The following is a 72,089-nucleotide window of genomic DNA, read 5'->3' as shown; positions in this document are numbered from 1 at the left end:
GACATCCTATCTGAAGAAACTTTTCTTTTGGGTTCCTAAATACATGGTTGTTACAGCTATGATGTTCTCTTTTCTATAAAAGATCAAAGCAATTGGTTCTACCTCGCCAGTGAACAAGACTGTTCCTCCATGCTAGATTCATCTTCCCATTTTAAGTAATGCATTTATTTTAGCAGTTTTCCTTCTACATACACACAGCTAATTTTGCTAGTAAGTGCAAAGCAAAGCTATGGATTCAGGGTTCATAATGCTTCTTACCCTTCTTCAGGATATTCAGGGTTGTTATTAAATTAATGTATCTAATATTAAGGAAACTTTCTAGAGAATATGTGTACTTCCTTTTAATTAACCTTAATTTAAATTCTTTACTCCAGATGCAAAAATTTAGTCTAACTTCTTTTTCCGTTTGACAGACTTTCACTGATCTGCACATGGCCACAATCCCTCATAAGGCTTCCCAGTTCATGTCTAAATATCAACTTGCCATTCTCCTTGAGCGTCTATGGCTCTCAGTTCTTTTACTAGTCTACTCTCTCATTTGGGCGTACATACTTTTTCAGTGTTATTCTAATGGAGTTGTGGCTACAGGCACAGTATTTGAAGCCCTTAATCTCATGATACTCACACAAGAAGTTGACATTTTTCTTCCCCCCTTTCTACGGCACCTTGTCTCCTTCTTGTGTCCACTGCTTTCCTTACCCATTGAGTCTTCTCTTGTGTTTGGGTCATTCTCAAAGAGCCTTGAGAAATTTCCTTATTTTCTTAGCATGTAATTTTAGAGTGTGTCCCCTGTTAATTATTAGCTATATTTTGGAAAAATAATTGATACTTAGCTGAATAAATGAATGAATTTCAAAAATACGTGGACATAATAAGTTTCTAAGGGAAAAATAAAAGTTCATTTTCCACTACTAACTTTTTGTTCCACTCCTTAGAGATAAACAACACCATTAACTATTTTGGGATTCTTCCAGACATTAGATACATATTATTCCTTTAGCCTTGAGATTCAACCAATAGGTGCCAAGTCCAAATTTCAAATAGGAGCCTTTGGTTGATAATAAGAATAACTTTGGTTGTTCAATTATCTTACTTTAATTTTTGTTTCTGAATGTAATAGTTTTGTGGAGCTCCCCTTATTTTGATTACTTTTTGGTTCTGAGTTGTTAAATAGTGCCAAAGGTGGGAACATCTAGGCTGGCTTGTCAATATGGCCCTATCTGGTAATTTCTTCTCCAACTTTTTTTTAGCCTTGTATTTGGACACTTGCTACTGAATATCAAAAGCCAAAAATTGACTTTTTTTTTAAATCCTGGAGAGTCTTCTGCAGTATCCTCTTCCAAAGGCAGTATCCACTAACTGCAGCCCAAACAGGAATAAATGTCAGAGTGACAGTGTGTCCATGAAAAAATAAATATACTATCCTAGTAACTGTGAATGTTAACTGACCATTCAATGGGTTTCTCTTGTGTTTATGGTATTTTGACTGAAGCCTGAAAGATAAGAAAAAGAAACCATGAAGTTTATGTGTGGTTTTAAGAGAAATGGTTTGCTACGTGATATCCAATTTGCTTTGCAGACCTGCCTCCTGCCATCCAGCCTACACAAGCTGAATATTGTAAAGTCAAGAGAATTTACGACAAAAAGGGATTTGTTGAAGGAAGGAGGGCTTTGCACACCAGGTGGGGGTTGGGCAGTGTTCCTGTAGGAAGGAAGTGGTAGCTTCTCACTGCCCAGTTGGCGTCTTTCTGAGACTCAGGTCCATCCCTGAGCACTGCAAGATTTCTTGGGAGAACTTAAGATACCTTCTTTTGTGTCTGTAGCCAGAAACTGCAGCAAGATCATGTCAACAAAGATGGGTGTGTGACATTTGCTTTGCAAGTCCTGAAAGTTAGGGAAAGAGGAATTCTGGAGCTGTCCTGAAGAGAAGGAGAGCAGAAGAGAGGCAACAGAAGGCCATCCACCTTTCCACCATTTTATGGAGTAAAGTAAGTAAAGTAAGGCAAGTAAATCACAGAAGGCAGTCAGGCTTGAGCTGGTTTCATGGGACATTACCTAAGATTGCTGCTTCTCAGGAGCAGAGATCTTAGGAGTAAGGGGTTGTGAGGTGGGTGGACCTCTGAGGGCAGAGGCTAAGGGAAGAATCAAGAGATTATTCAGGGAGTGCATCAGCCATTGGGCAACTATGAAGTCATTCCTGTTCTCTCTTTTTTTTTTTTAATCTTTTATTTAATGAATATAAATTTCCAAAGTACGACTCATGTGTTACAATGGCTTCTCCCCCATACCGTCCCTCCCACCCACAACCCTCCCCTTTCCCACTCCCTCTCCCCTTCCATTCACATCAAGATTCATTTTCGATTATCTTAATATACAGAAGATCAGCTTAGTATACCTTAAGTAAGTATTTCAACAGTTTGCTCCCACACAGAAACATAAAGTGAAAAATAATAGATGATTTTTTTTAAATGATGATGAAATCAGATCAGACCTATTGTCATGTTTAATCCCAGTGAGAGTCAAGTTGGGAATTGATAATTTCTTTTTTTTTTTTTTAAACAGAGGATCAGTTTAGTGTACATTAAGTAAAGATTTCAATCGTTTGCACCCCCATAGAAACACAAAGTGAAATATACTGTTTGAGTACTCGTTATAGCATTAAATCTCAATGTACAGCACGTTAAGGACAGAGATCCTACATGAGGAGTAAGTGCACAGTGACTCCTGTTGTTGACTTTACCAATTGACACTCCTGTTTATGGCATCAGTAATCTCCCTATGCACCAGTTATGAGTTTCCAAGGCTATGGAAGCCCCTTGAGTTCTCCGACTCTTATCTTGTTTAGACACGGTCATAGTCAAAGTGGAGGTTCTCTCCTCCCTTCAGAGAAAGGCACCTCCCTATTTGAAGACCTGTTCTTTCCACTGGGATCTCACTCACAGAGGTCTTTTTGCCAGAGTGTCTTGGCTTTCCATGCCTGAAATACTCTCATGGGCTTTTCAGCCAGATCCGAGTGCCTTTAGGGCTGATTCTGAGGCCAGAGTGCTATTTAGGACATCCGCCATTCTATGAGTCTGCTGAGTATCTCACTTCCCATGTTGGATCACTCTCCCCTTTATTTATTCTATCGGTTGGTGTTAGCAGATACTAGACTTGTCTATGTGCTCCCTTTGACTCTTAGTCCTTTCATTATGATCAATTGTGAACTGAAATTGATCACTTGGAATAGTGAGATGGCATTGGCACATGCCACCTTGATGGGATTGAATTGGAATCCCCTGGTATGTTTCCAACTCTACCAATTGGGGCAAGTCAGCCCGAGCATGCCCCAAATTATACATCTCTTCCCTCTCTTATTCCCACTCTTATGTTTAACAGGGATCACATTTCAGTTAATTTTCAACACTTAAGAATAACTGTGTGATAATTACAGAATTAAACCAGTCATATTAAGTAGAACAGACAAAAAAAAATACTATGAGGGATAATGTATTAAGTTGTCCATTAGCAGTCAGGGCTATGCTGATCAAGTCACCATTTCTCATAGTGTCCATTTCACTTCAGGAGGTTTCCTTTTTGGTGTTCAGTCAGTTGTCACCGATCAGGGAGAACATATGGTATTTGTCCCTTTGGGACTGGCTTACTTCACTCAGCATGATGTGTTCCAGATTCCTCCATTTTGTTGCAAATGACTGGATTTCGTTGTTTCTTACTGCGGTATAGTACTCTAAAGAATACATATCCCATAATTTCTTTATCCAGTCTACCATTGATGGGCATTTAGGTTGGTTCCAGGTCTTGGCTATTGTGAATTGTGCTGCAATAAACATTAGGGTGCAGACCGCTTTTTTGTTTATCAATTTAAACTCCTTTGGGTAAATTCCAAGGAGTGGGATGGCTGGGTCGAACGGTAGGGTTATATTCAGGTTTCTGAGGAATCTCCAGACTGATTTCCATAGTGGCTTGACCAGTTTGCATTCCCACCAACAGTGGGTTAGTGTCCCTTTTTCCCCACATCCTCGCCAGCATCTGTTGTTGGTAGATTTCTGTATGTGAGCCATTCTAACCGGGGTGAGGTGAAACCTCATTGTGCTTTTGATTTGCATTTCCCTGATTGCTAGTGACCTTGAACATTTTTTCTCATTCCTGTTCTCTTATCTCTCTTCCTGTTGCACTGATCTTGGAAGACTCAAGAATAAGAAAGGCGCAGTTGACACTCAAGGGAAAAGTGGGAAAGAGAGGTGGAGGGAAGGTTGGGGAAGGAGATGACTATGTTGACAGTGACCTATTCCCCAGGATGTCTCCAAGCTCAGGTCTGAGCCTAGGGATGGAGGAGGCTGATCATCTTTAAACTAGACTAGACTTCACTTTGTGTCACCTAAAACTGAGTTGCATTTAACAAAATAAAATTTGTTCTAATACCTTAAATGATCAGAAAGTTAAGGTATCTCCTTAATAGATCATCCAGAGAAGTTGAGGGAGCTTCATTTTGAAGGCTGATATGAGAGGCAAAGTTGATCACTAGTACATTAAGTGAGTCTATTCTGTGTATTGATTTTACATTTCTCAGCTGACTATAACAAATATACTTCTGGAATTGTGTTTTAATTTTAATAATATATTTTGGGTATAATTCCATTATTAACAACATAGATTAATCATTATTTCCAGAGAGTCATTAATAGTCCACAGTATGGATTTTCATGAAAGATTTTATAAATTTTTGATTCAAAGAAACTTTCTGTTTCCATATTTTTATACAAAAATACTAAGGCAAGTTTTCTTACACAAATACTTGAACCCTTCTATGAATTATCTACAAGTTGGTAAGTGATATTACTGTTTCAGAGAACACGTGCCAAAAAACAAAAACAAAAACAATAACAAAAAAGAGCATGTAGGGGAGGGGATTTGGTCCAGCAGCTAAGGGGCTGCTTGGGATTCTCACATCCCACGTTGGAGAGCGTGGGTTGGAGTCCCAGCTCAGCTCTGACTCCAGCTTCCTGCTAGTGTGTACCTGGGAAGCAGCAGTTAATGATGGTTCAAGCGGCTAGATCTCCACCACCCATGTGGGAGACCTGGATTGAGTTTCCAGCTCCTAGATTTTTGCCTGGCCCAGGCCAGGCCATTGCAGCCATTTGGAGAATGATTCCCAGTGGATGGGAGATTTCTTCCTGTCTTGTCTTGTCCCTTCCCTTCTATTCTCTCTCTCCCACCAGCCCCCCGCCTTGCTGTTTTCTATCTCTCAAATTTAAAAGATCATGAGCATTTAAAATTTGATAGAGATGCAAAATTAACTTTTTGAGAAGTTTTAACAATGATTTGTATAAGTACTTATGATTATGTAAGTACTTTCATCCACATTAGATATTTTTTAGAATTGTAATTTTTGTAGATCTCATCAGGCAAAATATGTGTGCTTTGTTGCTGTTCTGATTTAATTTTTAACAAATTCTGTATATTTTCATGTACATTTATAAATATTAGATTACTTGGGTAATACATAACTACATTTGGTTTATAAAACTGAAGTATCACAGATAAGTCCCCCATGATTATGATCTGAAGCCAGGAGCCAGGAATTTCTTCCAGCTCTCCAACATGGGTGCAGGGGCCCAAACACTTGGTGATATTTTGCTGCTTTCCCTGGTGCATTAGCAGGGAGTTGGATTGGAAGTGGAGCAACCAAGACTTGAACCAGTGCCCATAAGGGATGCTGGCTTTGTGGTTGATGACTTAACCTGCTACATCACAGAACCAGCCTCAATTGCATTGCTTCCTAATTTACTTTTCAATTTATTGTTAATGTATAGAAATACAGCTGATTTTTGTATACTGATTTTCTATCCTGAAACTTTACTGAATTTGTTGTTTATTAATTCTATCAGGTTTGTTTCTTTAAAAAAATAGTCCTTAGAGTTTTGGTGTGTGTGTGTGTATGTGTTTACATTTAAGTTCATGTCATCTGTGAACAAAGATAACTTTATTTCTTCATTTCATATTTCCTTTTATTGCTTTAATTGCTTTGGTCAGGATTTTCAGTACTACGTTGAATGAAAGTAGCAGAGTGAAACCCTTGTCTTGTACCTGATCTTAAAAGAAGAACTTCCATTGTTTCACCATTTAGTTTTATAATAGCTATAGGCTTTTCATATATGACCTTCATTATGCTGAGTTAATTTTTTTCTATCCCTAATTTGTTGAGTGTTTTCATCACTTTTTTCAAATGCCTGTACTGGATCTATTGAGATAATTGAGTGATTTTTTTTCTTTCCTTCCGTTATTGTGGTATATCAGAGTGACTAATTTTTCATATATTTGAATCATTCTGGTAATATAGGGTTAAATTATTTTTAGACATTGTGTGTGATCCTTTTGACATGATGTTGGATTCAGTTTGCTAGAATTTTGTTTAGAAATTTTGCATCTATGTTCATTGGGGATATTGGCCTGTAGGTTTTTATTTGTTTCCTTGTTTTTGTGTGTGTGTTCACTGTTTTTTTTTAATTTAGCAAATATAAATTTCCAAAGTACAGTTTATGGATTACAATGGCTTCCCCCCCATAATTTCCCTCCCACTCGCGCCCCTCCCATCTCCCGCTCCCTCTCCCATTCCATTCACATCAGGATTCATTTTCAATTATCTTTATATACAAAAGACCGATTTAGTATATATTAAGTAAAGATTTCATCAGTTTGCACCCACACAGAAACACAAAGTGTAAAATACCATTTCAGTACTAGTTATAGCATTACTTCACATTGGACAACACATTAAGGACAGATCCCACATGAGAAGTAAGTACACAGTGACTCCTGTTGTTGACTTATTTGACACTCTTGTTTATGGCGTCAGTAATCTCCCTAGGCTCTAGTCGTGATTGTCAAGGCTATGGAAGCCTTTTGAGTTCGCCAACTTCGATCTTATTCCAACAGGGTCATAGTCAAAGTGGAAGTTCTCCCCTCCCTTCAGAGAAAGGTACCTCCTTCTTTGATGACCACGTTCTTTCCACTTGGATCTCACTCGCAGAGATCTTTCATTTAGGTCTTTTTTTTTTTTTTTTTCCCAGAGTGTCTTGGCTTTCCATGCCTTAAATACTCTCCTGGGCTCTTCAGCCGGATCCACATGCCTTAAGGGCTGATTCTGAGGCCAGAGTGCTGTTTAGGACATCTGCCATTCTATGAGTCTACTGTGTATTCCGCTTCCCATGTTGGATCATTCTCTCCCTTTTTGATTCTATCAGTTAGTATTCGCAGACACTAGTCTTGTTTGTATGATCCCTTTGACTCTTAGACCTATCAATGTGATCAACTGTGAACTGAAATTGATCACTCAGACTAGTAAGATGGCATTGTTACATGCCACCTTGATGGGATTGTATTGGAATCCCCTGGCATGTTTCTAACTTCACCATTTGGGGCAAGTCCGATTGAGCATGTCCCAAATTGTACATCTCCTCCCTCTCTTATTCCCACTCTTATATTTAACAGGGATCACTTTTCAGTTAAAATTTAAACACCTAAGAATAATTGTGTGTTAATCACAGAGTTCAACCAATAGTACTAGAACAAAAAAAATACTAAAATGGATAAAGTATTACATTGTACATCAACAGTCAGGACAAGAGCTGATCAAGCACTCTTTCTCATAGTGTCCATTTCACTTCAACAGGTTTCCCCTTTGGTGCTCAGTTAGTTGTTGCTGATCAGGGAGAACATATGATATTTGTCCCTTTGGGACTAGCTTAGTTCACTCAGCATGATGTTTTCCAGATTCCTCCATCTTGTTGCAAATGACTGGGTTTCATTGTTTTTGTCTGCTGTATAGTATTCTATAGAGCACATGTCCCATAATTTCTTTGTCCAGTCTACTGTTGATGGGCATTTGGGTTGGTTCCAGGTCTTAGCTATTGTGAATTGAACTGCAATAAACATTAACGTGCAGACCGCTTTTTTGTTTATCAATTTAAACTCCTTTGGGTAAATTCCAAGGAGTGGGATGGCTGGGTCGAACGGTAGGGTTATATTCAGGTTTCTGAGGAATCTCCAGACTGACTTCCATAGTGGCTTAACCAGTTTGCAATCCCACCAACAGTGGGTTAGTGTCCCTTTTTCCCCACATCCTCGCCAGCATCTGTTGTTGGTAGATTTCTGTATGTGAGCCATTCTCACCGGGGTGAGGTGAAACCTCATTGTGGTTTTGATTTGCATTTCCCTGCTTGTTAGTGATCTTGAACATTTTTTTATGTGCCTGTTGGCCCTTTGGATTTCCTCTTTTGAAAAATGTCTATTGAGGTCCTTGGCCCATCTCTTAAGTGGGTTGTTTGTTTTGCTGTTGTGGAGTTTCTTGATTTCTTTGTAGATTCTGGTTATCAACCCTTTATCTGTTGCATAGTTTGCAAATATTTTTTCCCATTCTGTTGGTTGCCTCTTCCCTTTCCTGACTGTTTCTTTTGCAGTACAGAAACTTCTCAATTTGATGCAATCCTAAATGTTAATTTTGGCTTTGACTGCCTGTGCTTCTGGGGTATTTTCCAAGAAGTCTTTGCCGGTACCTATATCTTGCAGGGTTTCTCCAATGCTCTCTAATAATTTTCCTTGGTTTTTTTTTTTTTTTTTTTTAACTTGTGGTGTCTTTGATTCACTTTAGTATCAGAATAAAGCTGGATCCATCAATGAGTTTGGAATTCTTTCCTTTCCAATTGTTTTGAAGTTTTTGAGAAGGATTGGTGTTAATTCCTCCCTAAATTCTTGCAGAATTGACCCATGAAGTCATCTGGTCCTGAGCTTTTCTTTCTTGGGAGGTTTTTAATCATGGCTTAAATTTCCTAAATCAATTTTACTGTTTCTTCATAATTCAGACATGGGATGCTTCTAAAAAAAGTATCCATATCTCTTAGGTTGTTAACCTGTTGGCATATATTGTTATATTCATAGTGGTTATTCATAGTAGTTTTTTATGATTCTTTTTATTACCATTACATCAGTTATAATGCTTCCACTTTCACTTCTGATGTGATTTATTTGCACTTTCTTTTTTTCTTAGTCTAATAAAAGGTTTGACAATTTTGTTTATCTTTTTAAAAGCCAACTCAATTTTATTGACTTTTCCCTCTTTATTTATTCTCTATTTTGTTTACTTCTGCTATGATCTTAATTATTTCCCTCCTTATGATAACTTTGGATTCTGTTTGTTCTTCTCTTTATCGTTCCTTGAAGTGTAACATTACATTTTTTATTTGAGATCTTACTTCTTTTATACGGTAGACTTTTATCACTGTAACCTCTCACATGGTGAATGTATGCAAGCTAGTCCAACACATTGCCTTTATTTCAGTGACCTCTATCCAAGGACAATTTGCTGTCAACATTCAGATTCAAGCAAGACATAAAACAATCCTTCAGGAAGCCTTTAGAAAAGTTAGAGTTGTGGAAATTAGTTCTTTCCTTCCCTCCCAAAGGAGAATCTAGAACTTGGTGGATCATGTAGCATCGTGTAAAGGATACGGATTATGGTGAGAGGGTGGCTTTGATTTTCTACTGGATTTGATGAGGCTGGTTTTATGTTGCCCATTGTGCAGAAGTTTCTCAGTGGGTTCCTGGATTTCTCACAAAGGGAGTTTTTTTGGGTATTATAGAATGTTTCTGTGTGTGTTTCTGTAGAGTGTTCTGGTGTGTTTCTGTAAAGGTTTCAGAAGGGTGGTCCACATAGGGAGAACACAAGGGTTCTACACTCCTTCCCACATATCTTGGCCTATGCTTCTCTTCCATATAGCTGCTACTCTGTATTCTCTGCAACTTCTTTGGTAATCAAATGTGTAGAAGCTAAGTGCTTCTTTGAGTTCAATGAACCATCCTAGCAAATCATTTTAATCTAAGGCGAGGATTATGGTAATCTCCACAAGAGGGAGGAGCCAGAGGGGGCTGCTGTTCACCAACTCCCTTTCCTTAGGTCACCTAAGGTTTTGGAGAGGAGAATTTTATTAGGGAGAACATTCCTGCTGCTCCTCCGCACGCGGAGGAGCCGCACCGGACCGGGCGCTTGTTGTTCCCCTTTTTTACAAGTCCTTTCTATAGTAAAGTAAGAATAAGTAAACAGCAAACTCCCAAAGCAAGAATGAGTAGAGAGAAGTGAGAAAGAACGAAGTAACGAACTTCCCCGTGAACTCTCCAACGCACTCTCCAACCAACCCACACCACCATGCCGTCTCTCTCCTCCTATATAGTCCTCTCCACCAATCTGTGCTCTGCTACCCACACGCCGAGCGCGCCGCTCTCCTCCAATCAGGAGTGGCTCTTGCAGCTTATCAAGTTGGTAAGGGGCAGCTGGGTAGAAGCTGTACGCTGTTCTCCCAGCGCCACATTGTGGGAGAGCAGATGCATAGAATAAGTCTTAATTCCAGTAACAGTATAGTCCGAGTTGCTCCCCGCACATTCCGGGTAATATTTCAACATATTTGGATTCTCTTCTCCTCCAAAAATATGAGGAATTTTTTTCTTTTTTAAAAATATATTTATTTACTTATTTGAAAGGCAGAGTGACAGAGAGAGAAGGCGTAACAGAGAGAGAAGGAGTAACAGAGAGAGACAGAGAGACAGAGATACAGAGAGGGAGGGAAAGGGAGAGAATGAATGATTATCCCATCTGCTGATTCACTCATAAAATGGCTGCAACAGCCCTGGCTCAGCCATGCTGAAGCTTGGAGCCAGGAACTTCATCTGGTCTCCCACATGAGTGCAGGGGCCCAAGTATTTGGACCATCTCCTACTGCTTTCCCAGACACATTAGCAGGGAGGTCAGAATTGGAGCAGTCAGGACTCAAAGTGGTGCCCATATGAGATACTGGCATCACAGGCAGTGGCCTAACCCACAATGCCAGCCCCAGGAATTTTTTCTTTTATTTTCACCATGAGAATCTATTGGGATTCTTGGAGGCAAAACCCACAAAATGGGTGTCCCTATAAGATTAGGCCTTCAGAAGTTTTTGACACGAAAGCTAGTATGTGCTTTAGCCTCCAATGATTTAGCCCTTATTTATACTCCTGTGAAACTGTGGTCTTCCTACTTTTGACTTGTTGAATATTATGGTTAGTCATGAATTAAGCCTGTGGTTATAGAGCAGATTAAAATTATGTATTTTCAAAAATTAATGAAAACAAGAGAAGGAAGGAGGAGTTTGGGAGGGGGAGAGTTGGAGGGAGCTAAGTATGGTTATCTTCTTAGAACTGAACCCATGAAATACATGACATCTGTTCTCTTTATATTAATTAAAAACATTTAAAATTTTTTTAGAAGGCACCACTTAAGGCTTCATACCAGTTTCTGTCTCCAGGGGCTTCTGCTTCAGGTGAACTGATCTCAGGTGGGACTCTTCAGATTTGCCTATCTCTAGCTTTCATGGTGTTGGTTTGCCTTGTGATCTCAACTCTCCGATGGGTCTCTGAAGACATTGATTTGCAGTTGGTACAGCTTTTGTCTTCTGAAGATGGAAGTCAGCATTCCCAAGTTCTTTATATGTCACAGTTCAAACTGTAGGTCTGTGCATTTTCCTTTAAAAACCCAGAATACCATGAACTCTGCTCTTCTCTCCCAAACTTCCCTCCAGGAAGCTCCACATCCTTCTCCTGTCTAGCCGAGTGGCCTCAGTTCTGCGACACAGCTGCCATCTCAGGGCTTGGAGTTCCCTTCCTTGCTTTTATGGATTTATTCCAAAATATTTCTTATTCTCATCCTGCTATCGTTTATTTTCACAACTCTCCAAAGAAAGGAGTTTGGAAAATAACTATTCTGAGTCTGTGTCTGAAAATGTCTCCTAGGACCCAATGTTTTTGATAAGAAATTTGATGCCCTTCTGCTTTTGTCTTGAAAGTTAACATTACCACATTTAGTGTTTTTTTTTTTTTTTTTCAGTCCACTGGAATGAGCAGTAAATATACCCTCTCATCTGCAGATTTATGTACTTTGGCATTGGGATAGTTCCTTAATTATTTGATAATATTATTTCTGTTTTCTTGGATGTCTCCTTCTATGACTTATGTTGTTCTGGTTTTGGACTTTCTCAATGCATTCTCTGTCTGGTTCATCATAACGCCACCACCTACCCTCACCCCCATCTTTTTCTTCTTATTGTACTTTTACAGGAAAATTTTCTCAATTTTATCTTGTAAATATTCTATGAAAATTAAAAGTTAAGTAGTCATAATTGCAAATTCCAAAAACATGTTTGTTCTGATTTCTTTTCATAACATATTTTATTTTTGATGCAATATTTTTTCTTACCTCTTTTATGCTCCCAGTAAGAGGTTCTGTTTAAGTTCTATTCATTTTTCTAAATATTATATATCTGTTAGGATAATATTTTGTCTTTTAATGTTGGTCTTTCACTTTCACATAGAAGCTTTCTTCAAATGCCTTGCTGACCCCTAGTTGTCTAGAGATTTAAAAACTAAAGCAGTTACGTGCTGATGAGACTTTTATTCATGTCATAATAGGTTTGCCCACTTTGCTCTGTGACCAGGCAGGGAGGCTAGCATTAAACAAAGGAACCCCTAACTCCAGCCATCAGATTTAGGAACCAGTGTTCTATGCTGTGGCATAGTGGACTAAGCCTTTATATGCAGGAACTGGCATCCCAAATGGGCTCCAGTTGGTGTTCCGATTGCTACTCTTCTGATCCAGCTCTTGGCTTATGGCCTGGGAAAGCAGTGGAAGATGGTCCAAATGTTTGGGTCCCTGCACGCACATGGGAGACCTGGAAGAAACTCCTGGCTCCTGGCTTCGGACTGGACCAGCTCTGGCTGCTATGGTCATTTGGGGAGTGACCAGTGGATGGAAGACATTTCTGTCTGTCTCTCCCTCTCTCTGTAACTCTACCTCTCAAATAAATAAATAAATAGATCTTAAAAAAAAGATTTAGCAAACAACAATGCGGAGCACCTGATTAAATTCGAATTTTAGGTAAACAACAAGTGTTTTTAGTTTGGATATCTTCCTTACAACCTCACCTGAAATTCTATTATGTGAAGGTATTTGGTCAGGGTCAGTCAGTTTTCTTTAGACAATAACCTTTCTTTTTTTATATTTATATTTTATTTTATTTAATGAACATAAATTTCCAAAGTACAGCTTATGGATTACAATAGCTTCCCCCCCGCCCATAACTTCCCTCCCACCCACAACACTCGCCTCTCCTATTCCCTCTCCCCTTCCATTCACATCAAGATTAATTTTCAATTATCTTTATATACAGAAGATCAATTTAGCATATATTAAGTAAAGATTTCAACAGTTTGCACCCACACAGAAACACAAAGTGTAAAATACTATTTGAGTACTAGTTATAGCATTAATTAAACACCTAAGAGTAATTGTGTATTAATTACAGAGTTCAACCAATAGTTTTAAGTAGAACATAAAAAATACTAAAAGGGTAAAGTATTAAGTTCTTTTTTTCTTTTTCTTTTTTTTGTTTGCTATATAGTTTTTTTTTATTTAATAAATGTGAATTTACAAAGTGCAACTTTTGTATTGTTGTGGCTTCCCCCCCCCCCGCCAACCTCCCTCCCTCCTGTGTCCCTCCCCTCTCCCAATCCCTCTCCCATCCCGCCCTTCATCGAGTTTCATTTTTAATTACCTTCATATACTGAAGATCAACTTAGTATATACTAAACAAGGATTTCAACAGGCTGCACTCACACAACCGCACAAGGTATAGGGTATTGTTCAACTAGTAGTGTTGTTTTTTTAAGTTTCATAGTAAAACACATTAAGGACAGAGATCCTACGTGGGGAGCGTGTACCCAGTGACTCCCGTTGTTGATTTAACAATTGACACTCTTATTTATGATGTCAGCAATCACCCGAGACTCTTGCTATGAGCTGTCTAGGCTATGGAAGCCCCTTGAGTTCACTGACTCTGAACTTGTTTAGTCAAGGCCGTATCACAGTGGAGGTTCCTTTCTCCCTTCAGAGAAAGACGCCTCTCTCCTTGATGGCCTGTTCCTTCTGCTGGGGTCTTGTTCACCAGGATCTTTCATTTAGATTTTTTTTTTTTGCCCCCGTGTCATGGCTTTCCATGCCTGTGAGACTCTCATGGACCTTTTAGCCAGATCTGAATGTCCCAAGGGTTGATTCTGAGGCAGGAGTGCTGCCATTCTATGAGTCTGCTGTGTAGACAATAACCTTTCAATGCTTTGCCTAGAGGCAGAACCATGACTGCCATATTTGTGATATGCTTGTGTGTATATGTGGAGAGGAGGAATAGGTTGGGTTGGGAGTAGAATGTTCTGTATATACAGGTTTCCAGTTAACCCGCTTATTTGCAGTACCATGTCTCACTTCTATCTTCATCCAGACTCCACATTTTTAAGCGTAATAAGTTTTTGTGGCTCTATGACCAGGATGATGAGCTCTTGTCTTCACTGAGATGTCCTCAGTTATCATGATGGGTCAGATTTCTGAACCAAATGTGCCCAGTTTGATTACAAATACACAGAAAGATTTTGAAAATTGTATATTTTTAAGGTGACAAAAATTTTAAAACATTTTCACTAGTGTTTAAAAAATCAGAGTGATTAAATTTTTAGCTAACTTCCTTTGACTTCCTGATTTCCATATTTATTATTTTAACACACATCACTCTATGCAGTGCCCCATTTTCAGATAACAACAGAGCATCCTAGTTTTTCTGTTACTTTTGATGTGATTTTTTTACTTCAATATGATTTTTTATTTTACATTTGAATATAAAATATTTAATGGTATAGCAGATCATTTCTGGCTAGTACGGCAGTGCATGCACAGCTTTCTGCAAACTAAGTTCATTTTTTTTTCCTTCCTAAGTCAATTGGCTCTTGGGAAATTCCTAGGAGGCCATAAGTGGAATTGTTGAAAGAAGTGACAGCGCAGCAAGAGCAGGGACCATATGTTCTTACAACTTACTTGTGCCTCTAGGTCCTGTGAGAGAGCAGTCTTGTGTATCTCATTTTCACATGCCAACTTTATGGCTTTCCCAGATCATATAACACCCCATTTATGATGAACAGGCATGTCTCATGTTACTGCTATCTTCAAGTTAAGTCTGTCTCTACTAAGAAGACTGGTTGCAAAAGCACATTTGTTTTTGAAAAGGAGAATATTTATCCTCTAAAAAAAACAGGCTGGCATGCCTCCAAAAATCCTACAAGTTTGTCTGTGAATCTTCAATCAGGCCTTGTCATTGGGTGAATGCAACAGTTTGTTTTTCCATAGACCTTTTGATTAACAATCAGTCCTCTGAATCCCCACTCTAGCTCCTGGTTTGGGAAGCTGCTTGCATTGCATTCTGGGTTAGAGTGAATGTCTTCTTGTAGTCTGGCTTCTACTTCAAGTTGGCAGCCTTACATAATATTTAATGAATTGAAGGAAAACACTCAGGATCCACTAGAGCTCACCAAATGTTGTGTCTCTATTTTAGTGACAAGGAAACAAAGAGCAGGATCTTGCCTTTTTCTTGGAGAGGACATCTTGATGTGCCTCAGATTCTGGACTCCATTAAGCTTCAAAGAGTTGGAAGGACACTCAGTATTCCTGGGATTTTCTCTCCATGTGCCCAGGGTTCCTACTATTCCTTGTTCACACTCTAGGGTAACTGCTGCATCCTACTCATTAAATCTGTAAGCATTAAGTCATCAGTATACAGGATCAGTATGATGGCCTATGGAATAATGGGATGATACAAGTTTTGCAGACTAAACTAGGACACAGGGATAAGGAACTGAGGAAGGACCTTGATGACAATAACCTTCTGAATCAGTTAAATATGTGTGAGTGTGCGTGTGTGTGTGTGTGTATCTGTGAAACAAACATGAAACTAGGAACAAGATTTGTTCCATTAAGGAGCCTACACATTGATCAGCATCTGTGATTCAAGACACCATGTGATAAAGTTAACAAAAATCTACTGATTTTTTACCCCAAAGCCAGTCTGTTTCTACAAGGGCAAAACAGTCATGTTAAGTGGGTTTGGAATGAAATTTATAACTTCAGAACTTCACGAGCACTTGATGGAAACATTGGTACCTGAAATCCCCTCAGAAGAACAAAGTTGACTTTAATTTACTGTTTACTTAGTGAGAACTCATTTCTGAGGCTCTCATTTGGCCATTTCTACCAAAATATATTTTTCATCATAGTTCAGGGATCCAGCGTTGGGACTTAGTTGGAATATGAGTATTTCTTTTCCAACTGATAACTCACAGATGCAGTAGCTTTCATAGTGCTCTTAGACCCACTAGGCCCTTTTTAGATCGAGTTAAGTAAGATAGTCTGCAGGTATCAGTTAGCTTCTAAGTTCTTCTTTTCTTTTGTTGGATATTATTATGCATTAACTTATCTAATACTGTAAATTGACTCAGTAATTATGTATATAGGTAGGGTACAAAGTAATACTATGACTTATGAGTATAATATTGAATAATTAAAGCAATTAATTGACATATGCATACTTATTTTTTTCTGGTAAGAACATTTGAAATTTACTCTCCTGACAATTTTTAATTGTATCATACATGTTCTCTATTATTAACTGTATTCTTCAATAGATTAAAAAAAATCCCTGGCGAGCGCCGCGGCTCAACAGGCTAATACTCTGCCTTGCGGCGCCAGCACATCGGGTTCTAGTCCCGGTCGGGGCGCCGGATTCTGCCCCGGTTGCCCCTCTTCCAGGCCAGCTCTCTGCTGTGGCCAGGGAGTGCAGTGGAGGATGGCCCAGCCCTGCACCTGCATGGGAGACCAGGAGAAGTACCTGGCTCCTGGCTTCGGATCAGCGCGGTGTGCCGGCCGCAGTGCGCCGGCCAGGGCGGCCATTGGAGGGTGAACCAACAGCAAAGGAAGACCTTTCTCTCTGTCTCTCTCTCTCTCTCACTGTCCACTCTGCCTGTCAAAAAAAAAAAAAAAAAAAAATCCCTGTTTCTCCGGTATGCTAAGTTTTTGTAGCCGTCACCATTATTTTCCATTTCTTCACCATCCAGCATTTTTTTTCCCAAGGGAGAGTGGACAGTGAGAGAGAGAGAGAGAGAGAGAGAGAGAGAGAAAGGTCTTCCTTTTGCTGTTGGTTCACTCTCCAATGGCAGCTGCAGCTGGCGCACCGCGCTGATCCGAAGCCAGGAGCCAGGTGCCTCTCCTGGTCTCCCATGCGGGTGCAGGGCCCAAGGACTTGGGCCATCCTCCACTGCACTCCCGGGCCACAGCAGAGAGCTGGACTGGAAGAGGGGCAACTGGGACAGAATCCGGCACCCCGACTGGGACTAGAACCTGGTGTGCCGGCACCCCAGGCGGAGGATTAGCCACCATCCAGCATTTGTAATGACCATTCTACACTCTGTTTCTATGAGTTTAATTATTTTAGTTTCCACATATAAATGAGAACATGCAGTATTTTTATTTCTTTGTCTAGCTATTTCACTTAACACAATATCCTCCAGGTTCTTCCATGTTATTGCAAATTATTGAATTTTGTTCCTTTTAGAGACTATATTGCAGTCTATCTATCTCACATTTCCTTTATTCATTCATTTGATGATGGACATTTAGGTTGCTTCCTTATCTTGGCTACTGTGAATTATGTTGTGGCGAACATGGGAATGCAGATATCTCTTCGGCATGTTGATATTATTCCCTTTGGTTGACTGCCCTATAAAATAGGATTGCTGTTCCAGAAAGACTTGATGTGGTTTGGAATTGACTAATATTCACTATTACCTGAGATGGGATGCAAAGTCCTAAACTAATCGTTTCTTTTTTGATTACTCTCAATAATTTAGTTAGAAGTAAAAAAAAATCCCATAAATTTTACATTCTTCATTTTTACTGTAATATTTTATTGTAGCAGCCACATGGCCCATCAAAGCATTGAATCCAAAAGCTACTTCACTCAAGGTGATAACAGGTGAGAGATTAAATAATTCTCTGAACAATGCATACCATGGGTTTTCCTAGGTCTCAGCATTTAGTTTTAGTGGGAGACTATCTTTCTTGAAGTCTATTTAAATCAGGTATCAAACCCCAGACTGCCTTTGCTTTGACACTCTTTTGTGGAGATGCTCAGTTGCAAAGAACAGGATCTAGCTTGTTTAATAAAGGAGTTTATTGTAACTTTATATGGGATACAGAAACATTGGGGAGGTTGAAGAAAAAAGCTCCAGTCCAGGCTTTCAGAAAAGATTCTTTTTTTATAAATATTTTATCTTTGTAAAATATTTATTTATTATTTGAAAGGCAGAGATACAGACAGAGAAGGAGGGCAAGAGAGCAAGAGAGAGAGATCTTCCATCCACTGGTTCACTCCTCAAATGTCGCAATGGCCAGTGCTGGGCCAAGCTGAAGCCAAGAGCCAGGAACTTCATCTGGGTCTGCCATGTGGGTGCGGGGGGCCAAGCACTTGGGCCATTTTACACTGCTTTCCCAGGCACATTAGCAGGGAGTAGGATTAGAAGTGGAATAGCCAGGACTCAAACTGGGCCCATATGGGATTCTGCCGGCTGAGGCTTAACCTTCTACGCCACCACGCCAGGCCCCAGAAATGACCCTTAAATCCATGGAGCAGCCAGTTGCCAGCATAGCTGCTGTTCTTGACAAACTGAGAAGACTGCCCACCAAGTATGAAGTTTTCACTGTGGGTCCATGAGCCCCAGAACCAGGCTGCAGATAGTGTGGTCTGAGCCAACAAAAGGCATGCTTCTTCTCCACTCCCTCAGTTTGAATTCACATTTCAAAACACTACATGGTACATATGTGTACTAGTGGAACCTGAATCACACCTGGAATTCCACCTACAAGTTCATCTGGGGAATATAGTTTCTATCATGCTATGCCTCTGCAGTCTGCCAGAGGAAAATTGAAACACAAGTTGAGAAAGCCACTTAGACACCAGCAAGGTGATAGAATCAGAGGTTGTAGCCTGCATCCCTCAGAAACACAAATTTTGGCATCCATTTGTGGGTGAGAATACCTTTGTGAGAGGCCAGGAGTCCAACAGAGAGGGTCCAGTATCTGAGAGAGGACTCACTGAGGAGGCAAGAAGGGCAATTTCACTTTACCTGGCTTACCCCTCCTCCAAGGAGGCCCAGCTCCATGCTGAGAGATCCTCTCAAACTACAGTTTCTCCTATGGGGAAAAAATGAGTGTCTGGCTTCCCAATCTTGTTGACACTGCCCAGGAGGCCCATTTATGCTTCTTTTCACCCAGAAGACTGAGGGAATTGATTGGCACAGCAGAAACACTTGGCAGTAGTCAGGGATGGGGAAGAAGGGATGAGGGGGAGCAGGTTATGGCCTCTGGAGCAATGATCTCAACAGTTGGTTGAGTTGGTTTTAGAAAAGGTGAACAAAATAAAAATACCTTCAGCTAGACTATGAAAAAGAAAGATTCAAACAAAGAAAACCATAAATGAAATTGGAGACATTACAACTGATTCCATAGAAATAAAAGGGATCAAGGAAGAGTGGGAGTGTGGGTAGAGGGGAGGGGAGGGTGGAAGTAACACTATGCTGCTATCTGTATATATGAAATTCATGAAATTTGTTCAGCTTATGTAAATAAATATTTAAACTACTGTGAACAATATGTCAACAAATTGCCTAACACTGAAGAGATAGATTGATTCTTAGACACATACAAAATGACCAAGACTGTATCACGAAAAAATAGAACATCTGAACAGATCAATAGTAATTAAGAAAGTGAAATCAATAATAAAAAGTCTCCCATCAAAGGAAAGCACACGATCTCATTGTTTCATGGGTGAATTCCCTCAGATATTTAAATAATTAACATCTGTCTTTCTCAAATTCTCAAATTGAAGAAGATGGACTGTTTCTAACCTCATTTTATGAGACTGACCTTACCCTGATACAAAGCCAGATAAGGCTAGTATAAGAAAAGAAAATTGCAGGGTAATAGATGACATAATGTCATAAATAGCAAATCCTGAAGACTTGGCCAAAAAAAAAATATACCCTTTTAGAACTAGTAAACAAAAAAAGTGAATTTGCAGGACACAAAATTAGCATCTAAGCATCAATTGCATTTCTATACACTAATAATGAACTATACAAAAATGAAAATTAAGAAAACAATCTCTTTCACAGTAGCAGAAAAAATAATAAAATACTTAGGGATAAACTTAACCGAAGAAGTGAAGGACTTGTACACAGCAAATCATAAAACACCAGTGAAGGGAAATAAAAAGGTACTGAAAAATGGAAAGATACCTCTTGTTCATGGATTTGAAAACATATTGTTAAAATGTTCATGTTGCCAGTTATCTCCCTACTTGATGCAATTCTAATCAAAATTCCAATGGCACTATTTACAGAAATAAACAATCCTAAAATTAGTGTAGAACCACACAAGACTGAATAGTCAAAGCCTTAATACTGAGCAAGAATAACATAGTTGGGGGTTTCATACTTCCTTATTTCAGATAATATTACAAAGCCACAGTAATTAAAACATGATGGCACTGATATGAAAATACACAGATGGAGTAATGGAACAGAATAGTGAGGCAATACAAATTCAGTCAATTGACCTTCAAGAAGAACACAAAGGATATACAGGTGTCAGAAAACTGGATATTCACATGTAAAATAATGAAATTTGTTACAGCATAAAAATCAACTTAAAATAGATTAAAAACTTTAATATAGATTTGAAACTTTAAAACTATCAGAAGAAAATATAGGGGGAAGCCTTTCTCATTGGACTTTACAATGATATTTTTGGGTAAGATACTAAAAGCAGAGGCAATAAGAACCAAAACAAATAATTGGTATTATATCTAAGTAAAAAGTTTGTGAGTATAGATCCAAATGGATGGTAAGTTAGGTTGAGATTTAACAAATGGAAAATGCAAATGACAACTTAAACTTTCACACTGTTTATCAAGCATGTGATACAGAATATGCGGTGTGTATATATATATATATATATATATATAATTGAATATTATTCAACCTTGAAATGGAAGCAAATCATACTATTTATAACAAGATGGGAGACACACAATGTAACATGTCAGTTGTATGTGGAATCTAAGATGACCAAATTCAGGAGAGAGTAGAATGGTGGTTGCTAGTGGCTAGGAGGAGAGGGAAATGTGGTGCTGGTTAAGGAATGCAAAGTGTCACTTATGTAAAAATCATGACAAATTATTTCTGGAGATCTGCTATATAGCATAGTACCTAGAGCTAACAGAATTGAATTGTATGCTTAATATTTTGCTAATTGGCCTTATATTAAGTGTACTTGCCACAAAAAATGAACATAATGATAATAGTAATAGTAATAATAAAGGGGCTGGAGGAAACTTGGGTAGCAATAGATGTGCTTATGGCCCCCAAAGAGGTGTTTTTTTTTTACAATGCATGCATAATTCTTCCCAAGCAAAACACAATCAAGCTGTATACATTTAAAATGCATGTATTTTTATGTCAATAAATTTGTTTTTAAATTTGAGAAACCCAGTCTAGTGTGTTCTCCATCTAATTCTTCAAGGCTGTGTACTGTATCCTCCATTTCTTTAATTTTTGTGTTTATGTTTAAGTCTTGTTCTGGATTCTTTCTGTTACTTAGTTTTGAATGGGCAAACCACTTGCTCAAAATTGTGTGCAGGGAAACAAGGAGTGGGATCTAGGGCAGCTGCCAGCATCAATCTCTAAGTATTATCTCAAAACATTCCTCATGCATTTGCTGTGTCTTCTTTTGGGGGGCACATTCTCCTTCACTTGGACAGACATACAGAAAAATGCTATGTATTAATGGTATTCCAAATTGCGAATTTGTATTTCTTTAGATGTTTATCTGACTCTGGTACCTCCAGCAAATACGAGTATGACTATATATTTTGCCTCATCCCCCCTGCCGCCTGCTGGATTAGGATGCTACATTTCAGGGAATAAGGTGACAAGTATAAATGGCTACTCCTTGTATCCTTTACACTTTACCATTGTATGTGAGTGCAACTGGCATCCCCAGAACTCACTGATGCAAGTCAACACAGTTGTTGAGGTTGAGGGCTATGTTGCTTACTGAACATTGTTCTCTGCAGGGGCTCTGTGGAGGTACCCATGAGTTTGCAATATCCTTTACAATTTTGGGTTATGACTACTCCTCTCTTGATTATTTATTATTATTATTTATTTTTTGATATATTAAAAGAGCTTTATCATGACATAGCTTGCCAGAGAGTCTCTGTTTAGTTAGGTAGCAGATTAGAAAGAAGACTTGAGGTTTATCTCTCTTAGAATACTTGCTATAAAACAAAATTCAAGTTACTTTTCACTCATATAGCTTTTAATTCTGTTCTCTGTGTCAGTGGAGCTCTACGGCAACCACATAAAGAGAATGAATTTAATAAATCTAAATAGCTGATGATCTAGCATATGAGCTAACTAATGAAAATTCAAGTGCCAACTTAAATGTCCACATTCATTTTATTTAAATGTCCACATTTCATTTGCGAAGCATGTGATAAAACTTTGCTTTTTCTCTGCATAGTACTCCTGAGGAAATGTCTCATTTGGAAACTCATAGAAAAATGTGATGATATTTTCCCTTTTCCCTGGCTGATCTTCCCTTTAAAAAATCCTTGAGTGCTTAATGGACTCAACAGTATATTAAGAATAAGTGACTTCCCTAGGGCTATAGAGAGGAAATGAAATTATTACGGGTTTTAGGATCAGCAGTAAAACTGGTAATATTTAGGTCATAAATGGAAATGTCACTGTGTCCTGAAACTGTTTGCTTTGCATATTTATGATTTTGGTTATTTACCCTGCTTTATTTAAATAATATTTCAAGCAAGTTACAAAAATATAGAAAATAAAGGCAAATAAATGAGAGAACTGAGGCAAAGAAAAAATATTATGGAAAAATGCAAGGTGAAGCAAGGAATGAGGAAGATAAAAAAGGTTTGCTGCAGGATTCTTTTTGCTTGTTAAAAGTGAGCTAGCTGTTTGGCTACAGCTAGCTAGAGCTTTCTAGCAGCCAATGTGTAGAGGGAAATGTAATTAGTTATAAGATTCACAAAGTCATTAAAATTCAAACAAGGCCTTTGCTTAGGAGACCTGTACAATAATCCTGGTACTAAAATTCTGGATTAAAATGTAATGACTCATTTTCTTCACATCTGTAGGGTAAATAAAACAACAAATTTCAAAGAGATATTTTTTGGACCTCTCTTAATAAAGTTATATGGCATAACACCAAAGAGGAATTTAAAATTCATTCCAGCTGAAACTAGAATGGCCCAGTTCAGGTGCAGACTGCTCTAGGTCTGCAGAGCTTCAGAGTATTTAGAAGTGATGGATTATACAATCATTGCAAGAATTATATAGTTTTTCAAAGTTAGCCATTGTTTTAAATCTAAATACGATTCATATGTATATAAATTCAGCTAATATGAATATGCAAAATAAAAAGACCTACCCACTTTACAAACTTGGATTTTTTTCCCTCTGGATGAGCAAGTATGTCAATGTTCAGTCACGTACATACAGTAGAATTAGATTTTGGTTCCCACAGAGTACAGATAAGATGCAGACTCATCAATTTTCAGGAACATGCTGCAGAGTAGAGGCGGACTGCTGGTCCTCATGTCCGACGGGATAATTATTGCTCAGGAAGAGTATTCTTCATGCAGATGAGTCTAAAGGGGTATCTCTTGGGGCATTTACTCAGGGAAACTGCAGAGAAACAGCCAGACAGGTCCAATCTGTGTCTCCTATGGTCTGAATGTTTGTGTTTCTCCCTACAATTCATGTTGAAATTCCCAGTCCTAACGTGATGGTATTAAAAGGTGGGATTTTTTTTTTTGTAAGGTGATTAGGTCATGGAGAGAGAGCCCTCCTGACTGTGATTATGTCTTTATAGGTGAGATCTGAGAGAGACCCTGTCACCATGTGAGAACACAGAGAGAACCTGCCATGTCTGAACCAGGAAATAGGCACTCACCAGATCTACTGATGATGTGATGCTGAAATTCGGGGCCTCCAGAAGATTGAGAAGTAAATTTCTGCTACTTATAAGCACCCAGATTGTGATTTTGTTATAGCAGTCTGAATAAGCCAAGACAAGGTCTCTACCCACTGCTTCTCATTCCACTAAACAGCCAGCAAACAGCATGTGTCAGCTTCTAGCCAGAGCAGTGTGAATGTAATCTCAAGAAGAGAGGAAGATATTTTGTCCTTGGTTACCAAAACAATGCCATGAAATAAGATTATGGATTGGTGAAACAAGAATATAAAGTAAAGAGAAAAACTACAGAACTTTAAAATGAAAAAAAAAATAATTTCTGACATTAAAATCTCATGCTTTTCCAGAAGAACAATAGAGAAATAGCAGCAGAAGAAATCAATGAGCTGGAAATTTGAGAAATAACATAGCAAAAAGGGATAAGGAAACACAGTATAAGAGTTGAGACATGCATAATAGCATTAGAAGTGCCAACATCTACCAATATGAGTTCTTGACGGAGAAAAGAGAGAGAATAGAAGTGACATTTGTGAGTTGCAGGCTGGAGAAGAGAATTTCCAGAAACCAAGTTACAGTACCCCAGATAAAGAAATCCCTCAAATCCCGAGCAGGCTGTTTTCAATGTGCATATATCCACATCCCCCAGCTGTGCGGGAGAGCAGGATTAGAGCATGGGGGATGACACGAGAAGTTCCAGAGGCTTCTCTGTAGAAGACACATTCCTCAGGAAGGAATGAGAGTCTGATGAGTGTGAGTCATCTCTACACCAACACCTGGTTCAAAAAGACTGCAGCGGATTATCTTCAAGATCCTAAAAGAAAGTAATGTTGGTTTTCTTGAATACATATTTTAACCAGCCAAAGGATCCAACACATGTGAAAATGAAATAAGGATATTTTTTGACATGGAGGATGTTAATTAGTTAGGGCCCCAATAACAAGCAATGCCATACTCGAATCAATGTCCAGAGGGCTTACTTACAGAATTTATAGTTTTACCTTGTGATTTTAATTGCTCATTATTTAAAATAATTTCCGTACTCATGATTGGAACTGAACATGGACCACCTATGCTTTCTGCTTTCCAGAATAAAGGCTGAGAAACAGAAGCTTCAACTGCAGAGCTTATAGCACCAAAGGGAAAGTATAGAGGTTAGGAAAAAAGTTAAAGGAAAAAAAAAAAGAGATGTCAAATTTTGCCAAAGTTTATTTCAAATCTTTGTCAAACCAATGGCTAGGAATTTTATACTATCATAGTTTCAATGACTTTGTGAATACTTCAAAATTTACTTTGTGTGAGTGAAGTTGAACATCTTATTCTTTGATTATGAGTTAAAGCCCTTGCCTAGTTTCCTTCTGGACTGTGGTCTTTGTGCATTCTCTTTGTTGAATTCTTTATTTAGTAGAACTATTAAGGCTTTGACTATAATGTAAATTAAATAATACCATGTTGAATTGAAAAAATAGTTTTTTTTAAAGATTTATTTTATTTATTTGAAAGATAGAGTTACAGAGAGAGGCAGAGCCAGAGAGAGAGGTCTTCCATCTGCTGGTTCACTCCCCAGATGGCCGCAACAGCTGGAGCTGCACCGATCTGAAGCCTGGAGCCAGGAGCTTCTTCCAGGTCTCCTGCACAGGTGCAGGGACCCAAGAACTTGGGCCATTTCCTACTGCTTTCCTAGACCATAGCAGAGAGCTGGACTGGAAGAAGAGCAGCCGGGACTAGAACCGGAGCCCATAGGAGATGACAGCGCTTCAGGCCAGGGCTTTAACCCACTGTGCCACAGTGCCGGCCCCAAAATAGTTTTTCTTAAAAAAAGATTTATTTATTTTTTATTTTGAAAGTCAAAGCTACACAGAGAGAGAGAGGTAGAGATGGCGGGGAGGGGTGAAGGATGGAGAGCAAGAGATAGATCTTCCATCTGCCAGTACATTCCCCAGATGGCTGCAATGGCCAGGGCTGGGCAAGGCAAAGCCAAGAGCCCAGAGATTCATCTGGGTGTCCTACTTGGGTGGGTGGGTGGGGCCAAACACTTGGGCCATTTTCCGCTGCTTTCCCCAGAACATTAAAAGGGAGGTGGATCAGAAGCAGCTGAGACAGAAACCAGAGTCCATATGGGAATCCCGGCATCACAAGTGGTGGATTTACCTGCTATGCTATACCACTGGCCCCAACAATATAGATTTCTATAAAAAGAAAACAAAACAGAGGAATAAAGTTTAAACAGGTAAACGGTTTTGGTTACTAAAATGAGAATAGAAAGATCATTCACATGATATAAATCAAAAGGAAAAGTCATACAAAAATAATAGTACTTGGGGCCAGCACTGTGGTGTGGCTGGTAAAACTGCCGCCTGCAGTGCCAGCATCCCATATGGGCGCTGGTTAGAGTTCCAGCTGCTCCACTTTTGATCCAGCTCTCTGCTATGGCCTGGGAAAACGTAGAAGATGGCCCAAGCACTTGGGCCCCTGTACCCATGTGGGAGATCCAGAAGAAGCTCCTGGCTCCTGGCTTCAGATCAGTGCAGTTCCAGCCATTGCAGCAATTTGGGGAGTGAACCAGCAGATGGAAGACTTTTCTTTCTGTCTCTCCTTCTCTCTCTGTGTAACTCTGTCTTTTAAATAAATAAATCTTAAAAAAAGAATAGTACCAGGAAAAAATATAAAATTATAGAATTTAAATCAAAATCAAAAGGTGCTTTTCCTGAATAGATGATATATTTAAGCTGGAATGGAAGATAATGGTAAGGATAGAGGAGAAAAGAAAAAGAAAAGACAGACAGGTGACATAAATGAGGAACTTGAGTTCATAACATATCCTGGGGTAACTTTCCTGTTAACTCTTCTTGGGGAGATAACCAAGATGGTGAACTCTAATATTTTGTCCTAAAACTTAGGCCTTTTACTTCAAAATTGCAGGCAAGAACCTTCAGGCACTCTCTTGTGTCTGTACTTAGGATCCCAGGGGTAGTGGCTTTTTAAAACTAATTCTAAATCCTTGGTAATTGAGCGCAGGGTTTCAGGCTGGTCCCTGGAGCTATTAACATCACCTCTAGATACTTTTTTTTTAATTTTTTTATTATTTTTTTTGACAGGCAGAGTGGACAGTGAGAGAGAGAGACAGAGAGAAAGGTCTTCCTTTGCCGTTGGTTCAACCTCCAATGGCCGCCGCGGCCGGTGCGCTGCAGCTGGTGCACGGCGCTGATCTGATGGCAAGAGCCAGGTACTTCTCCTGGTCTCCCATGGGGTGCAGGGCCCAAGGACTTGGGCCATCCTCCACTGCACTCCCTGGCCACAGCAGAGAGCTGGCCTGGAAGAGGGGCAACTGGGACAGAATCCGGCGCCCCGACCAGGACTAGAACCTGGTGTGCTGGTGCTGCAAGGCGGAGGATTAGCCTAGTGAGCCGTGGCGCCAGCTACCTCTAGGTACTTTGCATGTGATGCGAGTTTCATAAGTTGGAGAAAATCATGAGAACCTATAGAACTTAGAAGTCACTCAAGAATCCAAGGCCAAGTGTGTCCCTTCACCATTGAGAGTAACTGTTAGCCTTTCAGCTGGAGTTGTTCCTAGAGAATGGGGCTTTGATTTCTCACTTAAAAGTGGTTCAACAACGGCAAAAGGAAGACCTTTCTCTCTGTCTCTCTCACTGTCCACTCTCCCTGTCAAAAAAAAAAAAAAAAGTGGTTCGAATAATGTTTTCATACAGATTGAAAAGAATAGGAAAACAAAGCAGATGAAGGGGAGGGAACCATTAAGAAATATCTCTTCAGGGCCGTGTTATGATCAGTGTGCATCTCTGTGGACAGTAAATGCCATTTTTCCCAATATTGATTGATGTATGTGGAGAGCATATCTTTGAAGGGATAATCACAATCAGTGTGTGTGAATGAAAAATCCAGTAAACTCAAGCCATTGCTATACTTGCTGCCTTGAATCTCTGCCTCCATTCTGTTAAGAACTGCACAGGGGCTGGCGCCGTGGCGCACTAGGCTAATCCTCTGCCTGTGGCGCCGGCATCTCATATGGGCACCAGTTTTAGTTCCGGTTGCTCCTCTTCCAGTTCAGCTCTCTGTGGTGGCCCGGGAGGGCAGTGGAGGATGGCCCAAGTACTTGGGCACCGACCCTGCATGGGAGACCAGGAGGAAGCACCTGGCTCCTGGCTTTGGATCGGAGCAGCTCTGTCCGTTAAGGCCATTTGGGGAGTGAACCAACGGAAGGAAGACCTTTCTCTCTCTCTCTCTCACTGTCTGTAACTCTACCTATCAAATAAAAAAAAAAAAAACTGCACAAAAACCCATGTGAATAAAAACAACACAAAACCCACTCAGTCTAGACTGAACATCATAAAGCTCTACACAGATAAACTGTTTTAGTGACAGTTATCATAAGCTGAGTACACAAAATGAAATTACAGCTCCAACACAAAACGATACTTGACCTCCCATGTGATGTGTATGGCTCCCACCTGGATATGCTTATATTTTTATGGTGTTTTGAACTTTTGGCAAAAACTGTTACTACGTCTACTTTCCCATAGCTTTCCCCTTCTGTTAATGGAGTGGGAAACAAAATATGCTGTTTTAACTTCCCTTGGGCTTTAAATAAAGTTAAACTATGACTAGGCAAACACTAACGGGAAACAATGAGAAACAAATGGCAAAGTCTCGCACATCAAGTCCTTTTTTAAGGTCAGCAACAGCAGAGTAGATAATAATAAAAAAGGAAATAAACAAAGGCTTGCAATTCTGTTTCTGCTTACTCTTTCCTCTGCCTTCTATACCCCAAGTTCCATATTCCTGGGAGTTTGGTGGCTGTCCATGTTATTATTCAGTGGATGGAAACTTGTAAATTAGCATAAAGTGATTAACTAACTGTGAGTTTCTTGGAGACAGTGATTATATCCTATGGGTACACTGACTCTCCAGACATAGAGCGATGCCAAAATTATGTTAGCTGTCCAAGAATATAATGCCAGCTGCATATATTTGCAGCAAACATACAAATGGTTCTGCCAATGCCAATCGCAGAGAAGATAAATAATGTGTTATGGGTCCAGAACTTTGATCCCTCCAGAGAGCATACTGGTTTGTCAGGATTATCTCATCTGCAGTTGTTCCAGGCTGATGTTTTGAGGGGAAGGTGGACATTGAAACATTTTTATTTTATTTTAAAAATAAAAAGGAAGCAGATGGATTTATATGAGAAACAATCAGTAATGTAAGGCTATAAAATCTCCCATCAGATCATTTATTTTTATTACTTCATCTTTATTAATATTTACTTGGGAATTAATGAATGAATCAATATTTCAATAGAATTAATGATCCGTGGGAAACAACATAGTTTCAAAAAATTTGGAAGCAATATTTAGAGTCTATTAGTATTTATTGGATTCTCTATCACACATATGCCAGCCTTATGTTAAGATTTGGCAATGCCAAAGTGAAAAAGAAAATGATAATCCCTTTTCTCATCGAGTTAACATTTTATAGGATATAGATAAAAAGTCAACCAACTAAACAACCAACTAAACAAATACTTAGGTACTTCAGAGGGAGCAATTGAGGTGCTGAGGCCAGGCAGGGCAGTGGAGGAGGGGGTGCAGAGGAACTGGCCATGATGAGAGTACCCCTAGGAAACAATGGTTGGGATCTGAAGTGGATTCTAGATTCTGGACAGGAGTTCATCCAGAATTAACCACAGAAGAAAATTTTTGAAGGGGGAAAGTGTGCATGTGGGGTGTAGGTTTAAATATAAACATGGTCATTGATGAGCATAAGCTATGGGAAAGCAAATGTAAGATCACTTGTTGCCAAAAGTACAAAAAGTACAAAGGACCATGAAACCTGACCATACCCATGTGGAACCACCACACACACGTATGATCATACCACAGGTAGAGCATGGTTTTGCATTGGAGATGTCCACAAGTTAATAGCTTAATTTGCATTTATGGGCAAGTTGTTTTACCTAGGGCTCTTAGTTACACATCCTTAAAATTAAAATAAGAAAGCATGTGTTGAAAATTGCTACAAAAATTCAAGCTCTTGGTGGCAAAGTGCCCAAGATATTGTAAACCTTCAGAAAATGTTGTTTCCTTTTTCTGCCAACATTTTATAGCTTTAGATGAATTCCTTACAAAAGTCATGGTAATAACACAAACAAAATGTTAACACTTCCCAAGGAAAAGTGCCATTTTGTTCCAAGTAGCACTCACTGTACAAAGGAAAAACAAAACTCTTTTGAAAGTTTTAAACAGGATTCAGCTGTATACTAACAACTGTGAAGGTCACAGATTACTATACCTATTTTTCAATCCAAGTATATTTCAGTAACTGCAAAAAATATCAAGATTGAAATGTAACAGATTGAATCCCTTACTTGGTGAGTATTCAGCAACAGATTAATATGTATTTAATCGACTTTACAGCCTGAGTTAATTTAATCTCTCTTACATTAGACAGACTCTTATACTAGACTTCACAATGTTGCTGTATCACCACCAGGATTATTTTACTATCTATAGACATTTTGCATTTTAAAAAGCCCTACAAAAACATCAGCTTGTTTATATGACCTTTCATAACTAATTCCAGTTGGGTTTTGTCAACCAATTGTAATGCTTGTTTTCTTAATAAGCAAGTAACCTTCCCTTCTTGGAGCAACAACACTTGATGTATTAAATGATTAGAGCAATTTGAATTTTGAGCAAACTCAGTTCACCAAAACATGTTCTTTGGAGTCCAAACCAAAGCCATAAAATGGCCCCTAATAAAGTAATCCCTGGGATTAGTGTCTGTAAAGCCTCTGTGATCTGCTAAAAACTAAGGTACATAAGCATTTTTCAGAAATACATTCTCTCTCTCTCTCTCTCTCTCTCTCTCTCTCTCTTTCTCCACAGTTGGCATAAAATAGAACCCATAGGTGGCTATCATGTTTGCATGACGGCTTGCGTATGGAAGCCAGGTCTGAATCCACAGTGGCCCTCAGACTGGTGCTCTGCTTATACAAGATTTCTGAGATGGAGAAAAAGACATGCTTGTTCATAGGCATTATTCATCTTGTTTTTTATCTTAACAGCAGACTATTGCTTTGTCCTGCTGCTGCCACCAAGAATTGTGGTTAGCAAGGCTGAAGTTGCTGGGAAGAGCTAAATGGGAGATGCTTCTCCTCCACGTGGGCTTACAGAGAGCTGAAAAGAGAACTGTTTAGAGCTGGTGGTTCTGATGAACAGAGAAGAGAAAAACAAGAAGTTTAACTGCTGAGAGAAGATAGGAGAAACCCAAATTGTGTCCCAGGTGCAGGGAAGCAAAGTGAAATGACTTACCTAGGCAAAGTCAGGGGGAGTCATTTGGGTTAAAAGAATCCTAAGAGAATGGAAAACAAACATTTTTGCCCTGATTTATTTCCAGGAATGTAGATATCCTTTCTGAAAATATGATAAAATTAACGGAGTTATTTGTGGATTGAGTTAGATGTTTTCTTTTACTGAATATCTGTGAAGAACCATTGTGACCAATTGAAATTAGTATTACTTTTGCCTTGTGCCTTGCATCAGACAAATTTATGTGCCCACTTTCTCTTTATTAAGACATTTTCTTCCTGACATTGTTTTTATATTTTTACTTCTTAAACATTTATTTATTATTTGAAAGGCAGAATGACAGAGTGGTAAGAGGTGGGGGATTCTTCCACATTCTGGTTCACTTGCCAAATGCCCACAACAATCGTGTTGAGCCAGGCAAAACTCAGGAGGCAAGAACTCCTTACAGGTCTCCCACATAGTTGGCAGGGGCCCAAGTACTTAAACCATCACTCGCTGCCTCCCAGGTGCATCAGCAGGAAGCTGGATCAGAAGCAGAGTATCTAGGACTTGAACTGGCTCTCTGATATGGAATACGGGTGTCTTTAAGCAGCAGCTTAACCCAGTTACCACAATCCCACTTCCTTCTTGAAATTCTTTTTTTTAAAGATTTATTTATTTATTTGAAAGGTGGAATTACAGAGGCAGAGAGAGAAAGAGAGAGAGAGAGGACTTCCATCTGCCGGTTCACTCCCCAGATGGCCACAACTGCTGCAGCTGAGCTGATTTGAAGCCAGGAGCCAGGAGCTACTTCTGGGTATCCCATGTGGGTACAGAGGCCATCGTCTATTGCTTTCCCAGGCCAAAACACAGAGTTGGATTGGAAGTGGAACAGCTGGGACTTGAACCAGAACCCATATCGGATGCTGGCACTGCAGGCAGCAGCTTCACCTGGACACAGCACCAGCCCAACTTCTTAAATTTTTACCCAGAACTTTTCCATCTCTTCATTTATTTGAACTTCATACATTGCTGTTAGAATCTTACCTCTTCTGTTGAGTTTCTTTCACTGACCTTTTTCTCAGTAGCCTTGTCTTTTTCTGGTTTTCTTTCTTTTTTTTTTTTTTTTTTGACAGGCAGAGTGGACAGTGAGAGAGAGAGACAGAGAGAGAAAGGTCTTCCTTTGCCGTTGGTTCACCCTCCAATGGCCGCCGCTGCAGCCGGCGCACCGCGCTGATCCGATGGCAGGAGCCAGGATCCAGGTGCTTTTCCTGGTCTCCCATGGGGTGCAGGGCCCAAGCACCTGGGCCATCCTCCACTGCAATCCCTGGCCACAGCAGAGAGCTGGCCTGGAAGAGGGGCAACCGGGACAGAATCCGGCGCCCCGACCGGGACTAGAACCCGGTGTGCCGGCGCCGCAAGGTGGAGGATTAGCCTATTGAGCCACGGCGCCGGCTATTTTTCTGGTTTTCTTTAGCTACTCTTTTATTATCCAGCCAGAAATCCTAGCCAAACCCAGAGAGGAAAACAGTTAACCACTGGTGGAATTGGTAGAAGGATGGATCATTTAAAGATTGTTGTGCACGGGCTTTTAAGCTTTTGCTTTGGGAAGAGAAGGAGGGAGTTTTCTAGAAGTTTGTTGGGAAAGACTTGAAGCCAGTATAGGGGATGGGATTGACTTCTTTCTCTTCTAGCACTTAGGGTAGATTTTGAGCCTCCTGGAGAGAAATGAGGGCTGGAAGCTGGAAGAACTGCGATTGTGAAAGACATGACGAGGTGCTGGATATGAGCTGTATTGTTTTGGGGCCCATCAGACTACCCATAGCATAGCTTTTGTGAGAAAACCATCCCCAATTCTATCTCTACCTCATTTACCAGCCTTAGAGCACACTAGTACATTCTCATCTTAGAACTCAAGCAGCTACTGATGTGGGTATATTGAACTTGCCAGATCATGCTTCCACAGATGACAGCAATGACAGAAGCAATGGACTAGTAGGTAAGCGAGGAAGCCAGAGCACTGGCATACAAATACACTGGTCACAAGACCCCAGACAAGACTTCCAGAAATGGACAGGGGAGCTTCTGAAGTGGAGGAGAAGGAAAGGGAGAGGAACATAATTTCTGCATAAGAAAATGTAGACTATGAGCCCTAACATTTTGTCAAAAAGTCAGTATGATTTTATTTCTGCTCAGTACCTGGCACAGTCCCTTCTAGCTATTTCATTTACAGCTTTCCTAGGTTATGTATATATATTAAATATATGATTATAATTAAGAGTAGCTAAATATACATTTCTTTAAAAACACTGCAATTATATCCAGGTCTTCACCAGAGATTTATCCAAAGTTGTGATTGTTTTCAGTCTGCTAAGGTGCCATTAGTACAACAATCTGGGTGGCTTAAGCAATGTAAACTCAGTTATGGAGGTTGGAAGCTCAGGAGTGAAGTTTGTTTATTTGAGAGGTAGAGTTACAGACAGTGAGAGGGAGAGACAGAGAGAGAGGTCTTCCATTTGCTGGTTCACTCTCCAAACAGTGGTGATGGCTGGAGCTGGGCTGGTCCGAAGTCAGGAGCCAGGGGCTTCCTCTGGGTCTGCCACGTGGGTGCAGGGTGCCAAGGACTTAGGCCATCTTCCTCTGCTTTCCTAGGCCATCAGCAGAGAGCTGGATCAGAAGAGGAGCAGCTGGGACTAGAACCAGCACCCATATGGAGTGAAATTTTAACAGAGTTTGATCCTTCTGAGTTCTGTAAGGGAGAGCCTATTACCTGACTTGCTCTCTAGCCCTGGTGGTTTGCTGGCATCATTGGGGTTCTGTGGTTTGTAAATCTCTATCTTTACATGGTAGTCTCCTTTTGTGCATGTCTGTGTCTAAATTTCTCCCTTTTATAAGGGCACCAGTCAGTATGGATTAGGGACACATCAAACTCCAGTATGACCTTTCTTAACTAACTATTAGGAAATGTTTAATTATTTGAAAGGCAGAGCATCAGAGAGAGGGAGGGAGGAACAGAAGGGAAGAGAAGTAGAAACAGAGAAAATATCTTTTATCCATTGGTTCACTCCCTAAATAGCTGCAACAGCCAAGTCTGGACCAGGCCAAAGCCAGGAGCCAGGAGCTCCATCCTAGTCTTCCTCCATATGTGTGGCAAGATCCCAAGCACTTAGGTCAGAATCTGCTTGACTGGAATTCCTGACTGGTCAGGAAGCTTGACTGGAAGAAGAAGAGTTAAGACTTGAACTGGCAATCTGATATGGGATTCCAGCCTCTCAAGTGTAGTCTTAACCTCCTGGGCCACATTGCCAGCCCCTTAATGAATTACTTTTGAAACAACTCCTATAGCCTAATCAGATCACATATGAGGGACTGAGACTGAGAATGTCAACTTAATTTTGGGTGTACACAATTCATTTCATGATGGTTGGAGATGTTTAAAATCTATAGGTGAATCAGAATTTCGTGGTGATAATCTAAGGCTCATGGTTAGCGTGACAGAATGCTGCCCTTCAGGATAAAATGCTCTACAGATTGTTAAGTTACTAGACATTCCTCTACTCCAGGTACTTTCCCCTTGTTCCGATAGAACAAATAGACAGTAAAGTAGATGCGTCCTGATTATATCCATGATGTTTTGAAATCCAAATTAGAACATATGGTATAATGGTCAGGATGATAACTGACTGATTGTACAAGATTAGGGCTAGACAATCTGGGGCATATGATTATCAAACTTGTGGCCTGCTATTCATGGGTAGGGTTTAATTGTAGTCCATGCAATCCCAGGTATGGTTAAGTGAATGGCTCTCCAAAATGACCACACACTAAGCCCTGGAATTTATAAATATGATGCTACATAGTAAAATGGGCTTTTCTGATGCAATTAAGATTAGGTATCTTAAAATAGACTATCCTGATTACCCAGATGGGCCCAAAATAATTACATAAGCTTTCAAAAGTAGACAATTTTCTCTGTCTAAAGGTAACAGAGAGGAGGCAGAGATTACAGAAATCTGAAGCATGAAAGAACAACCTACAATTGTTAACTTTGAAGATTAAGGGATCCACGGAACCTGAGTGCTCTGCAGACACTGAGAATGGCCTCCAGCTGACACGTGGTAAGGAATGGTCCCTTAATCCTACAAACACAAAAAAGTAGGTACTGTAGTAAACCTGCCTAAGTTGCAAATGATTTTTTTTTGTAGTGCTTTCTTATAAGATCCCAGTTAATTTACACCTTGATTTTGATCTTGGAAACCAAAGGAGAAATCAGCAAAACCAACTCAGGCTTATGACCTGGAACACTGTAAAATGACATATCTGTGTTGTTTTTAGATCCTAAATTAATGGGAATTTATTACAGCAGCAATGGAAAATGAATACAGAGAGTATACAATATGTGCCTGTTTGTGTTTCTCTGCCTTAAATATCTACAGATAAGTTTGGCTTCAGTGTACTTCCCAGTGTCCTCACCTAGATTTTGCAAGGCTTCAGGTCATTTAGGATAATGTATAACTCATGGTCTCCTGTGGATTTGAGTTCTTGTTTCTACTCCACAGTTGTGTAGAGTGTTTGTGCTATTGAGTTTGCTTGCATTTACCTTCTGCAACTGCAAAGAAAGGACCATGCTAGGCTGGCCTACTGGAAAATGACTGATATGTAATACAATCTTCATTACCCCAGCCGAGCCAGCCAAGGTCTTTCTAGATCAACTGACAGCCATCTCACTCCCAGAAATCTTGGGACAAATATAGCCAAGCTCAGAAGTTCTGTCTGGTGGTCCCAGATGTCCAAGCAGTAAATACTCATTGTACGTCATGAGGGTTTTGAATATTTGTAACACAATTATGGTAGAAATAGATAATCACACTGATTTGAAGGAAACTTTTGGTCCCTTGATGGTGTCATCATTTTTATTCTGTCTGCTTTCTCTCCTGACTTAACCACACTGTTTTTAGCCTCATTTTATAATGTTTCTCTCTTTGTTTTTCCCTTTTCTGATTATTTCTATTAACAGTAATTTCTTAATGTTAAATAATGATTTCTCTCAAAAGTCTTTTTTTTTTTAATCAGAGACAAGCTTTTTGTGTGGTGGTCATCTAGGGAATTAGATGAGAAGACTCCTCCCTTATGTCTGAGTCATAGCAGGAGGTTAATTGTGAGGATGTCCGGAGTAATGTCCCTGGGGGTTTGAGTGATTAGACAATGGTCAGGGTGCCAGAATGGATGCCGGAATGGTCTCCTAAAGGGGAAAAAAAGCATCTCTTGTCATTATTTCTCAGAGTAGAGAACACCATTCAAGTTCAAGGGTCATTCAAGGTTCTTCTGATATCCAGTCCTAAATTACATTGTATTGCTATTTTAAATATATGATTTCATATATTCTCAATGAGATTGTAAAACCCTTCATGCAGACTTTGTTTTCCACATCTTTTTGCAATCAGGGTATGGTTTCTCAGTGGGCCCTGTGTACAGAAGCCTCTAAATCAGTGTGAAATATGAATGATGATGAAGAAAAATAAGAGACAGAAAAGAGATTAAGTGAATTAGAAATCTCCTTTTAGTTTTCAGGCTCTCAAATTTTTACCTTAACCTAGGAAAATATATTTTAGATTTAAAAAGAATAAACTCAAGGAAAATTTCTTGAACAATCATTCCTAGAAAAGAAAAATAAGTATGAAATGTACAAATCAAATGATAAATTTACAATAAATTGCAAACTAAAAGTCAAAAAGCACAAATCAAATCAAGCTAACCAGTGGCAACTAACAACGAATATTATAATTCATTGAAATAAGCTGTAGTTCTTTTTTTAAAATTTATTTATTTATTTGAAAGAGTTACACACAGAGAGAAGGAGAAGCAGAGAGAAGAGAGAGAGAGAGAGGCCTTCCATCTGCTGGTTCACTCCCCAGTTTGTTGCAAAGGCCGGATCTGTGCCAATTGGAGGCCAGAAGCCAGGAGCTTCTCCGGATCTCCCACATGGGTGCAGGGGTCCAAGGACTTGGGCCTTCTTCCACTGCTTTCCCAAGCCACAGCAGAGAGCTGGATAGGAAGTAGAGAAGCTGGGACTTGAACTGGTGCCTATATGTGATGCCGGCACTGGCACTGCAGGTGGTGGCTTTTACCCACTATGCCATAGTGCCGGCCCCGCTGTAGTTCTATATGCCTGAGATAGAAAGCTTCCTGAAAGGCAGCTGTTGATATAAAAATCATTGCTTAATGTTAAATTTGCTTTTAATAACTCATTGGCAGAACCCTACTAGCAATTATAACACCAAGCAAAGTATGTTGCAACAGCATGTACTAAACTGTAAAGTCTGAAATTTGTTTTATTTAGGACACTCATTCTTTGACTTATACTTAGAATTTCCACTAATTTCTGTATTCACTAGTAATTTATACCATATATTAAGTTTAGCTATAGGTTCAAAGAATCTTACTTGAAGACTTTTGTATTTTACTCAATATAAAAGTAACATATATTGATAGTGGTCTACATGACTTATTTAAAAAAACTATTTTTAAAAATTCTATTTATCTGAGAGGCAGAGAAATATACACAGAAAGATGGACACATGGAGAGAGAAATTTCTTGCCTACTGCTTCACTCCCACAAAGATCTTCAATGGGTAGAGCTGAGCGAGGACAAACCTGGGAGTAGGGAGCTCAATCCAGTTCTTCCACATGGGTGGCAGGGACCCAATCTCTTGAGCCATCAACTGCTTATGCATTAACAGGAAACTAGAGCACAAGACCTATTTTAAATTCCTAACACCTATACACAGAAGTTTGTTGTTTTCCATTTGAAATGATTAGCATAACACATGACCTTAATATAATAACCTTTAAAATAGTGAAGAATGTCATTTTTGCACAAGTCCAAACAGCTATTGGAGAGTATACCACAAAGTAAAGATATGAAAGAGGAGTGCATTGTTGTCTTTACACTCTTAATTTTATAATGTTAATTCTTTTCTCTAATGCATGATTCTTGCAAGACCAAGGATACTAGATTAAACATGACTGCAAATGGGTTAGTACTCTTCCTAGTGAGAGGTGGAATCCAATTCCTTTTTCCTGTAGCCTAGGATGGTTTTAATGATAACAGAGAATGGTGGGATAGTCTTTCTGAGGATAATATTCTAGGTTCTAAGAAGCTTCACAACTTTTATCTGGGGCTATCAGAATTCTTTCTGGAATCTATGAGTTGCCCCACAAAAATTCTGGCTAACCTGAGCCTGCCAGGTTGGAAAGTACTCCAGTTAACAGTCCCAATTGAGCCTCATCATCAAGCCATAACTTCCTGGAGACTGGACATGTTAATGCAGTAGTTGTTTGTCAGTTAACTACCATTGAGTAGCCTTAGCTGTTGCTGTGAGGAACAGAATCATCCACCTGAGGTCTGCCTGAATTCCTGGTCCACAAAACTGACAGTTATATTAAAATGATTGTTTATTAAATGATGAAGTCACAAATGTTGTGGAAGTGCATCAGTTATGTATTCTTAAACAGCAGTCCAATAGTTAGTGACTTAAAATCAGTAACAGATGTCTTTCGGTGTCTGCACAGGTCAGGAAATTGGGTTGGCATAGCAGGGTTGGCTTGTCTTAGCTCTACAATGTCGTGGGCTTGACCTGGGAAAGTTGAAAGCTGGGGGTGACTTGATGGCTTAATCATATGGAGACATCTTCCACTATATATTTGGAAGTTGATGCTGGCTGGTAATTAGAATCTTAGTTGGACTGTTGACTGGAAAACACATGTGTGGTCTTTCCATGTTGTCCATTGCCATTAACTAGTTTGTACTTTCTCAGTTTGTTGCCAGGTTCCAGGAGAGTTAGACCATTACTCAGTTACTTTTTATGACCTAGTGTTATAAGCTGTATACATCATAAGCCTGCCTAGATTAAGGAAAGGTAATATTATCCTCTGATAACCAAACACTAAGGAGTTTTTTACCTGAGAATGATGAGTTTAGGATTTTCATAGATACAACTAGAAAAGTTCTGGAAAAATTAGTTGGTCACCCTACTAAGCCCCATGCTCTGAAGTGCTGAAGTCATACTGTACTAAGAGCATATTAGGTGGGAAACAGTTTTGGGGACCCCTTTGCATTCCACCTCAGGTGTCTTATTTATACCTGGATATACAATGGAAGCACCAAATGATATTGCATGGGAAATAAGCAGTTTGTAGGAACATAAATTTCATGAGGACACAGAGTTTTCTTTTTTCTTTTTTCAGAACCTAGACTAGTAGCTGGCACACAGTCAGTGTTAATAAATATTTGTAGAATTACTGCACGGATAAACAGTAAGTCCTATAACATTCCAGTACATAAAATCCAGCCAGCAGCTGACTTTAGCACACTGTTCTTGCTTGCTAGCAACCAGAGAGAAATGGTTTAAAATGCATGTTTAAAATGCAGTGTCAGCCTTCCAGGGCAGTAGAAACTAGAAAACTAATCAAAACCAATAACCTTTTGGAGAATATTCTTGTAGTCTCATGAGACTAGACTCTCAATTCTCTCTTTCAGGTGTACTGCACAGGCAGAGTCTTACACAACTATGCAGAAAGGACAAGAAGAAAAAGGTCGCGGAGCTTCTAATGTTTGCCTGAATCTGAGTTGTTCCACTTGTGGCTTGATTTTTGGTAAATTTCAGACCCTCCTCTCATTTAAGTAAGTGAAGACTAGGAATAATTCTGCTTCTTTCAGACCAGCTGCAAAGAGATGAGATAGTAGGGAACCTGGATCTTTTTTTATAGAATGGAAGTTAGGAAAAGGTGAGAGAAAAGGCTCATGCTTTAAATTTCTTTAAGAAATTAGCAAAACTATTCTAGAAAACAGGGAACAAAGTGGACGCATAATCATACAATCCAGAAATAAACTTTGTCAATATGGCAGAATATACTTATACATATTTTATGTATAAAAGTGGCTTATACAGCTTTCAGTAAATAAAAATTTTATCTTTAAAATATTTTGCCTATTTTTCACTTAATAAGTATCATGAATATATCATATTCTAATTTTAATCTCAACAAACATTCTTCTACAATACAATTAGAATAATAGAAACAACACTAAAAATACTTTTTTCACTTGTCCTGAGATTAATATCTAAGAGTAATATCTAGGGCCTAGATTCTTATTGGTGAGCATTACAAATAAAAGTGCCCTGAAGAACATGTGCCTCCTTTGAGGAATATGGAAGTAGAGCAAAAACATGTCATATGTGAAATATTCTCAGCTGGGACTGAGAAGCACTCACTTCTGAATGGATCATAGGAACACACTTTTTTTTTTTTTTTTGACAGAGTTAGTGAGAGAGAGAGAGAGAGACAGAGAGAAAGGTCTTCCTTCTGTTGGTTCACCCCCCAAATGGCTGCCATGGCCAGTGCGCTGTGCTGATCTGAAGCCAGGAACCAGGTGCTTTCCCCTGGTCTTCCATGTGAGTGCAGGGCCCAAGCACTTGGGCCATCCTCCACTGCCTTCCCGGGCCACAGCAGAGAGCTGGACTGGAAGAGGAGCAACCGGGACAGAACCGGCACCCCAACCGGGATTAGAACCCAGAATTACCAGTGTCGCAGACGGAGGATTAGCCTAGTGAGCCATGGTGCCAGCCATGGAATACACTTTTAATAAGGTGGTAGGAGAAATTGTCATTTATTGAGCCCCTACTGTATACAAAAGTGTATGTTAGGTGCTTTCTCGGCAACAACTTTGAATTTAGTGTTATTAATCTCCATTTTATATAAAAAAGTGAGAATCAGAAATACAAATGCCATACAAAGGGCATTCCTAAATATTTTTGGACCCTTTTATTTTTTTAAAAAGATTTATGTATTTATTTGAAAGTCAGAGTTACACAGAGAGAGGAGAGGCAGAGAGAGGTCTTCCATCTGATGGTTCACTCCCCAGTTGGCTGCAACGGCCGGAGTTGCACGGATCCGGAGCCAGGAGCCAGGAGCTTCTTCTGGGTCTCCCACACAGGTGCAGGGGCCCAAGGACTTGGGCCATCTTCTAGTGCTTTCTCAAGCCACAGCACAGAGCTGGATCGGAAGCGGAGCAGCCAGATCTCGAACTGGTGCCCATATGGGATGCTGGCTCTTCAGGCCAGGGCATTAACCCACTGTGCCACAGTGCCAGCCCCATTGGCCTCTTTTAAATACGTGTAATCTATCCCTTCTTTTTAAAAAAATAATCTGTGTACTTTGTTTACAATTCTCTATGGTACTTCTTTTATTATCTGATACTATAGCAATGTGAGATTTTAGTTTATCTTTCACAAGATGTTGTAAGCTCTTTAAGGATAGGGACAGAATTTACTGTTTGTGTGTCTGTATAGTAGCTTGCACAGACTAGAAATATTCACATTTTCAGAAGTAAATTTGCTTTCTGAGATCACTGTTTTATCAACATTGTAGCCATTTCCTCAAGAGACATTTTAAAACTCAATAGCTATTCTTAAATTGAGTGATAAACCCTTAGCTACACGGACTTTTACATCCTTTTGATTCTTCTTCAGTGTTTGAAAACAAACTTAAAGATTTGACTTTAACCTTTGAGATTCCAAAGCACATACAGCAGTTTTATCCTGAATTCACAATGACACATTTCTTTTCACATTAATTTCAAGTGTAGAAGTTTTATAACCAAGGACTCAAGATATCAACAGAGTAATTCTTTTTCTTTAATAAAATATTTTAATAATTCAGCAGATAGTATGACACAGCAAATTCATACTTTTAAAAAAATTTTACAGATATATTTCAATTTTCTCATCTACAGGAATTCTAATATTTGCTATTGTTTTTGTCTTCACAGCACAAAACATGACCTACACTCAGACCAAAGGAGTGGACAAATGATCTCAACAATATCAAAATGATTTTCTGCTTTAGCGATCTGAATGTTGAGTGGGTATTTATAGAAGCAAAGAAAGGAGTTACAACAGTAATGTGTGGCATTGTGACTCTCTGATAGAAGGTCCATGAACAATTTATTTTTAAAAAATTGAGAAAAAGAAGAAGAGGAAGAGGAAGAGAAGGAGAAAGAGGAAGAGAAGGCAGAGAGAGAGAGAGAGAGAGAGAGAGAATAACTTCCACTCTCTGCATCACTCCCCCAAATACCCACAATAGCATAACAGCCAGGACAAGGCTGACATCAGGAACTGGGAATGGAATTCATGTCTCCCAAAAGGGTGGCAGGAACCCAATTACTTGAATCATCACTATTGCCTCCAAGAGTCTGAATTAGCAGGAAACTGGAGTCATGAGCCAGGGCTGGGTATTGAACTCAGATACTCAGATACTCTGATGTGGGATGAAGGTATCTTAACTGATGTTTTGACCTCTGGCCAAAATTCCACCCCCATGGACCCTGTCTTCTAAATCCTTTTATTCATGTGGCTTGATTGTTGAATTCTGTTCTGTCCCTGATGCAGTGAGATATTAACGACCCACTCAATCATCACCTCCTTTTTTGTAAAGCATAAGTTAATTAGAAATCATTTCTCTTGCTTTGATCTAAAACAAATACAGAAACTCCTTTTGGAATTGATTTAAATGTTAGCTCTTTATACACATGGACATATACTCGGAATTTTTCTTGGTTCTGCTACTTGAAGAAAAATCCTGTTTTTTTTTTTTCCCCCTGTCCCAGCATGATCTTCTGCTCATGAACTTAAGACAATTTCCAAGAAAAGGCGTTTACCATCACTGGTTTTTTGTTTGTTTTGTTTTGTTTTGTTTTGTTTTTGACAGGCAGAGTGGACAGTGAAAGAGAGAGACAAAGAGAAAGGTTTTCCTTTTGCCGTTGGTTCACCCTCCAGTGGCAGCTGCGCCTGGCACACCGTGCTGATCCGATGGCAGGAGCTAGGTGCTTCCCCTGGTCTCCCATGCGGGTGCAGGGCTCAAGGACTTGGGCCATCCTCCACTGCACTCCCTGGCCACAGCAGAGAGCTGGCCTGGAAGAGGGGCAACCGGGACAGAATCCGGCGCCCCGACTGGGACTAGAACCCGGTGTGCTGGCGCCGCTAGGTGGAGAATTAGCCTAGTGAGCTGCGGCGCCAGCCACCATCACTGTTTTTAAAGGAGAAATTTTTGAGGAGGTACAGAATCTGGAGACCAGGTGCTGTTGAAAGCGTGGGGGAAAATGTTCAGGAAGCAGATAAGCTGTGTGTTAATGGCCTTTAACATGTGACTAAGCACTGTAACATGGATTTCTGAAAGCTAAATAATTTAAGGAAAACTCTTCTGACTTCTGAAGGAATCTATGAGTGATTTCTTTTGACAAACAGTTGAAGTTTTTAAGCCATGAAGCATCTGCTTTGTCAGGGAAATTGTTCTGATACAGGTATTTTGTTCTGTATTTAGAACATTCATGCATCCAAACATCCTACAAGCAAAGATCTGCCCTCCTGCCACTAACTTCTACTTCTGTGGTATCCAATCAGTTTGCCTGCAGCTTTAAGGCTGTGGAGTCCCTGGAACTTCTACTTTATAGAGTCCCTCTGTCTTAACTACTGAAAGCTTTTACACCTTCACAAAAGATGTTCAGTTGCTAACGCCTCTCCACACATTAATTTCTAGAAAAGTCATAGGAGCTGAAGAAATGGGTCCTGAGGAAAGCCTTCATTGCAAGACAATGGGTGGGACTCTCACATCCAGGCAGATGTTGATACTGACTTGAGACAGTTCACCAAGGTCTTTTCAGAAAACTTTGGTAGCCTCGAGTATTTGGGAGGTACCATTTAACGCCTGCAACATAACCTCATTAACAGATTAAAACATAGGCAAATCTCAAACTAAATTATTAAACACAGGTGATCAAGTATGAACAAAAGTGTATATATAACCAACCTCTTCTGCAAGTCTGACAATATTCCAGCTGTAGCCCTTTTGAAGTGCCCTGGAGGCCTTCTTCCATAAAAGGTTCTCTTGAAATAATTATAGCAATATTCTGGAAGCAGAATTTGGCTAATGTTCTATTAGGCTTCAGGAAAACAGAGTTCTCCACTCAGGTGTCCAAGCCTCAAACTTTGGGCCAGAGATGCAGGTTGTAATACCTTTGATGAAAAGGGTAGGAGTGTCTCCAAATATTCAGGCAAACTACATGTCTTGGATACCACTAATGTTACCAGTGAGAGCCCATTTTTATAATCCATCAGGCTCAGGAACAAGTATTAGCTTTACCAATGAATTCTCCTTTCTCATTTTTTTTAAAAGACTTTATTTAGGAGCTGGCGCTGTGGCTCACTTGATTAATCCTCTGTCTGCGGTGCCGGCATCCCATATGGGCACCGGGTTCTAGTCGTGGTTGCTCCTCTTCCAGTCCAGCTCTCTGCTGTGACCCGTGAGGGCAGTGAAGGATGGCCCAAGTGCTTGGGCCCCTGAATCCGCATGGGAGACCAAGAAGAAGCACCTGGTTCCTGGCTTCGGATAGGTGCAGCGCCGGCCATGGCGGCCATTTAGGGGGTGAACCAACGGAAGGAAGACCTTTCTCTCTTTCTCTCTCACTGTCTATAACTCTACCTGTCAAATAAAAAAGACTTTATTTATTTATTTGAGAAGTAGTATAGACAGTGAGAAGGAGAGACAGAGAGAAAGGTCTTTCATCCACTGTTTCACTCTCCAAATGGTGGCAAAGATTGGAGCTGGGCCAATCTGAAGCCAGGAGCCAGGAGCTTCTTCTGAGTCTCCCACATGGGTGCAGGGGTGCAAGTGCTTGGGCCATCTTCTACTGCTTTCAAAGGCTATAGTAGAGAGCTGGATCAGAAGAGGAGAGCATATGGGACTAGAACTGGAACACATGTGGGATGCCAGTGCAGCAGGTGGAGGATTAACCCAGTGTGCCACAGCACTGGCACCGACATTCTTCTATTCATTGCTTTCATTAGCAAAAATCTAGCTTTCTTATAGGTAAGGTAGCTGAAGGTTAACCCTTCAGTTATAATTCTAGGTGACCATGCTTGTAATGTGACTTATCAACTAAGATCATTGATTGAGTCTAGGGTATGACCTAAGATAAAGAACACATACATAATTCCACACTATCTATGCTGAGATATTTTTAAATAAATTTAAAATGTGCATTTATTAAACTGAATTTTTAATGAGAAAGCAAAAGCAGCTATGGAGTGGTAGCTGCAGAACTTCTTTTTTTAATTTCTTTTTTATTTATTTATTTATTTATTTATTTGAAAGGCAGAGTTAGACAGTGAGAGAGAAACACCAGAAATCAATCCAAACATCTACAGCCAACTTATATTTGATCAAGGATCCAAAACCAATCCCTGGAGTAAGGACAGTCTATTCAATAAATGGTGCTCGGAAAATTGGATTTCCACATGCAGAATCATGAAGCAAGACCCCTACCTTTCACCTTACACAAAAATACACTCAACATGGATTAAAGACTTAAATCTATGACCTGACACCATCAAATTATTGGAGAGCATTGGAGAAACTCTGCAAGATATAGGTACTGGCAAAGACTTCTTGGAAAAGACCCCAGAAGCACAGGCAGTCAAAGCCAAAATTAACATTTGGGATTGCATCAAATTGAGAAGTTTCTGTACTGCAAAAGAAACAGTCAGGAAAGGGAAGAGGCAACCAACAGAATGGGAAAAATATTTGCAAACTATGCAACTGATAAAGGGTTGATAACCAGAATCTACAAAGAAATCAAGAAACTCCACAACATCAAAACAAACAACCCACTTAAGAGATGGGCCAAGGACCTCAACAGACATTTTTCAAAAGAGGAAATCCAAATGGCCAACAGGCACATGAAAAAATGTTCAAGATCACTAGCAAGCAGGAAAATGCAAATCAAAACCACAATGAGGTTTCACCTCACCCCGGTGAGAATGGCTCACATGCAGAAATCTACCAACAACAGATGCTGGCGAGGATGTGGGGAAAAAGGGACACTAACCCACTGTTGGTGGGAATGCAAATTGGTTTAGCCACTGTGGAAGTCAGTCTGGAGATTCCTCAGAAACCTGAAGATAACCCTACCATTCAACCCAGCCATCCCACTCCTTGGAATTTACCCAAAGGAAATGAAATTGGCAAACAAACAAGCTGTCTGCACATTAATGTTTATTGCAGCTCAATTCACAATAGCTAAGACCTGGAACCAACCCAAATGCCCATCAACAGTAGACTGGATAAAGAAATTATGGGACATGTACTCTATAGAATACTGTACAGCAGTCAAAAACAACGAAATCCGGTCATTTCTAAGAAGATGGAGGAATTTGGAAAACATCATGCTGAGTGAACTAAGCCAGTCCCAAAGGGACGAATATCATATGTTCTCCCTGATCAGCAACAACTAACTGAGCACCAAAGGGGAAACCTGTTGAAGTGAAATGGACACTATGAGAAACAGTGACTTGATCAGCTCTTGTCCTGAATGTTGATGTACAATGTAATACTTTATCCATTTTAGTATTTTCTCTTTGTTTTGTTCTAGTACTATTGGTTGAATTCTGTGATTAACACGCAATTATTCTTGGGTGTTTAAATTTTAACTGAAAAGTGATCCCTGTTAAATATAAGAGTGGGTTAAGAGAGGAAGGAGATGTACAATTTGGGACATGCTCAATCGGACTTGCCCCAAATGGTGGAGTTAGAATCATGCCAGGGGATCCCAATACAATCCCATCAAGGTGGCATGTACCAATGCCATCTCACTAGTCCAAGTGATCAATTTCAGTTCACAATTGATCACACTGATAGGTCTAAGAGTCAAAGGGATCACACAAACAAGACTAGTGTCTGCGAATACTAACTGATAGAATCAAAAAGGGAGAGAATGATCCATTTTGGGAAGCGGAATACACAGTAGACTCATAGAATGGCAGATGTGCTAAATGGCACTCTGGCCTCAGAATTAGCCCTTAAGGCATTCAGATCTGGCTGAAGAGCCCATGAGAGTATTTTAGGCATGGAAAGCCAAGACACCCTGGAAAAAAAAAGAAAGAAAAAAAGAAGACCCAAATGGAAGATCTCTGTGAATGAGATCCCAGTGGGAAGAACGGGCCCGTTAAAGAATGAGGTACCTTTCTCTGAAGGGAGGGGAGAACTTCCACTTTGACTATGACCCTGTCGAAATAAGATCAAATTTGGCGAACTCAAAAGGCTTCCATAGCCTTGGCAACTCATGACTAGAGCCTAGGGAGATTACTGACGCCATAAACAATAGTGTCAAATTGTTAAGTCAACAACAGGAGTCATTGTGTACTTACTTCTCATGTGGGATCTGTCCTTAATATGTTGTCCAATGTGAAGTAATGCTATAATTAGTACTGAAACAGTATTTTACACTTTGTGTTTCTGTGTGGGTGCAAACTGATGAACTCTTTACTTAATATATACTAAATCGATCTTCTGTATATAAAGATAATTCAAAATGAATCGATGTGAATGGAATGGGAGAGGGAGCAGGAGATGGGAGGGATGTGAGTGGGCGGGAAATTATGGGAGGTGGGAAGCCATTGTAATCCATTAACTGTACTTTGGAAATTTATATTCACTAAATAATAAAAAAAGAAAAAAGAACTTTTTAAATTAATTAATTAATTAATTAATTTATTTGACAGGCAGAGTTAGACAGTGAGAGAGAGTGACAGAGAGAAAGGTCTTCCTTCTGTTGGTTCACCCTCCAAATGGCCGCCACGGCCGGTGTGCTGCGTTGATCTGAAGCCAGGAACCAGGTGCTTCCTCCTGGTCTCCCATGCGGGTGCAGGGCCCAAGGACTTGGGCCATCCTCCACTGTCTTCCTGGGCCACAGTAGAGACCTGGACTGGAAGAGGAGCAACCGGGACAGAATCTGGCACCCTGGTCTAGAACCCGGGGTGCCTGGGGTGCCAGTGCTGCAGGCAGAGGATTAGCCTAGTGAGCCACGGCGCCAGCTGCTACAGAACTTCTGATTGGAAGGAGGATAGGAAAATTGTACTGAAGCTCTGTTTGTGTAGCAAGTCAAAATTTTAACGTGAATATTTTGCTTGCTTGGATTACTTTGCATGTGAAATTATGGGGGATACCTTGTCTTGGTATTTTCATTGAGCAAACTTCTAAAACATAACCTCTTAAAAAGTAGGGGTGCACATATGTTTTGTTTTTAATTATTCATTTGTAATATATATTTAAGGAATCTGTGCCAAATTTTAAAAAATATTGAATGTTTGGTAATTTTCATCTTTAAGAGAAACAGAATTATTTGCTAAGTGGAAAGATTTACTCTGAGTTAAGCTCCACCAAATGGCAGTAAGACTGAAAGTTTCTTTTCCATCCCATTAAGCATTAGTGTATATTTCCAGAGTCTAAACACAATGCCATATTTAATAATAAATAAATATTATCTAGTAAAATATGGTTTTATATTCACAATATTTGTTTTTCATACTAAATCATAAACTGGGGTCTAACACAGTCATCAGAGTATTGCATATATAGTTTCATGGCCAACTTATAACTGGAAAACATGACATCTTGAAAGCTATTTGCAAGGCTTTCTTAACTATTATGTCTTCAAAATTTTCATCTATAAAACTATGGTTCTTTCCTTGAAAGAAAATTATATTTGTAAATCCTCTGATGATGAAAGAATTTGTGTAAGATTTGAAGCTCTTCCTTAGGCTACAAATTACAGTGAAGTTTTTAAACATATGGTTGCCAATTAGAAGGCTTTTTCTTTTTAAATAAACACTCTTGTCCTACTAAAGTTTTAATCTTTTCTGTTCTTTAGAAACTGAAGTCATTTGTTCTTTTTTCTTTAAAGTCTGTAATCTAAAAAGCTGCTCTATTTCAAAAAGGCCTACATTTATGATGTGGTCTCTTGAGCTTAGGCAAGAAATAGATCCTGGGATCACTAACATAAGGAAGAGAGTGGATAACATCATCCTGAGAGAGAAGATATAATGAGAAAGAACAGAGCAGAGGAAAGAAAGCCGGTTTACAATAAAAGAGAAGGGAAAATTGAATATTGCGACATCTTGTACACAGTGGAAAGAGTACATAATTGTGTCAAACACCCTTCACACTTCTTGGTAGGTAGATGAAGTTTGAAAAGCCAATTGTTTACATTGTAGCAATGAGAAATCATGATATTCTGCATTTTAAGTCTTCAAAGAGTTGCAGAATCAAATTAAATCTAAAGAAATCAGATTTCAAAAATAGATAAAAATTTCCTAGATTATCATAGGTCACTTACAGCTTGGGGATCATAGACAGATCCTATAGTAAGCTTGCTTGTGGTAAAGGAAAATTTCTAGGACAAACAGAAAACAGCCAACTGGGTTTGACTGGCTTAGTGAATTGGAATCTGAAGGAGCCATGAGTCCTGCCTTCCCACCAATTCTCCCCTAGATGAATTTTACTAAATAATATCAAATTTGCTGTGAGTGTAAAACCACTGTAAAAATAAGCTGTAGCAATGTTAAAAAAAAAAAAAAAAACTATCAGAGCCAGTACTTGATGCAGTGGATAAGACACTGCTGGGACACTCACATCACATATAAGAGTATTGGTATACAAGTTCTGCTTCTGAATTCACCTTCTTACTAATTCTTGGGAGACAGCCTGTGATCATGGTTCAAGTAGATTGGTCCCTGACATCCTTGTGGGTGATCTGGATTGAGGTCCTAAATTCCTGACTTCTGCTTTTAGCCTGGGCCAATTCCAGCTTTTGCAGGTGTTTGGGGGGAGTAAACCAGTGGATGGAAGTTCTCTCTAGATTTCTGTCACAGGTGACAGTTGAACCCTCTGCACCACAATACTGACCCTGCTAATGTATGTTTTGATGCCTTTGTCAAAGAGTATTTGGTTCTGGGGCCTGCACTGTGGTGTAGTGGGTTAATGCCCTGGCCTGAAGTGATGGCATCCCATATGAGCGCCAGTTCAAGACTCAGCTGCTCCACTTCCCATCGAGCTCTCTGTTATGGCCTGAGAAAGCAGTAGAAGACGGCCCAAGTCCTTGGGCCCCTGCACCTGCATGGGAGACCCAGAAGAAGCTCCTGGCTTCAGATCCGTGCAGCTCCGGCCATTGTGGCCATCTGGGGAGTGAACCAGCGGATGGAAGACCTCTCTCTCTCTCTCTGCCTCTCCTCTCTCTGTGTAACTCTGACTTTCAAGTAAATAGATAAATCTTTAAAAAAAGAGAGAGAGAATATTACCAAATCAATTCCAATATTGTAAAGATCATTCACCATGTACAAGGGGGGCTTATTTCAGGGATACAAAGATGTTTCAGCATACACAAATCAATAAACATGATAGATCACATCAACAGAATGAAGAACAAAAATCATACGAACTTTTCAACAGATGCAGAAAAGATATTTGATGAAATTCAAAATCCCTTTGTTACAAAAATTCAGGTCAAACTAAGTATAGAAGGAACATACTTCAACATAATAAAGTCCATATAATAACAGGCCAATAGTTACCATTATACTGAATGGGGAAAGCTAAATGGTTTTTCTTTACAATTTGGAATAAGACAATGATATTCACTTCACCACTTTTATTCAACATAGTACTGGATGTTCTAGCAAGAGCAATTAGACAACAGAAATAAGTAAAGGCCATCCAAATTGGGAAGGAGGAAGTCCAATTTTCACTATTTCCAGATGACATGGGTTTATTTATATAGAAAACCCCAAAGACTCCACCAATATGTTAGTAGATTTAGTAAACTTACAGGATATGAAGTCAATATACAAAAATCAGTAGCATTGTTATACATCAATAGTGAATGATCTGAAAAGGGAACCAAGAGAATAATCCCATTTTCAATAGTCACAAAAAATAATAAAACACTTGGGAATAAATTTAACTGAAGGCATGAAAAATATCTATAATAAAAATTATAAATCATTGATAAAAGAAGTTGAAGAGGACACAAAGAAATGGAAAGACATGTTAGAAGAATTAATATCATTAAAATGTAAACCACCCAAAGCAATTTACAAGTCCAATGCAATCTCTATCAAAACCTGAGTGATAGATTTTCATGAAACTAGAAAAAAACACTACTAAAATGTGTTTGGAACCAAAAAAGACCCAAAATGGTCAAAGTGATCTTCAGCAGAAAGAACAAAGCAAGAGGTATTCAACTACTTGACTTTACAGTATAATACAGAACTACAGTAAGTAAAACAGCATGTTATTGGCATAAAAACAGATCCATAGATCAATAGAACAAAATAGAAACACTAGAAGTAAACTGATTCATCTGTATCTATATTATCTTTGGCAAAGGAGCTAAAAACATGCACCGGAAAAAGAATAGTCTTTTTAATATTTAGATATCCACATGGAGGGGAACAAAACTATACCACATGAAAGATCAACTTAAATGGATTAAAAACCTAAATGTGTGACCAGAAACTTTGAAACTTTCAGAGGACAGTAATTCAGGACATTGGATTAGGCAAACATTTCTAGATCAGACTCCAATAGCAAAGGAAATAAAAGCAAAATGGATAAATATTATTTTATCTAAATGAAGAGCTTTTGCACAGGAACAGAAAAAACCAACAAAATGAAGAGACAACCTACAGAATGGGAGAGAAAATATTTTCAAGCTATTCATCTAGTGAGGGGTTAATATTCAGAATATACAAGGAACTCAAACAACTCAGTATCCAAAAACAGTGTAAACAATCCAACTAAAAAGTGGGCAACAAATCTATACACACATCCCAAATGGTCAACAGATACATGAAAAAAATGCTCAACATCACTTATCACCATAGTAATGTAAATAAAAAATCACAATGAGATATAACCTTACTCCAGTAGTTTGGCTATTATTTATAAAAAGACAAAAGATATCAAGTGTTGATGAGGATATGGCAAAAAGAGAACACCTTGTTAGAATGTAAATTAGAACAGGAATAATGAAATATAGTATGGAGATTCCTCAAAAAACTAAAAATATAACTTCAATAGGATCCAGCAATCCCCCTCCAGGATATATATGCAAGGGAAATAAAATCCCATCAATGGATGAGACATCAGCACTTTCATGTTTATTTTGGCACTATTCACAATAGCCGGGCATGGAAACAATCTAAGCATCCATCCACTGATGAAAGGTTAATGAAAATGTGGTGTATATACACAAAGGAATACTACTCAGATGTAAAAAAAAAAAATAATTTGCATCAACATGGATGAAACTGGTGGTCATTATGTTAACTGGAATAAGTCAATTGTAAAAAGACAAATATCACATGTTCACATTCATATGTGGAGTCTAAAAAGTAGGTGAGCTCATTGAAGTTAAAATACAATGGCAGTTAGCAGAGGCTGGGAAAGGAAGTGGGAAGGAAAGTGTGAGGAAAGGTTGATTGATGGGTACTAGCTTATATCTAGATAGGAATAAGATGTCCTAGGGTTCTGGTACATGTCAGGGTGAATATAGATAATATAAATGAACTATATATTTCTCTATTTAAAAAACTAGAAGATAGGGTTTTGGGACACTTTCACTATAAAGAAATGGTAAAGACAAATGGTAAAGGGTGATCGAAAGGACAAATATATTTATAAGGATTGAGTTTTACGCAGTGTATAGATGTAACAAAATGTCACATAATACCCTTGAATGTGTACAATTTTATGTCTGTTAATTTTTCAAATACTATTTTGTTTAAAAAATAAAAACAATAACTTCTAAATTGTTAAAAAATTTCCTAAAAGATATACATCTCCTTATTTATAAATACGACATATACTGGTGATGTGCATTTGGCACAGTGATAAGCCTATTCTTGAAATGACTGCATTCCAGATAGGAATATTTGGGTTCAAGTTACAGTTCTGTTTCCAATTCCAGCTTCCTGATAATGTATACCCTGAGAGGTTATGACTCAAGTAATTGGGTCTTTGCCCTCTGTTGGGAGACCTGGACTGAGTTCAAGGCTTCCGGCTTTGGCCTGTCCCAGGTCCCATTATTGTGACCATATCAGTAGATACCTACTGGATGGACAATTTCTCTCTCTCTCTCTGTAATAAAATATACATATAAAAAGTTTAAAAGGAAAGATGTTGTACCCTTTGATTAAGAATTTTAAACATTGGCTGGCGCCGGGCTCAATAGGCTAATCCTCCACCTAGCGGCGCCGGCACACCGGGTTCTAGTCCTGGTCAGGGCACCGGATTCTGTCCCGGTTGCCTCTCTTCCAGGCCAGCTCTCTGCTGTGGCCCGGGAAGGCAGTGGAGGATGGCCCAAGTCCTTGGGCCCTGCACCCCATGGGAGACCAGGAGAAGCACGTGGCTCCTGGCTTCGGATCGGCATGGTGCGCTGGCCGCAGCGCGCCAGCCCAGCGCGCCAGCCGTGGCGGCCATTGGAGGGTGAACCAACGGCAAAAGGAGGACCTTTCTCTCTGTCTCTCTCTCTCACTATCCACTCTGCCTGACAAAAAAAAAAAAAAAAAAGGAAGAATTTTAAACATTACTGATTTACTTTCTGTTGTTTTAGATACTGCTTTGGGGGTTTTATACACCATCACATGTTCTCTCCTATCTTTTTAACACAACTAGATTACAATTTTAATTAAAGCAATATTTAGTGTCTAATTATGCAACTTATATAACTGTTACTCATAATTTAAAATGTGATGGTTTGGGATTGCTTTCTTTCAAACCTTTTAATTGAAATAGTAATTTGATTTTTCATTTGCTTAGTGAATTTTGGAATTTATTTTTCGTTACTCCCATTATTTCTAATAGTCTCTTGGGATTACTTTCCACAAAATTAATCACATATGTAAATGTATAATTTAAGATTTTGGAGGGGACAACTCTTTAGTCAGATTTGATTTTACTTGGGTATTGGCTGCCTTCTTCCTAGGCTTTTGAATTGATTTAGAATGAAGACACAATGGAAAAGAGTGTTTTGATAATTTCCTTAGCATGCCCTCTGCTCTACTTTTGAATAATTTCCCACATCTGCTCTACCTGGGAATACTTTCTCAAATACCATGAACAGTGATCATCCAGGTACTTGCCTCTGAGCTCAATACTACAGAATCCTTTTTGCTTCTCTCCTGTGTTGCATCTCTGTCTGGTTTTCTTTATTCCATTTATTTCATTTATTTTATCCCTCTCACCTTTTCTTCCTTCCTTCCTTCCTTCCTTCCTTCCTTCCTTCCTTCCCTCCCTCCCTCCCTCCCTCCCTCTCTCTCTCTCTTTCTTTCTTAAGAACAATGTCCAGTTGCCTTCTGAGCAAAGATATGTGGGAGATAAAAGATTGAAAAACTTACATATCTATAAAAGCCTTTGGATATCCTTACCTGTGATTTATTGTTTGGGTAAAGTTTGAGGTATTTCCATTATAAATATGACAGGGTTGTCTCAAGGGTATTCATAATTCCAGTGTTACTGTTAAGTGTTATGAGACTATCAGAATTGTTACTATTTATAGAGTAATCTGCTTCTCTTCTGTTCCCAGTGTTCTGAAGTATCATGATGATATATTTTCAGGAGGGTTTATTTTCATTCCTTATCTAGATATTTTGTGAGATTTAATCCAGAAATACATGTCCTTCAGTTTCAACCAGTTTTATTCAGCTGTTGTTTTAGTGGTTTCTATGCTCTCATTGTTTCTTCGTTGCTTTGTCCACCTCTTTTTCCAGTCACTAATATTCAAGTCTTAGCCTTTTGACTTGATTCATTGTTTTATATTTTCTCTTTGTTTTAATTTTTTTCTTATTTTGTTCTCTTTCTTAGAGATTTTCTCACCTTTAATTTTGAAACTTATATTGAAATTTTTATTTATAGGTACCTATTTTTATTTTGAAGATCTCTTTATTATTATCTTAAACGTTGCATGTTTTCACAGCCTCTGTCTCTTATTTTGTAGATATATTTTCTTACCTCATTGAGCTTATTAACTATGGAGTTTGAAGGTTTTTTTTATTGTGTAAATTTCCTCAAAATTATTTTGTCCAGTTGGAGACATGCTGAAGACTTTACTCAAATTACTGATGCCTTTAGTTTCCTACTCTTTCTTTTGGTTTTCAGAACATATTCATTCTCATAATTAAGAGTCAGAGACAAAATGTTTCTGGGAAGCTGAAAGTAGATGTAAAAATTACTTTCAGCTTCACTAATAACCTGAATGGGTGGAGAATTCCAGTTATCACAGTACTTTTAGATATGTCTCTAAGACCAAGTGAATTTCTAGGAATCTTTTTATTACAATTCTTTGTGCTGTGTAAAGATCAGTGCTCTGGACAGGCAGATAGGGAAAAAATGTGCATTTCAGTTTTCAATATCTCCTATGTATCTAGTACATATAAGGTCCTCCACATTTCTAGACAATAATTCTCTAGTTTTCATCTAGGATGGAGGATGGATGTGGTGAGGAATGTGGGTGTAGCCACATCCTTAACCCAATCCTGATTTTAATTTCTTCTTTTCACTAAGATTTTCATAAAGATACTGTTAAAATGCCTGACACTGCTGAGGATTCTTCTCTGTAAATTACCTTAGCTCTCAGGGCCCTCCACAGCTCGTATTAAATTAGTTATTCTCACTCCATTTTTCAGGTTCTGTAGTTTGTTAGTGTGGTTAAACCTCTTGTTTCTGTTTGAGTTTTTGTTTTTAAAACTCTGTAGTTATAGAACAGTTTTTGAGACATTGAAATCAAATGCGTTTCTTTAAAAGCTATTTTAATTTAGAAGATTATTTTTACCTTTCACTTCAGAGAAAGGTAAAACTTGTAAGTAAAAACTTGTCCCTTCATTTCACTGTGATGAGAATACTTACTATGAAAACTTTGAGGAGAGAAACTGAAACCTGTGTAGTGATATGTGAAATTCATGTATTGTTTCACTTATTTCCATCATTAATTATTTTTATGAAGGCAGAAGGTTTTCATGAAAACAAGTTAACTTTGACAACAAAATTATTAAATTTTATGATGACTACTAATTATTCTAATGTGTGTGACTATGAGGAAATAATTTAGAATTTAGCCACAATACTGGTGGGATGCACATTGTACATATTCCTTTGAAACATTTTAAAAATTAAAACCTTGAAAAATTTCTCTCCCCCTTGTTTATACCTTCATAAGCAAAATGCATGCCTTTATCAAAGTTGTAAAGACAGCAGAGCCTACAACAAGACTGCATCTGCCCTCGGTATTCCCCAGTATGCCTGATGAGAGCTCTAGTTTTCCATTATAATCACTTAAAAGAGGGAAAGCACTCAGGTCTGCAGGATGTCATGCTCAAATTACTTCTTTTTCCTAGCTTACCAGTTGATGATGGGTAATCCAGAGAATTCACTTACATACTATTTTTAAAGCTAGTAAAATTTCACAAAACCTTAAAAGAACATATTTTGCTTTTCTCTTATGGAATTCTTATTAAAATAATCCATCTGATTATCATCTATGCACTGAGGCAAAATAAAAGCTTACTGGCACTATGTGTGACATAGTTAGTTCTGAGCTCTCAGTTTTTCCAAATGTTGTGCCAAAACTATTTTAAAATGGTACCTGAGCCTAGTGTTGCTTAATATGTTCCTTGGACCTTACTTGGTAAAAGATAAGTTTATGTTTTCAAGGCTGTCCTGTGATTTCTGTTTTTAGTTCCATTTAATATGAATGTTTTGAATTTGCATGATGACCCATTCTAACAAGAATACAATGTTAAAACCTGAGGGCTTTTGGCTTTGCAAATAAAACTAAAATAAATAAAGTGAGGAGGTGAACTTTATATTACTCAAATACTTTTCCAGATTTTAGAAATTAGATTTGAGATTAACCAATCTGTGTTGAAGAAAAATTTGAATGATTTCACATTTCAGAGACGATATTAAAATGTGTTTTTCAAGTTAGAAGAGATGGATGTTGTATATGTTACTACGTTCCAAACCCATTTTATAACTTTTTTTTCTTAATTAGATCTAATTTGTGTTGTTTGAGTAAATAACTCCCAAAAGAATTTTGCTACTCCAGGAGAGATCTACCTGATTTTCTATTTTGAAACATAATTGGTTTGATATACAAATGGTGGGTTAAGTGGTTTTATTTAGCAGATTTTCTATTCCTCAAAATAAGAGGTCCTTTATATAAGGTCCTTTATAAGAGATCAAGTTTTAATCTTTCTCCAAGAATTTATATATGAATGGAGTGAAGATAACATTAATAATTAAAATAACATTCAGTTGAAAACAATGGAAATGAGTGATAGTGCAGTTTTCCTCTTTCATGGGTACATTAGAGATAATGACACGGTTGAAAAGAGTAGTAGGTAACATTATAAATTTTCAATGTGTCAGAAACCATTTTGTGACCCACCCATTTATTAAAGCATCTTCGCAGCAGCCTTGTGAAGTAGGTGATATTGCTGTCACCCTTACTTCATGCATGAAGAGACAGAGGCAAGTCATATGGCTGAGGGAAATGTGGGCCTAGCACCTACGCTGTGTGGTTCTGGAGTCCACAAGATTAACTATCCACTCTAAATTGCTGCTATTAACAAGAATTTTCCAGAAAAATAGGCTAGAGAAATCATATAAATCAAGAATATTTTCAAACATAAAAAGAACAAGGAAAAAAAAAAAAAACAAAGAAAACATAGTAGTCATAATGGAATAAGCATTAAACTAAAAGACTTCAGTTGGTTGTGACTCTACCAAGTAAGTTGAACAGTTCTATTGTGATGCTTTAATCCTATATGACTGATCCAGAGAAAATAATAGCAGAAATGAAGTAATAATGGAAATAAAGTAAATATTAATACAATTAAGCAAACATCACATGAAGATCAAGAAGAAACACAGAATATACTCTTTACGTTTTCCAGTTTTTTTCCAATTATTTATTCTAATGACATTGTGATTGTGGAGGTAAGACAGAAGTGGATGGAATTTGAGGGTCATATTAATTTCAGAATGCTTATTGGACATCCAAGTATAGATGCCAAGTAAGACCTTGGGTAAATGTAACTGAAACTAAGAGGAAAAGTTTGGGCTGGAAATATAAATTTAGTGTTTGTCATGAGAAAATTATAGTTAAAGTCATGGAATTGGTTGATATCATCTAGAAATAGAATGGGGGGAAAGGAAATCTCATATTAGTGTAACAGAAGTCAGTGAAGTAGACTGAGAAACAGTGGCCAACAGAACAGGAGGAAATGTATAATTGTGTCATGCTTGAAAAGCAAGTAAGGAAAGAGAGAGTGATCAACCATACTGAAGATTTCTGGGTTAGATTATGTGAATGAAGGGTGTTCACCAGCTTTGACAACGTGGAAGTCATTGGCAAATTTAGCAAGTTTCAATGACATCTGGAGACAAAAGCTAGATTTAAGTGAGTGGAAAAATTTAGGAAAGGTGATGTTATAGAGAAAACATGAGTATATTAATTCTTTTTCCTTTTTTCTTAAAAAATATTAATATAAGGAAAACAGATTTTATGTATTTCATAGATAAAATTTTAAGAAGATAACCATACTTTCCTTCCTCTTTTCCTCCTTCTTTCCCTCCCCTCTTCCTTCCTTCCTTTCTTTGTTTCCTTCAATTTTTTACAATGGCATACTTCTAATTTACTTTATAATCTTAGGCTAAATGTATCACTAACCATAATGTTCAATAAGTAAAAAATAGAAAGTCCACTCTTCCACAGGAATATAGACAAGGACTATAAACAATAATCAAATCATAGGATATAAGTTTCATGCTTATAAATTTGTTTTTTTTGGTATTAAATATTAATTACCACAGATCATAGAAAACATATGCTGGGCCGGCGCCGCGGCTCACTAGGCTAATCCTCCGCCTAGCGGCGCTGGCACACCGGGTTCTAGTCCCGGTCGGGGCGCCGGATTCTGTCCCAGTTGCCCCTCTTCCAGGCCAGCTCTCTGCTGTGGCCAGGGAGTGCAGTGGAGGATGGCCCAGGTGCTTGGGCCCTGCACCCCATGGGAGACCAGGAAAAGCACCTGGCTCCTGGCTCCTGCCATCGGATCAGCGCGGTGCACCGGCCGCAGCGCGCTGGCCGCGGCGGCCATTGGAGGGTGAACCAACGGCAAAGGAAGACCTTTCTCTCTGTCTCTCTCTCTCACTGTCCACTCTGCCTGTCAAAAAAAAAAAAAAAAAAAAGAAAAGAAAAGAAAACATATGCTAGTTCTGTTTTTGGGACTGGCTTATTTAACTGGGCATAATGGTCTCTGGTTGCATCTATTTTGTTGCAAGAGACAGGATATCATTCTTTTTAATGACCGAGTACTTTACTGAGTAAAGAACATATATACCACATTTTCTTTATCCAGTCATCAGTTTAATGAGCATCTGTGGTTATTCCATAGCTTAGCTATTGTGAATTGAACTGATATAAACATGAGGGTACAGATAACTCTTTCATATGCTGATTTCATTTTGTTTCATTTGTTTGAGTAAATTCCCAGGAATGGATGGCTTGGGCATATGGTAGATCTATTCAGATGTCTGAGGAATCTCTATACTGTCTTCCATAATTGTTGTACCACAGTTCCTATGATTATTCTCATCAGACAGAACCCAACCTTGATCAATGTACTCCCTATCCCCATAGAACCATTTCCATGGAATACAGTTCTCTATATGAGTATTTATTTATATACTGCACATTTGCTCCTCTATATTATCTTTTACTTCAAAATCCCTCTTCTTGGAAACTCATTTTCTATCTTCAAAAGCCTTTCTCATATCTACAACCACATAATTGAAAGTGATCTCTATGACCTCAACTTCTGTTTGCCCTTCCTGGGGGAATGCTTTCCCAGTAGCTTTCTTGCTGTAAGGGTTTATGTCTCCCCTCACATACCACAGGAACCAGAAGTGAAACTTTATCTTTACCACTTCCATTTCCAGGCAGTAGTATCACTCTTTGAGTTATCTGATTCATCCATACATTCCCCTCCTTATTGTCACCTGCACTGCTTTCCTTAGTCATATAAATTCACTGACATTTTAAAATGCATGAATGACTTAATTCCTTCCCCCAAAACTTTCTCAAGTAGATAGTTATCAAAAATCAAAGCTTAAAATAGATTTTGTCTATTCTTAATAGAAGATGAGAAATTTAGTATCAATTTTACCCTTACCCTTCCCTTACCCCATTTCTAATTTTGCTCCAAGATTAATAGAGTCTGCCATGCCCAGCAGAGTGATCTTCTGCACCAGAGACCAGGCTCATCCCATGCTATTCCCCTCTTTGCCTTAGGTATTGCAGTAATTTCTCTCCTTTGCTACCTGTACCCTATTCTGATCTAATCTTACTTTCTTTTGGATTACTTTCCACTCAGATCTCTGTTACAACATTATTTTCTTAGAAAAGGTCGGCTTGACTCTCTGGACTAAGTTAGTTGCACATCAGATGGACTCAGTGCCAAAGGCATGATTTTTTTGAGTGAGCTGCACCATGTTATACAGATGGCTCATTCACAAGAAGAAGGGGCTATGGAAAAAGTGAAAGAAAGATCTGAAAGATGGGTTGGTCTTCTCTCTGTGACATGGTGCGCATAAAACCTAGAGATAATCATATTGTTTTTATATTTCATTTTGTTGGTTTCTTTATATTGAACATCCCTGCATCCTGGGGAAAATTCCCCTTGGTCTCAGTGATAACTTTGATGTAATATTAGATTCAGTTTGCTAGTAGTTTGTTGAGGACTTTTGCATCTATGTCCATCAGGGCTATTGGTCTATAGTTCTCTTTCTTGTATCTTTCTCTGATTTTGGAATTAAGGTAATCCCGGTTTCACAGAATGAATTTGGAAGGGATCCTTCATTTCAAATGCTTTGAATAGTTTAAGAAGAATTGGAATTAAATATTCTTTACCAATTTGTTAGAATTCAGCAGTGAAGCCATTCAATCCTGGGGTTTTCTTTGTCAGTAGGCTGTTTATTACTGACTCAATGTCAGTCATGTTTATGTTTATGTTTTCTATATCTTTGTGCCTCAATTTTGGTAAATTTTTTTTTTTTGACAGGCAGAGTGGACAGTGAGAGAGAGACAGAGAGAGAAAGGTCTTCCTTTGCCGTTGGTTCACCCTCCAATGGCCGCCGCTGCAGCCGGCGCACCGCGCTGATCCGATGGCAGGAGCCAGGATCCAGGTGCTTTTCCTGGTTTCCCATGGGGTGCAGGGCCCAAGCACCTGGGCCATCCTCCACTGCACTCCCTGGCCATAGCAGAGAGCTGGCCTGGAAGAGGGGCAACCGGGACAGAATCCGGCGCCCCGACCGGGACTAGAACCCGGTGTGCCGGCGTCGCAAGGTGGAGGATTAGCCTATTGAGCCACGGCGCCGGCCTAATTTTGGTAAATTTTATGTGTACAGAAATCTATCCTTTTGTTCTAGTTTGTTAGTATACAACTATTTGAAGTAATTCCAAATAATTCTTTGAACTTTTTTGTATAAGCTATAGCATCTTTTTCCTCTCTGATTTTATTAATTTGGGTCTTCTCCTTTTTTTCTTGTTAGTTGAGCCAATGGTTTATCAATTCTGTTTTTTCCAATAAACCAGCTCTTCATTTTTCTGAACTTTTGCATAATTTTTTTAAATTTCTATTTTATTTATTTCTTCTCTAATTTTTATTATTTCTTTCCTCCTAATAATTTTGGGTTTGGTTTGTTCTTATTTTTCTAGGCCCTTGAGATGGCATTGTTAGATCACTTATTTGATACCTTTCTAATTTTTTTTTATTTAGGCAGTTATTGCTATAAACCTTCCCTTTAACACTGCTTTTGCTGTACCCTATAAGTTTTGATATGTTGTATTGTCATTTTAATTTTTTCAAGGAACTTTTTGGATTTATTCTATGACCCATTGTTCATTCAGGAACATGTTTTTCAGTCTCCATAGTGCTTGTATATTTTCTAGAGTTTTTTTTTTTTTTTTTTTTTGCTATTAATTTCCTATTTAATTCATTTGTGGTAAGAAAAGGTACATGATATATGATTTCAACCTTTTTGAATTTGTTGAGATTTGTTTTATACACAAGTATATGATCTATTCTAGAGAATGTTCTATGCATTGATGAAAAGAGTGTGTATTCTGCAGCTGTGCAATGAAATGTCTGTGGATTTCAATTAGGCCTATTTGGCCTGTTCCATAGATTAGTTCTGTTGTCTCTCTCTTTTTTTTGACAGGCAGAGTGGACAGTGAGAGAGAGAGACAGAGAGAAAGATCTTCCTTTGCTGTTGGTTCACCCTCCAATGGCTGCCGTGGCCGGTACACCATGCTGATCTGAAGCCAGAAGCCAAGTGCTTCTCCTGGTCTCCCATGGGGTGCAGGGCCCAAGCACTTGGGCCATCCTCCACTGCACTCCCTGGCCACAGCAGAGAGCTGGCCTGGAAGAGGGGCAACTGGGACAGAATCCGGCACCCCGACCGGGACTAGAATCCAGTGTGCCAGTGCCGCAGGTGGAGGATTAGCCTATTGAGCCGTGGCGCCGGCCTCTGTTGTCTCTATATTGATTATTTATCTAGTTGATCTGTCCATTCATGAAAGAGAGATGTTAAAATCTCCCATTATTATTGTATGAGAGCTTATGTTTTCCTATAGATCCATTAACATTTGTTTTATATAACTGGATGCCCTAGAACTGGCTATATTTACATTTACTATAATCATATCTTCTATTAAACTGATCATTTAATCATTACATAATATCATTCCTTGTCTCTATTAATAGTTTTTGGCTTAATATCTATTTTGTATGACATGAGTATTACTCATTGGAAACTCAGAGCTCAGATCCTGAGCACTCAGGGAACTGAGTTTGCAGTGTCAGACCAGAGGGGTGCCCAAGAACTTAGCCTCGAGCCATGGCCCTTTCAGCTCCGAGACCTATACCCAGAGCTCCCACCATCACAGAATGCTGGGGGTATACTCTGCACCCTGTGAGCCATCTCTTCCCTCAAGCAAGCTGTAAGTTGTTCCCTTAGTCAGGACGGACATCGGTTGCAGCTCTCTCTCAGCAAATTGAGTCTGGTATTTGGGTGGGAGGAGGGAGGGTGAGGAGCAATGTGGCCTCCCTTCCCAGAGCAAAGTGGATACCCTGCGCCTGCGCCAGCTCTCCGTAGGTAGGGACCATGAGATTCTCTCTCTGACAAAACTGCCAGAGTTACAGGCTGCGACAGCCTCCTCTAACCTTGCACTGTGAAGATGGCACTTCCTCACCTGGCACTGGCCACAGGATTTGCTGGCAGCATGCAGCCAGCTGCTCTATGTCTATGCTCTCTCTTTGCTGCTCCACAGTGTTTCTGTTTTGTCCATTCTCCTCTGAAATTTTTTTCTCAGTTAATCCCCTTGGGAACATAGTCCTTCCTTTGCTCTATGGTGTCTTTCTGTGGCTGAAATCATTGCTTCTTCTTACTGTTCAGCCATTTTGGATTCACTGAAATTAGCTTTTAAAACTTTTCTGGATATCATATTTAAAAAATAAGAAGTTAAGATATTTTTCTAAATATATGCAGCCAGAAAACATCAGGAATTTGTGGATAAGGCATGTATTGATAAACCTTGGAGTGTAATACATTGCACAAGAAAGTAGAGAGACACTATGTGGTAACTTTTCATTATAAATATTCCATGTGCTAATTTTTAAAAAAATTCTATATTACAAAGTATTTTGATAAAGCAAAATTTTCTCTGAATGTTTAATACAATTTGGCCTCATGAAATAGTAATATTTAAATCTTTTAACTCTAAGACACATTTAAATTTCACTCTGTTGGGGCATTTCCATTTTAAATGACTCATTGTTAGCTTTGATGAATTGAAGTTGATCAAAAAGACCAAGTGTCCAAGATGTATAGCCCGTACTTTTATATAATTTTTAATAAGAAACATTTTTCTTTCATATATCCATAATTAAATTAATTTACTATGATTTCTAAATCTTTTATATGTCATTCATTCCTCTCTTAGTAAAGGTAAGTGATATATTGGGTCATGAGTAGTTTTATTGTTTGGCATTATAAAACTTGGACACTCATCTACCTTCAGGATTATTTTTTGCCTAAGAATAAATCCCAGTGGAGACTTACTGAGATTAATTAGAGAGATCGTCTCTTGAGGCCCTTACTATTACTTCTTAGGCTTGGCTCGTGATAAAGCCCTTTAAGCTAATATCTGCCTCTACATTGTGAATGCAATATTCTTTTTATTTTAGAAAGTGTTTCAAGAACCTAATGCAATGTACTTGGTTATCTACTTGACTTACCCTACTGAATATAAGATAGTCCAAGGCAAATACTCAATTATTAGTCTGGATTTCATCAAACTGATATGATACCATTAATACAACCACAACACATAGAAATATGAAATCTATGGGCTATGTAGATTGTAAAATTTTTATAGTAGAGGGAAACCATTGTAAAAGTAGATTTTTTTCAAGTTTATGTTAAAATGATTTTTTTAAAATTCATTTGCCTATAACCAAAAATTTCATTGGCTCTATTGAAACTATTTGTTGGTATTGGATGAACACAATTCATATTTATTTTTTCCTATAGAATTTTTATTTCCTGCCTTCTTTCTCCTTCCTGTTTTAAGCAGAACCTCATTACATTTCTTATAGTGAATAAGAACTATTTTCCTTTTCCTGGGTATTCTAATGAGATGACTTAACCACCAGGCAGTACAGATTTGGAGACAAATAAGTGCTCTATATTACAAGTCCTTATGGGGCTGGAGTTCAGTTATTACTTGGTTGTCGTCAATCACACTAAAATTGAAAATTGAAAGTGGAACGATGGATATTTAAGAACCTTGAGAGAATCAGTAAGCACAAATTATGCAAGTTATTTGATGCTTTTCCATAAAATTTAAAGAACTGAGTCCCAACCTTCAACTAGCTAGTATTCAAAAAGAAAAAGTCAAATAGAGAAGCAGGTTAAAAATTACATTCTACACACCTTTATTTATTTCTTCATCCAATCTATTTGTTTGCTTCTCTGCTAAACTTTGTGCTGGGAACAGAAGATTCAGAGATGAATAACACATGGTCTCTAAACCCAAAGAATTTATAGCATAGGTAAGACATTTAAAAATTACAAAACAAGTATGACCATAGAAAACCAAATGGTAAATTTATCAATTGAACTTCCATTTATTACTCAGAGCTGACCTCAGCTTCCTTCTGTGAGTGCTAGACTTTTTATTTTTCCACTGTGGCCTTTTACAAAACCACAATATTTCCTACATTATACACTTGATGAAGATAGGGACATATGACCCTTGTTGAAGTGGCAATGCTAACACTAAGCACAGTAGCTGACATGGAGAAAATGCTCCAAGTGTTTGTTGAAGTGAATTTAAGGACATAAGCATGAGCTGACTGTTCTTATTATATCCTTTTTCACCTGTTTACTTTGAAGTATAATATGCCTACAAAGAAGTGCAATTGTTCAATGAATTAATGCCATGTGAACAGCTGTAGACTCCAAACCAAAGACAATAAAAATAATCATTGCCCTTCCCAACACTTGCTGTCTCTCTTTTGAAATGCCCACTACCCTGACTTCTTGCACTACTACTGTGGACCTCAGAGGCTGCTGAAAGCACTGCTCAGTCTCTCAGCCACCTCTTTTTCTTAGGAATCAGGAGCCACTACAATGGGAAGCGCCAGTCTCATTTCTGCATTTATTCCTTCTCAGGGGCCTTGTCACTTTGCCTGCCATAGCTGGAAGTTCACAACAATATTTAACACAAGGCATAGCTGTCATATCAAGAGTAAGGACCACTTTTTACAAAATTCACAGGTTGATTTATACGTTTTCCAATTATTCTTCCTTCCTCTTTACCAGAATTTGGTCTTCTGTTGTGATCCTTAATGTTAAATATACTAACATTTGTCACATACTCAGTATATGTAGACCCAGATGCATATGAGGTAGATAAGGGGGAAAAGGTTGACAGGTGATAGTAATGCTTTTGAGGTATATTGTGTATAGAACTAGCTTTTCTGCAGGCCAAAAACATAGCAGTGAAGCTATTCATTTAATTATGAATTTATTAAGGCTTAAATCTTAAAATGATTTTTCATGTTCAAGCAATTCTAGAAAAATGCATAATCTAGTCAACATATTCAGTTGGCTCTGTATATTATACATTTTCTTCTCCCAACAAATGAACTTATTGGTAAGTTATTTAAGCAATATTTCTTCATAAAATATGGAAAATATGAGTTGGCTTGAGAAAAATAGATTAATATGTGCATTTTTCATGGTCACAAAATTAGGAAAAATTGTTCATGTTTTAGAATTGGGCAATGATTTGATGATTATATATCTGACATTTTTATAAATTTAACAAAAATCAGAATGGAACTTGAAATATACAGAGTCACACAAAGAAGAGGCAAGGTTTCTCTCAATACCACACAGTTCTGAATGAGATTGTTTTGCTTAGTTTATAAAATGATCTGAGTGGCAACCTAATATGGTATTTTGTGGAGTTTTTTTTTGTCACAAATGCACTTTATCCCAAGGATAAGCAGCAAGATCTAAATAGAAATGTAAAAATACTTATTTCAGTATAGTCTTTTACCTTTTTAATGGTAATTTGAGGTACTTGTAATTTGAGGATAAAATTATTAGTGGTAAAGTATTTCATATATTCAAACCAAACATTCTTTGAAAAATATATGAATTACATAAGGAAACTATGTAATCATTGTGTGCATACCTGGCAATAAGACTGTTAATTTCAATTTCTAGTATCACAATGATGATGGCACACACAAAAACCTTAAGAATATTAATATTATATTTATACTCTTTTGCATTTCTTCCCTTTTGGAGAGTCCTACAGGTAGTTCGCTTCTTCTTCAGACTCATTCTGATTTACTTTGACCCACTTCCTTGATCTGTCGCCAGTGTGGCCTCCTTCCTGTTGCTCTTTTTATTTTTATTTTTATTTTTGACAGGCAGAATGGACAGTGAGAGAGAGACAGAGAGAAAGGTCTTCCTTTGCCGTTGGTTCACCCTCCAATGGACACGGCAGCCAGCGCACTGCAGCCAGCGCACCGCAGCCGGCGCACCGCACTGATCCGATGGCAGGAGCCAGGAGCCAGGTGCTTCTCCTGGTCTCCCATGGGGTGCAGGGCCCAAGCACCTGGGCCATCCTCCACTGCACTCCCTGGCCACAGCAGAGAGCTGGCCTGGAAGAGGGGCAACCGGGACAGAATCCGGCACCCCGACCGGGACTAGAACCCAGTGTGCCGTCGCCACAAGGCGGAGGATTAGCCTAGTGAGCCGTGGCGCTGGCCTCCTGTTGCTCTAATGCCTCCACATCTCTCTTATTTCAGTCATTTCATCCATCTTTTTTTTTTTTTCCTCCTTCTAATCCTTAGGGAGTTGTCCTGCCTATCTCATCAGTCACTTTACTTATTTTGCTTATTTAATAACATGTTTTGAAATCTGTATTTAATCATTTGTATTTTAAAAGACATTTACATATGGCCAGCTTCTTCTTTGAACATTTCTCCCTCCTGTATGAAAGAGGTGTCACTGAAGAGAGGACAATTAGCAAGCTCCATGGAAGCAGGGCCAATTGCCCACAAGTCCTCAGGCTTGCACTAGTCACACGTTCCCATACATTTCACAATTCCTGTCTCTTGTCTTTATATATATACCACTAGATAACATGTCTTCCTTTCTGCCAATGCTTGAATTGGCTAAAATTGGTGAAAGACTAAACTCAGAGATCTAATTTCTGCTAACTTTGAGTAATCAGAATTTATCTTGCACCATATTATAATCCCATTCAGTTCTCTCCTGTTTCATGCCCACAGTGAGGTTAATTACTGTAACAGTTTTGTCAGTCTTCTGAAGACATGGAGAGTTTCTGATTAATTTTCATTCACACCATAAACTATCCTAGTGGTTAGTATGGAGCAGGTGCTCAGTAATGCACATATGTTGAATGTCTGGTTTAAAACACAGTTGCTGAAACTTGGCTACCACTGAGTGTTTGCTGAATGTCTAATCATTCTCCAAGTTGCCTTCTGTTCCTGTCAAAGATGAACAAGTCACACAACTCTCCATGATAAACCCTGGATCTTTACATAACCTATCTTAATTGTCTCAAGTGAATAGAAGTTTGGTAGGATATTTGTTTGTTTTTCTTTTTTTCATGATTCACAAATCCATTTTGAGTTCCTGAGTACCTTAAAAATAATTCAGGGAACTCACATAATTTTTAATTTAGTTTATACGCTTTCTGTTACAATTCAACCAAATAGGCCTTTTTTTCTATTTTTATGGATTGAAATAATTTCATAATTATAAAACAGAGAAGGAATCAAATCAGTGCTTGTTTTGACCACCTACTATGCCCTCTGCTCTGAGTTCACTTTGGCTCTACTACTTCATACAATACTCATGATAACCCCAAGAGGGGGCCACAAATATCACCATTTAAGCCAGTCCCAAAAAGACAAATGTTGATAATGGATATAAAGAATACACAAGATTTTAATGTATATGAATGAATCTGACATTTTGAGATTTGATTATGGTTTATAGCCCTTGTCTATACTCCTGAGAAGAGTGATTTTTTTACTTACTACTTTTTGAACTCTTCATTTAGTGGAAAGTTAAGCTTGTGATTATAAAGTACATTGAAAGTATGTCACTGCAGGGCCCAGCGGGTGCTGTGTAGTAATGGGTAAAGCTTCTGCCTGTGATGCCGCATCCCATATGGACGCCATTTCATGTCCCAGCTGCTCCATTACAAATCCAGCTCTCTGCTAATGGACTGGGAAAAGCAGTGGAAGATGGCAAAGTGCCTGGGCTCCTGACACCCATATGGGAGGCCAGGATGAAGCTCCTGGTACCTGGCTTTGGTGTGGTTATTGTGTCAGTCTGGAGAGTGGCCAGTGCATGGAAGAAATTTATTTCTCTCTCTCTCTCCCTTTCTCTGTGTAATTCTTACAAAGAAATAAATCTTCAAAAATTAAAGACAGTATGAAATTCTAAAAATCAAAAGAAACATAAGACAAGAAGAGGAAGCACAGCGGGAAGTTAGGAACAAGAGAGGGAAGGTGGAGACATGAGGGTGGGTAGTATCATTATGTTCTTAAAACTGTTCTTAAAATGAGGGGTTAACCCTTTGAAATCCCAGATTAGGAAAAGACATTCACTAGGTACATACAGTAAAAAAAAAAAAAAAAAGAAAGAAAAAAAAAAAAAAAAAAGAAAAGTGTAGGCAGTGCACTCTCAGGGGAGAACTGGAGAGAAAATTGTATTGGAAATCCAAACAAGAGGAAGAGGAAAGCCACGGATCTGTGTGGATGGTGCAGACAAGCAACAGGAACATGAATGCAAGCACAGCTGTAGCAGATGAGAGCTGGAGCAGGAGGCAGTTTGGAGACACAGGTGGCACCTGACAGCAGCAACTCCTGGTGATATAGCTGGAGGGAGAGCATGGTGTTGAGTCTGGACTGGAGCCATGGGGGTTCGCAGTTGTTAGTGGTTGCCTGTAGAGCCAGTGGAACTAGAGGGGACATGTTTACCCCCAAACTCCCCACGAAAGTGCCTGATGCTTGGTTGAGAAAGGGTGGGCGCCATTTTGGGTTTGGGTGGAAAATGTAGAAGACTTTTTATGCACAACAGCAACTGGCTGAGACAGGACTCCATCTTGGGAGTACTGGCGGCAGTGGCAGAGAGAGAGTAACATTCGGCCGGTAGCTCTTGTGTATGTGGAGAGAACAATCCATAATCCCCGCAGACTCTGAGCCTTGACTAGGAGGTAGCTGGACTAACACATAGGATAGTGAGGTACATGCAGCCTCCCAGGATCAAGATGACTAGGTGGAGCTGTCTTGGGGGAACATCTGCCTCTCTGTTGACTGGAAAGAATGGTAGGGAGAGAGAAATCTGTGTACCCAGTGACTGTGGGAGTCTTGTGTGCTGAGACCATGGGAACTCAGTGGATGCATGAAAAGGTACAGGGTGTAGCTGGGTCTCTGGGTGATCACTGGGTATGGCTCCACATGCTTGGAGCTTCTTGGTTGTCTAGAGCAGGTCACTGCAGCAGGACTTGTGCTCACAACGAGGACTGCACAGATCATTTGTGCAATTCATATGGTGGTGCCAGAACATATACTGGGGGCTAACATATGGGTATTGAGATCTACCACGCCCAACTTGGGTGTTAGCCTGGATACTTGCCCCACCCTGGAGTACAGACTAGAGCTCCCTTGCAAAACTCACCACACATCTCTTGGCATTTGCTGAAGGTGATGACATTTCACAAAGCCACAGAGGTATAGCTCAAAGATAAAAGCCATCAGAAGAAAAAAATTAAAACTCAACTACGCATATACCTAAAAACAAACACAGAAATTCAAGAATAAGGAAGACATGCCCCCCCCCCCAAAGGAATGCAACAACATCTCAGTATTAGACTGCAAAGATGAAGAGATTGGCAAAATGCTGGAAATGGAATTCAAATAATTAATCATAGGATTATCCAAAAGCATTAAGAAGCAAATCCATGTACTAAATAAAACCATACATGGCATGAATGAAAATTTTTTCCATAAAGTTGAGATTTTAAAGAGAAATCAAAGTAAAATATTAGAAAAGAGTTCAATAGATCAAATAAAAAATGTGGTAGAAAGCCTTAACATTAAACTTGGCAAGTCATAAGAAAGATTATCCAAACTAGAAGACAAATATTTGGAACTCTTACAGTGAGACTGAACAAAAAAACCAAGAAAATAGAAAAGTTAAAAATATTGGTGGAGATTTATAGGATACTATCAAATGACCCAACATATGGGTTTCGGAGTTCCTGAGGTGTGGAAAGAGAGAATGGACTAGAAAGATCATTTGGTGAAATAATTACAGAAAACTTCCCCAATTTGGAGAAACAAGGAGACATCCAAATAGAGGTAGCATATAGAACTCCTAATAGACATGACCTGAAAAGATCCTCACCACACACATTGTAGTCAAACTTTCCATTAAAAAAAGAATCTAAAATGTGCATGAGAGAAACACCAGATTACTTTCAGAGGATCTCCAATTAGACACACAGCTGACCTCCCATCAGAAATTCGAGCTAGAAGGGAATGGTGAGATATATTCTAAGTCTTAAGAAGAAAATAACTATCAGGCCAGAATACTGTACCCTGCAAAACTCTCACTTAAGAATGAAGGTAAAATAAAGACCTTCCATAACCAACAGAAAATGATAGAATTTTTTGCCATATGTCCAGCCTTACAAAAGATGATTAAGGATGTTCTACACACAGAAACAGAGAAAAAAATAACCATTGTTATGAAAGAATGCAAAGGCAGAAAATCCCACAAGAAAATTACAGAAAAAAAAGATATTTCATGCTAACAGAAAGCAAAAAGAGCTGATGTTGCCATCCTAAATCAGACAAAATTGACTTTAACACAAAAACTGTTAAAAGAGACAAGGGGATTATGTAATGATTAAGTGATCAATTCAATAGGAGGATGTGACTATAATAAATGTATATGCCCCTGATTACAGGGAACTTGGCTATTTAAAAGAAATGTTAATGGATCTAAAGGGAGATACAGACTCCAATACAATAGTAACAGGGGACTTCAACACCCCACAGTCATCAATGGACAGATCAACTAGACAGAAAACCAACAAAGAAGCAACAGAGCTAATCAAAACTATGGACCAAATGAACGTAATTGAAATCTACAGAACTTTTCACTCCACAGTTGCAAAATACACATTCTTCTCATCAATGAAT

The 72,089-nt window shown here is 38.8% G+C and overlaps 1 long non-coding RNA gene across 1 annotated transcript; it reads right to left on the bottom strand.

Annotated features, from left to right (window-relative positions):
* Positions 1 to 32,775: 32,775 nt before the first annotated feature.
* Positions 32,776 to 46,166, bottom strand: LOC127483210 (uncharacterized). The gene is made up of 3 exons (XR_007909281.2): positions 44,185 to 46,166; positions 35,355 to 35,456; positions 32,776 to 32,822 (listed from the first exon to the last, which is right to left on the bottom strand). It is a non-coding gene; the product is annotated as an uncharacterized lncRNA (long non-coding RNA).
* Between the last annotated feature and the right edge of the window lie 25,923 nt (positions 46,167 to 72,089).

The sequence above is a fragment of the Oryctolagus cuniculus genome, chromosome 8, assembly GCF_964237555.1.
Source record: "Oryctolagus cuniculus chromosome 8, mOryCun1.1, whole genome shotgun sequence".
Classification (NCBI taxonomy): Eukaryota; Metazoa; Chordata; class Mammalia; order Lagomorpha; family Leporidae; genus Oryctolagus; species Oryctolagus cuniculus.
The sequence above is the reverse complement of the archived record's forward strand: the minus strand, read 5'-3'. Positions and strand labels throughout refer to the sequence as shown.